This window comes from Helianthus annuus, chromosome 5, assembly GCF_002127325.2.
Source record: "Helianthus annuus cultivar XRQ/B chromosome 5, HanXRQr2.0-SUNRISE, whole genome shotgun sequence".
Taxonomy (NCBI): Eukaryota; Viridiplantae; Streptophyta; class Magnoliopsida; order Asterales; family Asteraceae; genus Helianthus; species Helianthus annuus.
Window position 1 is genome coordinate 163,488,441 of NC_035437.2, and position 72,089 is coordinate 163,560,529.

Here is a 72,089-nt window from a genome sequence, read left to right on the forward strand (position 1 = left end):
CATAATTGTTTCTAAAAAACATCAACAACCACAAAAAAAAAAAATTGGGCTCCGGCTAAGTCTCGAAGTTTCCATCATTGCCCAATCCTGCAACTCAAGCCTTCGCTGCACCATCACCACCAGCTCCACTTGCCTCTCCACCCTGATCCTTGCAAACATCACCGCCTTCAAGCATCGGGATCTCCTCAGCCTCCTCATCATCCTCCAACTCTGCCAGCCTCGCCTTCCAGCCCTCCACGTCCCATGTGCTTTTGTCGAAGGCAGGATCCTGAGCTTCCGCAACCATCTGCAGCTGAATCTTATACATGGCTATCGCAGCAGAGACCTTGGCATCCTGGGTGATATCATGCTTCTCATAATCAAAGTTGATCAGTATTTTGGCAGCATCATCCTTGGTAGCCCGGAGCTCCTTCTCAAGATCAGCAATCTTGAGATCCTTCAGCACACCCATTTGTTGGAGGTCAGCGATTTGGCGGTCTTGATCCTCAATGTGGCCAACATAAGTCTCTATTTCAGCAAATTTCTGCAAGGAAAACAAGGCATAACGTCAGAAACAAGTGATCCTCAAAACTGTCAGGATAACAAACAGGGGCAGTGATCCTTACCTCGTTGAAGTAGTCCAAAAACTGTTGGCGGAGCAGGGGCAGACCTTGTAAATCCTCAGAGGCCTTTCTCTTCTTTCCTTTACCCCTAATAGGTGCTTTAGGGGCTGAAGCGCTTGGGCTAGCAGGATTCTTCTTCCTTGAGGATTTCACGTTGGTCAGATCATCGATGGCAAACTTTGAGGCAGACTTAGAAGATTTTCCAGCACCTACACAACCAAAATAAGATAAGTATTCTAATTAAACTTGAAAATCCTACATAGAATTACTTTTTAAATGAGGATACTTACTTGACATTGTGACAGAGGCAGAGGATACTTCTTGAGAATCCTGGGTAGCAACCTGGAAAGTTCTTGTCTCCGGATCAAGCTTCTTAAAGGCCAAAAGTCTCTCTTTTGCAGCAGGTGTCAACTTCAGATGAGAGATGGAGATAGCTGCACAAAAAATAACAGAACATCAGTAATCCTTATGCTAAAAGATAGGTCCTACGGTGATCCTTCTAGGATCCTCTATCCTACCATGAGTAGCCCACTCCTTGGGCAAATCCTTCCCATCAGGGATGGTATCTCTCCTAACGAAAAAGAACCGTCGCTTCCAGTTCGTGTCATTCTTGGTAACTTTGAAGACATGATGATCCTCTCCAGCTTTTCGCTTAAATAAGTATCGGTGGGATCCGAAAGTGGTAAGATCATACATCTCAGCCAACTCCGCCATGCCAAGGTCAATACCCTCTTGCCCAATGATCCTCTCAAGGGTGTATAACACCCTCCAGATCATGGGCATAGCCTGGATATAGCAGATGCCGGTAAGAGAGAAAAAGGATTGAGTGAACTGTGGGAAAGGATACGAATATCCTATCAAGAACGGAGTAACCGGGAAAGCTACCCAAGTATCAGAAATAAAATCACTCAAAGCAGTGGGGGTAAAAGACTTGAAGAGAGTGTTCGCCGGAAAGCATTGACGGATTCTGTCGATCTGAGGATCGGTAAAACAGCACCTCTCGGTGGGAGAATCTTTGATGATCCCTTAACCCTTCAAGGGGCTGTTCTTCTTAGGATCCTTATGCGGGGAGTTCCGGAGCAACATCTTTACAGAAGAATGGAAAGAAGAAGAAAAACAGAGCAAAAGAGAAGAAGATGAGAAGGAGAATACCTGGTTGATCTTCCAAATACGGTTATAAAGGGAGTCGCTTTGAATTTAAATGCATTCGATCCTATCCCTATTTCTGTTTATAATGATGATTTGTGCAGGGCTGTCACTTCTGTGACGTCAGATCACAACGGATAGTTCCATTGTAACGGCTATATATCCGTTAAGTCAGTTAGAGATAAGACCGGCAAAATATAACTCGTTTATATTAGATAAATACTCCTTATATTTTGGGGGCAATTGTTAGGGTTGGATTTTTATGACTTATGATCCTTACATGTGATCCTAACCAGTGATCCTTGTTTCTTTGGCAGATAGCGATCCTCAGAAGAGTTCCAGGATCAGGATCACGGACCATCCTAGGGATCCTCATACTAACGATTGTTTTCTTTGGATTTAATGTTGTCTTGCAGGAATTTCGAGTAGGATCCGCTCTTAACAACGTAAACAAGGAACCTGTCACGCTACTTTGGCATATGCATAATCAAAGATGGACGTTGTGGACAATATGGAAACTCAGCACAATTTAAGGGCGATAATTTAGGCTAAATTTACTTCTATTCTTGAAGGGGTAACGAGCTAATAGTTAGGTTATTTACCTAAAATACGACCACACACACTTGTATAAGTAGCACTCTTCAACATTCGGAAGACACAACACATTTCTCACACGCTTTGACACACGATACTATAGTGATCCTTGTACTTAGCTCGTTACCATCCGAAGTTGTAAAAATATTGTTTGTTATATTGAAGCTTGGTGATCGGTAGTTGCCATCACCCGAGGTTTTTTATGCCGGAGATCATTCATTGATCAAGGGCTTTTTCCTCGTATAAATCCTTGTGTCACTCGCGTATTTTACATTAAAGTGATCCTTTACTTTGTTCAACATACCAAGCATCATTCCCCATTTACATAAGAGTTTGGTTGCATTATCCTTGTGTGATTTTTGACCAAAACAATATATTTGCAAACTTTTAATATTCATGTTCTTAGCCAATTCTAATCCTGCAATCAAAGCCTCATATTCTGCTTCATTATTAGTGGCATGAAATTCACATCTAATAGCCTGGGGTATTATGTCCCCCTGTGGCGATTATAGTAGTATACCCAATCCTACTCCTCTAACATTAAAGGCACCATCAGTATATAATGTCCAGGATTCTGAAGATTCTCCTAGTTGTTGCACTTTGAAGTCTACTTCATTTTGAATATCACTACTGAAATCAGCTACAAAGTCAGCTAAAGCCTGAGATTTTATGGCATTTCTAGGTTCGTACACTAGATCATAGGCACTTAACTTTACTGACCATTTAGCCATTCTTCCTGACATCTCAGGTTTCCTAAGCACAGTCTTAACAGGATAACTGGTTTTGACATGAATCCTATGTGTTTCAAAGTAATGTCTAAGCTTTGTTGATGCCATAACTAGAGCCAATATCAACTTTTCTAAATGAGAATATCTAGTTTCAGCATGTAATAAACTTTTGCTAACATAATAAACAGGATACTGCTGACCTTCATGATCCTTTACAAGGACAGCACTTACTGCATTCCCTGGTACTGCAAGATACAGGGATAATGGTTCACCATCCTCAGGTTTCATTAATAGAGGTGCTGTTAAGAGGTATTGCTTCAAATCCTGCAAGGCTGCTTCATGCTTCTCCCCCATTCAAACTTCTTATTTTTCTTCAGGATATCATAAACTCCTTGCATTTTTCTGAGGATCTTGAGATAAATCTATTTAACGCTGCTACTCGTCCTGTTAGTCTTTGAACATCCTTCATGTTAGAAGGTGATTTGATGTCTAGGATGGCTTTGATCTGTCCTGGGCTCGCTTCTATCCCTCTTTTAGTTACCATATATCCTAGAAACTTTCCTGCCCCCACTTCCAAAATGGCACTTAGCTGGATTCAGCTTCATGTTGTACTGATCCAGAATATCAAATGCTGCTTCAATATCCTGAAGATGATCCTCAGCCTTCTTAGACTTCACTACCATGTCATCGATATACACCTCCATAGTGTCCCCCAGTTTGTCTTTGAACATCATGTTTACCAATCTTTGATACGTTGCACCTGCATTTTTCAAACCAAAAGGCATAGCAGTATAACAATAAATACCTGTTGGTGTCATGAAGGCAGTATCCTCTTGGTCAGAAGGTTCCATCTGGATCTGCTGAAATCTTGAGGATGCATCCATGAAGGTTAACATTTCATGGCCGGCAGTAGCGTCTACCATTGAGTCAATATGAGGAAGAGGAAATGGGTCTTTTGGACAAGCCTTGTTTAAGTCTGTGTAATCTAAACTCTCCATTTCCCGTTTTTCTTCTGTACCACCACTACATTTGCTAGCCACCTTGGAAACTTGACCTCTCTGATCATTTTCGACTTCAACAATCTGTCTACGTCTTCCTGAATAATTGCATTTCGTTCTGGAGCAAATTTCCTTCTTTTCTGTTGGACAGGCTTGAATAACCTGTCAATACCAAGCTTGTGTGTTATAACATCCTTGGAAATACCTGTCATATCCTCGTGCTTCCACGCGAATGTTGACATCCTGTATTTCAAAAAGTTAGTCAATTGGTCCTCAATATCCTGAGGGATATTGGTTCCCACGAGCACTGAGATATCCGGATTATCCTGATCCAGGATAATTTTCTTTACATCCTGCTCCGAAGCGTCCGCAATATCCTGGGCCCGTATCTTTAATTGCTATGCTGCATTAGGCTTGGTAGAGGATTTCATGGAGGATGAGTAGCACTCCTTCGCCTCCTGCTGGTCACTATCCACTTTGACAACTCCCTAGGGTGTAGGGATCTTGATGCACTGATGATAAGTTGACGGCACGACTTTCATGTCATGGATCCATGGCCTGCCCAATATGATATTGTAGCAGGATAAGGAGTCCATCACACAGAAGCGCTGTATTGAATTGACCCCTTCAACATATAATGGTAATTTAATCTCTCCCACGGTATTTCTGGCTTCTCCACTAAAGCCGACGAGTACAGTAGACTTTGAAGTGATATCCATTGGAGATACATTCATCCTTTTCAACGTCTCTAGTTGGATTATGTTGACGGAGCTTCCATTGTCTACCAATATCCTGCGTACAAAATGGTTAGCCACATATAATGTTATTACCAGAGCATCATGGTGAGGATCCTGGATAGTATCCCTGTTATCACTATCAAAAGTGATCACTTTATCAGCTGTGGGGGTCGTCATCCTGGTTGGTCTTCCCCTCTTTCGGCTTTAGCTTCCTTTGCATGTCTTTTGGCTGCAGAATAAGAAGTTCCGCAGATATCGGACCCTCCTGAAATAAAGTTAATTATCTTGGCGTCGGCGGGAGGTGATGCTGCTCATTCAGGATCCTTCTCAATATCCTGACCCTTATTCTTCTTTCTGCCCCGAAGATCCTTCAGATATCCTTTGCTTAGTAGGTAGCTTATTTCCTTCCTCAGGGCTACGCAATCCTCTGTAATATGCCCAAAATCTTCATGGAAGGCACACCATTTGGACTTATCCTTCCAATCAGCCTTTTGTTGATTCTTCCGAGGCCACCTGGCTTTGTCTCCTAAACCCTGCATAGCATACATTAGTTCAGGTATATTAACAGAAAACAATATTCAGATAACTCAGGATACTCCTTAGGATCCTCGTCTTCAACAACATTCACTTTCTTGTTATCGTTTCTACCATACGGCTTAGAGCGGTATGGTTTGTACGAGGATTCTGACTTCCTGTTAGTTGATTCATATGTTGAGGATGCATTCATCCTCTCTTGCATTTTCTTGTCATCCTCGAGCCTTATGTATCTTAAGGCCCTGTTCCAAGCTTTGTCCAAGTTCCTGCAAGGATTCATCACAAGATCTTGATAAAACTGAGAATCCTTCTGTAACCCCATTTTGAACGCTTGTGCTGCCGTGGCAACATCAAGGTTCGGGATATCCAGGGATTCTCTACTGAATTTGTTAACATAGTCCCACAGGGATTCTTGAGGTCCCTGTGCTATCCTGTAAAGATCACTTGTTAGTTTTTTAAAGCTCCTGCTGCAAGAAAATTGACTATTAAATAAATTAACTAAATGAGCAAACGATGTAATTGAATAAGCTGGAACATTTAGAAGCCATATCAAGGCTGATCCTGTTAAAGTAGAGCAGAAGCCCTTGCACAAGCATGCTTCTTTAAGATCTGAAGGGATAGGGTTAATCTCCATCCTCTCCCTATACTGGAAAATATGCTCCTCAGGATCCGTCGTCCCATCATACGGCTTCACGTTGGGAGTCTGGAATCTCTTTGGGATTTCTGCATCACAAATGGGGTGAGCAAAGCGGGATATGTTGTGACTATCCCGAGATACTTCTGGTATAGGCTGCACTATCCCAGACACACTTGATATCATATCCTTCAACTTTTGAAGCTCTCTGGTTATCGCTGATGTCACACCTGTATCCTGCAATGATCCACGATTATTAGTAACAAGGATACTGGTGTTAACAGACAAGTTACCATTTTGGCGATTCTAGCCATATCTTGGAGCGTATCCTGGAGCATATCCTGGATCCCTCACAGTCCACATTCTAGCCGTTAAGGGTATCTCCGGAATATTGCTCTGAGAACGACTCGGTATGATATTGCCCTGATTATCCTCAGTATATACTGCTGAACTAGAGTTCAACATCCTGGCCTGCAGATGGGTATCAGTATCCTCAGCAGGTCTCTTGGAGTTGGACTTCAAGAGTTGGACTTCAAGAGTTGTATTTCCTTCATTATGACTTGGTTAGTCTCCTGTTGTTTCTTCATTTGATCCTGTATATCACCAAACAAAGTTAAAATTTCATCATTAGAAACCATAACAGGAGTTCTCCCTGGAACACCAGATCTGTTGACATTCTGAGCAGGAGGAGTGTCTCGGGATATTTGGCTTTCATTTCTCTTTAAGGAGCTTGAACTTGTGGAGGAGGAGGAAGCACCAAACCAGTTGTTGCAGAGGTTGTAGTAGGCATGGTTGAAGAGCTCATGTTTGATTTTGAGACCATTGAAAATAGTTGTGCAAAAAGTTTCGAAAAGAGAAAACCAAGTAACGATTTTAGCAAGAATAACACCACTTGCCCCACGGTGGGCGCCAAATTGTTTTGGTCAAAAATTAACGAAGCAATTAAGTGATCAAATTAGTTAAGTGAGGTAGTGTGCTAAAAAGTGTGTTGAAAATACGTTGGTTAAGTTGTTTGTAAAAACAGTTTTCAGGATACGGCTCAGGATATTGAGCTGTATCTACGATCAAACAATGAGCAAAAAGTAAAGGGGTTGACACGAGATATACGAGGAAAGCCCTTGATCAATCTAGATCTCCGGCATAAAACTCGGGAGCTGACAATCGCAGCTGCCTTGTTCTTCTTATTGCTTTAAACGTCAGGATACAGTGCGGGATATGGCTCAGATCAATGCTAAGTGATACAACGATTACAAGTGGTGAGTGTTTGTGCGTAATAGAAAGAAAAAAGAAGTGTGAGTTAGAGAGTAGAGAGTGAAGTGTGTGTTCCTATTGATCTGGCCTTCTATTTATAGTTACAAATAACAAACTAACTCTCCTATTATCCCGGGATGCTGGGAATATTCCATTCTGAACGTTGGGGCCTGTTTTTACTTGTTTTCCACGTGCTTATTGACTATAAAACCGGGTCTTCAGCTCACATAACCGTTACAACGTTAATAACATTGACCAGCATCCGAAATTCTTGCGGAATATGCCTTTCTTCTATTCTGACCGTTACAAGAGCTATTCTTCCGCCATCAACGTCTTTATCCTGACCAATTTGAGCGGGTCTTCAGGATGACTTGGTCCTTATGAACGTTAGTCCCTTGTAACCAACATTTTACAAGCCAATCGTTAGTAATAGTCAGGATACTGCCTCAGGATGTTACCAATATCCTGACCCGGTATCCTGATACGGTATCCTGATCCGATATCCTGATCATATACAACTAATAAAAAATCAAGATACAAAGTCAGGATATGGGCTCAGAATTTCACCCATAACAGTCGCTGCCTCATATTTAAATCTTTCTGATTGAACAGATGCTGAAGGCTTTTGTGATCAGAATAGATCACACACTTGGTTCCATACAAGTAGTGCCTCCACAGTTTTAGTGCAAATATAACGGCACCCAACTCCAAATCATGGGTGGTGTAATTCTTTTCATGCACTTTTCTAGGATCGTGATGCTGACTCGAATGAGTCGTTCAGAGGAGCTTTGATCAATCACAGGTGCGGAAAACAAGTAATTGACTTAGAAACAGCTGATTCTTCACTTTAACTACTGATTGTATTGATTTGACTGCAATTACACTCAGTCTTCACACCGGCAGCACTTCGACGTGGAATACAAGACAACAGATACAGATTTCGCTTATGGAACACCTATTTATAGTGTTCAGATTTCGCCCGAGATGTCACAAGACCATAGGAGCGAAATCACCATCATGTGATTTTGCCCGAAATCACCCAACTGACACTTTGGGGCGAAATCACTTCTAATACAACCCGAGGAGCGAAATCAGCATAAAACACATATACACTTTCCTATTTTCTCGTAAAACGTGCCCTAATCTATACAATGCAATCTAAGACTCGATACAAGATGAAGTCGACAGATGTATGCACCAACAACTTTTAACTGTCGTGAAGCGTAGGCAATGACTTTGCCTTTCTGCATAAGCACACATCCCATTTAAATGCACAGTGGAAGCATAAAGATAGATGTATTTCAACCAACAAATGTAATATCCAAGTATCACAAGTAGTCGAAATAATCCACAGGGGATCAAAATAAAATAGGAATATAATGTTCAACAGATAGTGGCATCCAGGCTTGCGAGACTCTAACGATGCTAAGGAGTGGCCAGCCTATTTCGTGTAGAACCTGCATTTAATCTTTTTGAGGAAAATATGTCAGTTTACACTGGTAAATACATTCAACCGACACTTTTAAAAAGTTTCATAAAATTGATTTGAATGCACGAGGCACAAACTTTTATAACTTGGGATAATTAATCAAATTTAATCTTGTAGAAGAATTACATGTTCGTTATGCGTTCAGTCGCCCGGTTCGTGCCGGGTTTAAGGTTAATTGACACACCACATAGTACAAAACCGCGGTGGGAAAAACCAACGGTTATACCTTTATATGTATGGACACATTGTCGGGTGTACGCCTACACCCACGTGTCAAGGTCGTGGCCATTTTGTAAAATGATGCCAAGGATATTCGGGACATGGTCATTAAGCTCCCAAAGGCATAAAACAAACAAAACAGATTTTCAAGTGGGTCACATTGATAATACCCAACTACTAATGAGTTAGGGTCAATTGCCCGACCAAGCGGTATTTTATATACCGTACCCCAAGCCCGTATAAGGGAAAATAAGTTAAAAGTATTTACCTGAGCAAGTAATAACCACAACAAGCAAATGCAAGTATCTTTTACTGGTCTCCTATTCTGGAACGAAGGTTTATAATAACCTATTAGAATCCTAACGGGTCTTTTAATTTAGCCTAAGCTTAGACCGGTTAGTTTCAAAGGATAAATATGGTTTAATCGCATGAAAGGCGAAAACCGGGAATGGAATGTGGTTTGGACCCAACAAGTTCGGAGACTTGTATATTATGGGTAAACTAAACACATTCTGGATTTTGAGGTAAAAATGATAAGGTTTGACCCGTTTCGGCTAATTTATGTAAACTAGTTACATAAACCGGACCGAACGCGTAAATGGCGTAACGGGTAACCGTAAGAGTCCTACACAGGTTTCCTAAGTTAATATGCTCCGAAGAGGTTGTGGTATCAGTAGGATGCCTTCCATTATGCCCATAATGAGTTTAATCCCAATATACGCCCCGTAGGGGTATTTTGGTCATTTTAAAGATTATAAAAGAGATTTCCGGGTTATACAGGAAATCTGAGTTTTCTGAACAGGTTATAAAGTTCAAAATACTTTATTTATTATATGAAATCAGTAGCAATTGGATTCGGGTCAAAATACCATGTAAAACTCATTATATGTTCGAAAAGGGTATATTCGGTATTTACCGAATCAATGCCATAACCGCAGGTTATGAGCAGGTTAAAAATAATTAAAAATCTTTAAAAATCCCAAAATATTATTTTACATCAGGGTGTAAAAGGTTTGGTGTCGAAATTTGGGTTTAGATAGGCTTTATGCTAATTGCGCCGTTAAATCATTAAAGTTTTCTTAATTGCGCTATTTAGCATAACTCCTATTCTAGACCTCGGATTGACATGAAATTTTTGGGACATGTTTAGCAATCAGTAACTAAGGTTATTGTCCTTTCGCATATCCAAAATTCTCGTTTTAAAGTCAAAAGGGCATTATGGTCAACATTTAAGCATATAATGGAAATGTGCAAACGACTCGGAGAAACAACGGACCAGCCACAGAGGGTTATACCATCATGTAACCTAGTCCTAAGAGAGTCCTAAGGCATATCTAAAACATACCAAATCGGGTCAGAACTGAAGTCAAAGCAAAAGTCAAAGCTTTGCGACTTTTGGTTCCGAACCGGGTCAAAACAGTAAATGGTCGGATCAAACAAGCTTAGACCAGTTATAATACTTATTATCAAGTTATATGAGTGATAAAATAGGTTACGTGCCATCTACATTGTTAATTATGCGTTAAATCGAAAATTAGCATTCTGTTGACTTTTTCTTAGCAACTTTGACCCGACATTTGGACTAGTTAGAGTGGGAATCAGAGGGTGCCCTTTTAAGGGTTTAATGCCCACATAATTACCAACATATAACTACCTTTGATTCGACAAATCACTGGACCATTAGTGACTAATTGTTAAGTCAACCGTTAATTACGACGGATTGACTTTTAAGCTAAAACTAAGCAAAAACTTAACTAAGAAGGGTTGAGCACACTTACTGAAGTCCTATGCACGATTTGTGAAGCTTAGAGAGAAGTCTTTAGCTCCAGAAATGCTCCAATATGCAGATGGAAGGTGTGAAGAACTTGTTGCAACTTAGTGGCCTTTTATAGTGCTCATAAGCTCTTAGATCATTGACAACAAGGTCTACAAGAGTTCCTAGATCACCAACAAGTGTCCCTGAGTGCTAGGGGTCGTTTAGGGGATGCCCAAGCTCTTGCAATAATGATCTAAGTCGGTTAAAACACCAAACAGTGCTTATGTCCGCTTTTTCTGTATCTGGGCCATTGACGCGGCCTGCATAAGGATCCTCTTAACCTTCACGCGGCCCGTCTGAATCCTTTTGTCAGAACCCATATCTTTCACTGTCAGCGCGGCCCGCGTAAAGCCCTTTGCAACCTTTACGCGGCCCGCCTGAGGCATGCTGTAAGATTTTCAAATCTTTTTCAATTATTACAGTCGGCTCTTGGCGTTTCGAAGGGGTAACTTTGCATTTTGGGCCTTTCTTATTTACGTATAAGGGCCTTGGGACTTTTACCCAACTTATTAATCCTCGGTTATTTTATTATTACCCGGAAACTCATAACTTTCAATGTTTGACGCTTTTAATCCCTCGCGTACGAATTTGATCATAACTTTCTCATTTTATAAAGGAACTGGATGAAATTTATATCGTGCATTCTAGTGAGCATAGTTTACCATTACAAAGACTCGGGTATGCCCAAGGGTCACTCAGAGGTATAACTTAAACATGTTGACACATTTGGCCCCTGTAGTTTGTAATTCCTCCCTTTCTTCCACATTTCGTTCCGTATGATCCATGATTCATTTGTTTAAAGGTACGAGCATCATTTAAGGTTACTGTAAAGTATATTTATCCCTTGTTGACATTTTGAACCTTTGAATTCACATACTTTCTATGTGTCACACCCCGATTTCCACGTGTATCACCGGTGGGCCCGGTGGGGGATTATTGTGACGTAGTTGGCAACAATATAGTCAAACCACAATATATATAAATGCACAGCGGAAGCATAAAGATAATTATTATCCAACCATTTATTGTAATATCGATTGTATCACATATAGTTGAATAGTATCCACAGGAGGGATCAAACTAAATAAAAATGTTGTTCGACAGATAAGACATCAAGCTTGCGAGACTTTTTACGATGCCAGCCGATTACGTGTAGTACCTGCACTTAATCTTTTTGGGGAAAATACGTCAGTTTACACTGGTAAATACATTCAACCGACACTTTTGTAAAATGTTTATTAAAATTGATGTGAATGCACGAGGTACAAATTCTTTTATAACTTGGGAGAATTATTTAAAATTATAATCTTGTGAACGAATTACATGTTCCTTCTATGCGTTCAGTAGCCCGGATCTAGTCCGGGTTAAAGATCAATAGACACACCACATTGCGTAAAACCGAGGTGGGTAAACCATCAGCTACGTCTTTTAATAGTATAGACATAATACCGGGTGTACGCCTACACCCGACTGTCAAGGTCGTGGCCATTTCTTCGAATGATGCCAAGGATATCCGGGACATGGTCATTAACCCCCCAAAGGCTTTTAAGTAACAAGACTATTTAAATGATCCGATCAAATTATTCAATTAACCACCTAAGCGATGGAAGATTTGATGCTCAATCAAGCGGTATTTTATATACCGTAACCCAAGCCCGTATAAGGGAAAATAAGTTAAAAGTATTTACCTTTGCAAGTATTGTCCTTAATCGGTTAAATCACAGATATCTTTTACTGGGGCTCCTATTCTGGAACGAAGGTTTTAAAATAACCTATTAGAATCCTAACGGGTCTTTATATTAGCCGTAGCCTAGACCGGTCAGTTTCAAGGGATAGATACGGTTTAATCGCGTGAAAGGCGAAAACCGAGAACGGAATGTGATTCTGACCTAACAAGTTCGGATACTTGTTTTATATGGGTTTAATATTGACACTCTGGATTTTGGGGTCAAGATAATATGGTTTGACCCGTTTTGGCTAATTTATGTAAACTAGTTACATAAGCCGAATCGTGCGCGCAATAGGTGCAACGGGTATCCGTAGCAGTCCTACACTTGTTTCCTAAGTCAATATGCCTTAAAGAGGTTGTGATATCAGTAGGATACCTCCCATAATGCCCGTAACGAGTTTTAGTTTATTATACGCCCCGTAGGGGTTTTCCGGTCATTTTAAAGACTTTAAAAGGGCTTTCTGAGTTCTACAGGAAACCTGAGTTTCCCGATCAGTTTAATAAGTCTAGAATATCTTATTTATTATTTAAAATCAGTAGCAACTGGAATCGGGTCAAAAGACCTTGTAGAACTCAAGTTTTGGCCAAAAAGGGCATATTCGGTATTTACCGAACCGTAGCCATAACCGCAGGTTATGAGCAGGTTAAAATTAATTAAAAATCTTTAAAAATCCCAAAATATTATTTTACTACAGTGAGTAAAAGTTTTGGTGACGAAATCTTGGTTTAGGTAGGCGTTATGCTAATTGCGCCGTTTATTACAAAAGTTTCTTATAAATGCGCTATTTAGCATAATTCCCATTCTAGACCTCGGATTGGCGTGAAACTTTAGGGACATGCTTAGAATTTGGTAAGCAAGTTTATGGTCCCCTCACGTGTCCGAAATACTCGTTTTATTTTAAAAAGGGCGTTACGGTCAACTTTTAAGTAATTAACGGAAATGCGTAAAAGACTCGGACAAACAACGAACCGGTCACAGAGGGTGATACCATCACGTGACCTGGTCCTAAGAGAGTCCTAAGGCATATCTACATTGCACTAAAACGGGTCAGAACTGAAGTCAAAGCAAAAGTCAAACTTTTGCGACATTCGGCTCAGAACCGGGTCAATATATCAAATGGTGAGATCAAACATGCTTAGACGAGTTTATATACTTATTATCATGTTTTATGATCATCAAAACAGGTTTCATAGCATATACATTACAGTTTATGTACAAAATCCCAAAATGGCTTTCTGTTGACTTTTTAAGTGCACGTTTGACTCGACATTTGACATAGTTAGAGTGGTGATCAGGGGGAACCCTTTTAGAGGTTTATTACCCACATAAATACCAACACATAACTACTTTTGATTCGAGAATTCACTGGACCATTCGTGATTTATCGCCAAGTCAATCGTTAGTTACGACGGATTGACTTTTAGGCTAAACTAAGCAAAAACAAAGCCATATAAGGTTTGGCATAATTACAGAGACTTGATGTAAGACTTAGAACTAGAGAAGAACACTTGGGAGCTTCAGAAATGATCAGAGAATGTGTTTTGAGGTGTGTTTCAATTGTGAACCATGTATGCCTATTTATAGTGCAAGAATTGCTTTAAGATCCTTACAACTCAGCCTACAAGTGAGTATGGATGATGGGCAGGTGGCCTAGAGTGCTATGGGTCGAGTAGGGGGCACCCATGCTTCATTGATTGTTCACAATTTCGTTTTGAAGCTAAATCATTGAATCTGCCCATACATTCTACATCTGTATGTCCCACGCGGGTCGCGTTAAGGTTTCATGTATCTTGGTCGCGGGTCGCCTGAGTTCTAATATCAGGACGTGTATAAACAGATGGCTCGCGACGCGCGTTAACTTAACCATATCTCTTACGCGGCCCGTGTTAGGTTAAATTTTCAAGATTTCTAAATCTTTTATAATCATTGCGAAATCTTTGCAATTAATAACGAAATCTTTGGTAATTAATAACCTGACCTTTCGGGTTTGAAGGGGTAACTTTGCGATTTGGCCCTTGATTATTTACAACTAAGGGCCTCGTGTTATTTACCCGCATTGTTAAGTCCCCGGTTAGTTTGTTAGTTATCTGGAAAGCCTTAACTTTCATTGTTGACGCTTTTAACCCTTCTCGTACGAATTTGATCATATCTTTCTCGTTTTAAAACAGAACTTCGCGGAATTTATATAGTACATTCCAGTGAGCGTATTCTACTGTTACAAAGCCTCGGGTACGTCAAAGGGTCACACAGAGGTATAATTAAACATGTTGACACAGTTAACCCCCGCAACTTGTAATCTCTCACTTTCTTCCGTGTTTCGCTTCCGCACGATCCATGATTTATTCGTTTGAAGGTACGAGTATCGTTTAGGGTTACTATACAGTATACTTACCCTTGTTTGACATTTATAACCCTCGAATTTACACACTTTCAAGGTTTGTCAACTTTAGTCCTTTATTTAATATTAAATGCCACGTGTAAACTCAAGACACGTGTCAATACATTATTGGACACAAAATTTCGAGGTGTTACATCCTCACCCTCTTAAAATAAATCTCGACCCGAGATTTACTCAAAAAAATAGGGATATTTCTCTTTCATCGTGGATTCAACTTCCCACGTGATTTCGGGACCTCTCCGGGCATCCCATTTAACCTTAACTATTGGCACATGTTTTCTTCGGAGCTTTTTCACATGTCGGTCTTCAATCGACAACGGCTTCTCCACAAACTTCAAGCTCTCATCTATATGCACATCTGTGTGTGGGATCACTAATGATTCATCCGCGAAGCACTTCTTTAGATTGCAGATGTGGAACACATTGTGAATTCCATTGAGCTCTTCTGGTAAGTTCAAATTATAGGCAACTGACCCGACACGTTCGATAACCTCAAAAGGTCCTATGTATCGCGGGCTCAGTTTACCCTTCTTACCAAAACGCATCACCCCCTTCCAGGGTGATACTTTTAGTAACACTTTTTCACCTACCTCGAAGTGAAAATCCTTACGCTTTAGATCAGCGTAGCTTTTCTGCCTATCACGGGCAGCTTTGAGACGTTCCCAAATCTGGAAAATCTTGTCCGTTGTCTCGAAAACTATCTCTGGTCCTGATAATTGGACCTCTCCCACTTCCGCCCAACAAACAGGCGATCTACACTTCCTACTGTATAATGCCTCGAAAGGCGCAGCCTTTATGCTGGTATGGTAGCTATTGTTGTAGGAGAATTCGATTAGGGGTAGGTTCTTATCCCAACTACCACCTAAATCGATAGCACATGCTCGCAGCATGTCTTCTAACGTTTGAATAGTACGCTCACTCTGGCCGTCTGTCTGAGGATGGTAAGCCGTACTGAAATTCAAACGCGTGCCCAAAGATTGTTGGAAACTCTTCCAGAAATGTGACGTGTATCTAGTATCTCGATAAGAGATAATAGACACAGGTATGCCATGTAAGGCGACAATCTTACCAACATATAACTGGGCCAATGTATCGGAGCTATAAGTCTCCTTGATGGGTAAGAAATGAGCTGACTTAGTCAGTCGATCGACTATAACCCATATTGTGTCATTTCCCTTGCTTGTTTTTGGTAACTTGGTGATAAAATCCATAGTTACACACTCCCACTTCCATTCAGGAAGTTCAGGCTGTTGTAGCAAGCCAGATGGCTTTTGATGCTCAGCCTTGACTTGCGCACAAGTCAAGCATTTGGCTACATAAGCGGCTACAGACTTTTTCAAGCCTATCCACCAATAATTTGCCTTTAAATCCTGATACATTTTGTCTGCTCCAGGATGGACAGAATATTTGGAACTATGGGCTTCCTGGAGGATAACCTCTCGTAGTCCTCCATAAATAGGAACCCATATCCGCCCATTCAATCTCAAAAGTTCATCCTTATGAAGAGTTAACTGCTCCTCAGTTTAAAAATTGCATTTTTCGTCCTTTATGTTTTAATGTTTCGACAGGCGCTGTCCTTTAACTTTAAAAATTACACTGTATGTCCTTTATGTTTGCAATCATTAACGGGCGGTGTCCTTTCAGCTAAAGCCAGTTAACTTTTTTATGTTAGAACCCCTCACGTGTAACTTTGTAAAACTCCTTAACAGCAGGGACCATATGTGTAACTTTGTAAAACCCAAAATCTTCTTCAAACTTATTTTACCAACATCAGTAAAAAGGTAATCCTTTCTTGAATTGATCATGAAGGAGTTCTGCACCCTTCAAATCCGAAACTAGAGCAGGCGGTTGAACAGCGATTGTGAAGTCACCCCTTCCCTGAATTTCGACGGAGATGGAGAACGGTGACGATTGGCTAGCACACGACAAGCTCCAATACTTCATTCTCTGCTTCACCATCACCATTATCGTCTCCTTCCTCGCATCCCGCACCAGATACTTTCTCCTACGACGTCGCAGCATCTCCATAGGTTGCGTTCTCTCACTCACCGCCGGTGCCGCAAAAGAGTTCGCCGACGAGCACGGTTTCTTCAAATCCGCCGGGGGTTCCGTCAAAGACGCCGTTGCTGACATCATCGGCGTTTTAGTTGCCGTGATTGCTCTAAATCTATGGAATTCATTTTGTTTTCATGATAGATCTGTGCAGTTGGAGCAAACTCGAGGATATGAGACGGTTTGATTCCAGTTTGACCTTTATAATTACAGTTCCAGATCTGTTGATCATTGTTGAATCGCTCACAATTCAGGTTTTCACTGCCTGTGAATTTTGTATTTGTTGTTTAATTTTGAATATGCGGTTATGTTTATAGGGCTGATTTTGTTGTAGATCTGTATATCGATTCTAACCAGAATAGCTCATGTAGTTAGCTATCGAGAATATGTTGGTGAGATGTTTAACCTTTTGATTTGAGAAACATTACTTTATTGACTTGATGAATTTTCCAATTCTTAACACAATAAGGTTGGCCGGAGAAGATGGCCGGATAAGATGTGGGGTTTTACAAAGTTACACATATGGTCCCCATAGTTAAGGAGTTTTACAAAGTTACACAAGAGGGGTTTTAACATAAAAAAGTTAACTGGGTTTAGCTGAAAGGACACCGCCCGTTAATGATTGCAAACATAAAGGACATACAGTGTAATTTTTAAAGTTAAAGGACAGCGCCTGTCAAAACATTGAAACATAAAGGACGAAAAGTGCAATTTAGCCTAACTTTTCCTTATGATAATTAGCTTCCAACACAGCCTCTCGCTGTGCAGCTAATATCCTTTCAACCAAGTTATTCTTTACTTCCATTCTCCTAGCATTGATTCGGATGGGTTTCATCCTTTCTTTCCGGCTCAGGGCATCGGCGACTACATTCGCCTTGCCGGGATGGTATCTAATCTCACAATCGTAATCATTCAAGGTCTCCATCCAACGGCGTTGCCTCATGTTTAGCTCCTTCTGGTTGAACAGATGTTGAAGGCTTTTGTAATCTGAATAGATCACAAACTTGATTCCGTATAGATAATGCCTCCACAGTTTTAGCGCGAATACAATGGCACCCAGCTCCAAGTCATGGGTGGTGTAATTCTTTTCGTGCACCTTTAACTGCCTTGAAGCATAGGCAATCACTTTGCCTTTCTGCATGAGCACACACCCCATGCCAGTGTGTGACGCGTCGCAGTAAACTACGAACTCTTCAGTACCTTCCGGTAGTGTCAACACAGGAGCGTTGCTCAGCCTTTGTTTCAAAATATCAAAGGATTCTTGCTGCTTAGGGCCCCAAATAAACTTTTCCTTCTTCTTGGTTAGAGAAGTTAAGGGCGCAGTAATTCTTGAGAAATTCTCAATGAATCTCCTGTAGTATCCTGCCAATCCCAGGAAACTACGGATCTCTGTGGGCGTCTTTGGCTCTTGCCAATTCATGACCGCCTCTACCTTAGCGGGATCCACCTGGATACCACGCTCTCTTACGACATGTCCAAGAAATTGGACTTCTCGTAGCCAGAATTCACATTTAGAGAATTTGGCATAGAGTTTCTCACGATGCAGCAATTTAAGAATACATCGTAGGTGTTTCTCATGGTCAGCTTTGTTCTTTGAATAGATAAGAATGTCGTCGATGAATACGATGACGAATTTGTCTAAATACGGCTTGCAGACGCGATTCATGAGATCCATGAACGCAACCGGTGCATTTGTGAACCCAAAAGGCATCACTAGGAACTCGTAGTGACCGTAGCGAGTCCTAAATGCTGTTTTGTGTACGTCTTCATCTCGGACCTTCAGCTGATGGTAGCCCGACCTTAAGTCGATCTTCGAGAAATAGCTAGCCCCTTGCAATTGATCAAACAAATCGTCGATCCTTGGCAATGGGTATCTATTCTTTATCGTGACTTTATTAAGTTCACGATAATCGATGCACAGACGCATCGATCCGTCCTTCTTTTTAACAAACAGGACAGGTGCTCCCCAAGGAGATGAACTCGGTTTAATGAAACATTTTGCTAACAGTTTATCTAGCTGGGTCCTCAGTTCCTTCATTTCAGTCGGTGCTAGCCGGTAGGGTGCTCTAGCAATAGGAGCTGCTCTAGGGATGATATCTATTCTGAATTCCACTTGCCTATCTGGTGGCAACCCAGGTAGATCTTCGGGGAAAACTTCTGGATACTCCGAAATGACAGGAATGTCCTCTATCCTTGGTTTGGGCTCTTCGATAATCACTTGTGCCATGTAGATGACACAGTCTCTTTTTAAGCACCTTGAAGCTTTGAGCATAGTTACGTTCTCGGGCAATCCATACTGTGTATCCCCTCGAATGGTGAGCGATTCACCAGTCGGGGTCTTTAGCACTATTTGTTTTCTATTGCAGACGATCTGGGCCTGGTTGTGCGATAACCAGTCCATGCCCAGAACAATGTCAAAACCAGCTAGATTAAAGGGAAGTAGAGATAGAGGAAAAGAATGGTTCTTAATGGATATCATACATCCCTCTAATATAGTGGAGACGGTTTCTACTGTACCGTCTGCTAGCTCTACCTCGTATTTCACATTTAGGGTTTTAACAGGCATGTTCAACAGTTTGCAAAATTTTTGGTCTACGAAGGATTTATCAGCGCCTGAATCGAAAAGTACTCTTGCAAATATATTATTCACGAGAAAAGTACCTGTGATTACGTTGTCGTCCTGCAACGCTTCCTTCACATCCATTTTGAAGACTCTAGCGTTATTCTTTTTGGTTTCCTCAGTCTTCTTGGCGATCTTGGGGCAGTTGCTCTTGATGTGCCCCTTCTCACTACAGTTGTAGCAGGTCGCGTCTTTAATCTTTTTACAGTCCACAGTCTTGTGGTCTTTGGACTTGCACAGTCCACAAGTATGAGTCTTTGACTGGGACTGTGAGTTCGGCCCAAACCTACATTTCCCAAAGTGGAATTTTTGGCAGTTTTTGCACTTGGGCTTCTCTCCAGTTTGTTGCCCATCTTTTCTCGACTCTGTTCCTCTCTTGCCATCACCGTTCCCACGGTGCTTCTTTCCCGACCTTCGCGAGGTATCATCCCCACGCTTCCTCTTTTCGGCCTCTTTGTTCCTCTACGATCTCAGTCGGACCGCGTCCATCGTGAGGGACAAAGAGAGGTCAGTCACAGACCTGAAGGTCGTTGGCCGAGAGGCCTTCACACTAGCCTTTATCGCGGGTTCTAACCCCCCGATAAAACGAGCAATCCTCCTTGGTTCCGGGGTGACTAGATATGGAACCAATCGAGACATCGTGTTGAAGCTCGTTAAGTAGGCCTGGCAGTCCAGATTTGTCATCACCAATGACACAAAATCAGACTCTATCTTCTCCACCTCATGCTGAGGGCAGTAATTTTCTTTGATGAGAGAAACGAATTCCTCCCACGTCATGCTGTAAAGTACAGCTTTTCCCGAGGCCTGAACCAGCGCCCTCCACCAAGCTAGGGCCTCGCCCTTAAACGACTGCGACACAAACTTCACTACATCCCTTTCCGCGCAGCCACTGATGTCCACCACAGTGTCCATCTCATCCAGCCATGTCATACATTCGACGGCACCCTTCTCCCCCGTAAAGTCTCGGGGTTTACAAGACACAAAGTACTTGTATGTGCAGCCCCTGGCACGGGAAGCATCAGTATACTCCCTTTCGCGACGAACACTATTTTCGTTTGACGAGTGATTGTCGTCGTCCTTCTTGGGCTTGGACGAGTGGTTATCGTCGTCCTTCTTGGGTTTGGATGGTGGTTTGCTGAGGGATTTTGAGTGTGTCTTCGGCTTTGATGGTGGTTTGGAAACAGTTCTGCTTCGAGATTCTGTATATTGTCGATCTAGAGCTGCTTGCACAGCGTTGTCGACAAGAGCCTTGAGTTGTGCGCCCGTTAGATTTATTTGGGCATTATCATAATCATCTTCATTTGTATGACTATTTCCTCCATTAGGATTCGCCATAGTAGCTTGTATCTGTTGCAGAAGATAATGAAAATTCTATTTAGGAGTTTATTATTGAATTGTCTTTAATGGCAATTCATTAACCATGGTAACGAAGACCATATCCGGTTAATCTGTTACTCACTTTTTATTTAGGATTTGAACATACTTATCCTAATCACAATTAATATTGCTAGTGGCATAAAAGCCTAGTCACGAGGACGTTATTATAATATTTAGCCGAGATTACGGAGAATCAAGGTATGAAGGTTTGAACCGTAGTCCTTTTACCTTCTCTTGACAGGGAGTCATAGACCACCACTGTCTTTTGTCTTATGAAGACAACAAGTATGGCTCGTAGGCACTACATCACTAACGGATGTTTAACAAGTGATTATCTTTATTGATGATTTAACCCATGATTTACTATATCATTAATTTGGGCCTTGGAATCCTTTTAGAGGACTCTTGCATAAGAATGGCGTGTGTAATTTTAACGAATCACATCTGCCATGATTGTTAACATGCTTACAGAGGTTAACAGGGGATCTGAATCTTTTAATTAGGTCTTACCATCTTGGCCGGATCTTAAAAGACACCTGGCTAGGTTTCACTCTGAAGATTCTTTATTTAGGCAGATCAAATTAAAAGGAATGGTTTTGATTTATTTCATATATAGTAATAACAACATGAAATTCATAATATAACATTCCAAAATTTTAATACGATTACACACCGCCCTAAACGGGACTTTTAAATAGTACATACCTACATAGAGGTTTAAAATAAGTGACAAGTCCACGCAGGGACTAATACAAGATAAGTGTCCACGTAGGGACTAAAAGATAAGTCCACGTAGGGACTGAAATACGATAAACGTCCACGCAGGGACTTATTTAAAATAAACATTACATTAGAACATACATAAGGACTAATGGTCACGTTTCTTCTTCTTGCCCTTTAGTAGGTTTGCTAAGCCCTTGAGGAATCCTCGGTGGCTCTTACGTTCTTCCTCGAAGTCTCTTTCCACACGGCTCAAACGGTGGAGTATTTCTTCTTGTTCGGGAGGAGAGAAACGTGGTTGTGGCGCCTGTGGCGGAACTGGGGGTCTGGGAGGTGCTGGATACCCATGAGCTGAGTAGTCCGGTACTCCCATGTTTCCAAGAGCTCCGTCGGGATAGCGGGCATTATACCTAGCCGCTACCACATATGGGTCGCGCTCATAGTTGTAGTTGTAATGTGCTTGTGATGACGGTTCGAACGGGTTGTAAGCCCACGGACCCATGTATGCAGGTATTGGGTGGTTATACCCAAATGGTGGCGAAGTTGGTGCAGCTGGTGTGGAGTTCGCCTCCTGTACAGGACTTGAAGGTCCTTCTTCTTGTAGTGGCGGGTAGTGGCTACTACTAGAGTGTCGAGGGGTGCTGAAGTGGAATTCCCCTCCTCGGGTGGACATACGAGCATTTGTCCTCCTACGCCTTGGCGGATCAGGCATTACTAGCTGTACCGGTGGCGGAGGTGGTGGCGTAACTGCCACGAAACGTGGATCCTCGGAGGGATCTCGCGGATGTTGCGGCTGCTGTGATGTCTGTGGCGTGTGGTACCACTCGTGTTGATTAAACAACGCCATGAAGCTATCTGGTCCCTGATAGGGTGTACCATGAAAGGATGACCCATCAGAGATTTCTATTGGATGCGTGGGCGTACCGCGAGCAGGTTCTGTCAGATCAGTATCCTCGTCCATATGATCTTCGGAGAAGTGATCTTGTGGTCCTAACGGAACAAAGCCTGAAGGTTCCTGGATGTAGTCAGCTGATTAAACTGACCTCTGAAGTATGGAGTAGGGTCGTCAAAATTTCGGTGCGATACCGAACGCTGTAGAGGTATGAAGGAGGGTTGCGGGTTGTTGGGATCATTTTCGGAATTTGGCCCGAATGAGTGCTGGTACGATGGCGTCGAGCTATGCGAGGTGGAATGCCTCGCAGGTTCATAAAGGTCTCTTTGCCTTTGCGGTTCTTCACTCCTTGTGGTCGAAGGAGTTCGCGTATTTGAAGGTCCAGCTTCGTGATCGTTGTGAGTAACGATCTCTCCTCTGCCTCTTCTTCCCCTTCCTCTTCCTCGGAAAATCACAGGCGGCATATTTCCTGCTTTTAAAAACTTTAAACACAATAATAAAAGAAAAAAGACAAACTTGGAATAACAATTCGAATTTGTCCTATGTTCTTGTCTAGACTCAAGTTTGTGCAATTGTGTCACTGAGATTAAACACATTAGGGTAGTGTTTAATTCACTCAATGTTGGCTCTGATACCAACCTGTCACACCCCGATTTCCACGTGTATCACCGGTGGGCCCGGTGGGGGATTATCGTGACGTAGTTGGCAATAATATAGTCAAACCACAATATATATAAATGCACAGCAGAAGCATAAAGATAAATATTATCCAACCATTTATTGTAATATCGATTGTATCACATATAGTTGAATAGTATCCACAGGAGGGATCAAAATAAATAAAAATGTTGTTCGACAGATAAGACATCAAGCTTGCGAGACTTTTTACGATGCTAAGGAGCTATTGCCAGCCGATTACGTGTAGTACCTGCACTTAATCTTTTTGGGGAAAATACGTCAGTTTACACTGGTAAATATATTCAACCGACACTTTTGTAAAATGTTTATTAAAATGATTTGAATGCACGAGGCACGAATTCTTTTATAACTTGGGAGAATTATTTAAAATTATAATCTTGTGAACGAATTACATGTTCCTTCTATGCGTTCAGTAGCCCGAATCTAGTCCGGGTTAAAGATCAATAGACACACCACATTGCGTAAAACCGAGGTGGGTAAACCATCAGCTACGTCTTTTAATAGTATAGACATAATACCAGGTGTACGCCTACACCCGACTGTCAAGGTCGTGGCCATTTCTTCGAATGATGCCAAGGATATCCGGGACATGGTCATTAACCCCCCAAAGGCTTTTAAGTAACAAGACTATTTAAATGAGCCGATCAAATTATTCAATTAACCACCTAAGCGATGGAAGATTTGATGCTCAATCAAGCGGTATTTTATATACCGTAACCCAAGCCCGTATAAGGGAAAATAAGTTAAAAGTATTTACCTTTGCAAGTATTGTCCTTAATCGGTTAAATCACAGATATCTTTTACTGGGGCTCCTATTCTGGAACGAAGGTTTTAAAATAACCTATTAGAATCCTAACGGGTCTTTATATTAGCCGTAGCCTAGACCGGTCAGTTTCAAGGGATAGATACGGTTTAATCGCGTGAAAGGCGAAAACCGAGAACGGAATGTGATTCTGACCTAACAAGTTCGGATACTTGTTTTATATGGGTTTAATATTGACACTCTGGATTTTGGGGTCAAGATAATATGGTTTGACCCGTTTTGGCTAATTTATGTAAACTAGTTACATAAGCCGAATCGTGCGCGCAATAGGCGCAACGGGTATCCGTAGGAGTCCTACACTTGTTTCCTAAGTCAATATGCCTTAAAGAGGTTGTGATATCAGTAGGATACCTCCCATAATGCCCGTAACGAGTTTTAGTTTATTATACGCCCCGTAGGGGTTTTCCGGTCATTTTAAAGACTTTAAAAGGGCTTTCTGAGTTCTACAGGAAACCTGAGTTTCCCGATCAGTATAATAAGTCTAGAATATCTTATTTATTATTTAAAATCAGTAGCAACTGGAATCGGGTCAAAAGACCTTGTAGAACTTAAGTTTTGGCCGAAAAGGGCATATTCGGTATTTACCGAACCGTAGCCATAACCGCAGGTTATGAGCAGGTTAAAATTAATTAAAAATCTTTAAAAACCCCAAAATATTATTTTACTACAGTGAGTAAAAGTTTTGGTGACGAAATCTTGGTTTAGGTAGGCGTTATGCTAATTGCGCCGTTTATTACAAAAGTTTCTTATAAATGCGCTATTTAGCATAATTCCCATTCTAGACCTCGGATTGGCGTGAAACTTTAGGGACATGCTTAGAATTTGGTAAGCAAGGTTATGGTCCCCTCACGTGTCCGAAATACTCGTTTTATTTTAAAAAGGGCGTTACGGTCAACTTTTAAGTAATTAACGGAAATGCGTAAAAGACTCGGACAAACAACGAACCGGTCACAGAGGGTGATACCATCACGTGACCTGGTCCTAAGAGAGTGCTAAGGCATATCTACATTGCACTAAAACGGGTCAGAACTGAAGTCAAAGCAAAAGTCAAACTTTTGCGACATTCGGCTCCGAACCGGGTCAATATATCAAATGGTCGGATCAAACATGCTTAGACGAGTTTATATACTTATTATCATGTTTTATGATCATCAAAACAGGTTTCATAGCATATGCATTACAGTTTATGTACAAAATCGCAAAATGGCTTTCTGTTGACTTTTTAAGTGCACGTTTGACTCGACATTTGACATAGTTAGAGTGGTGATCAGGGGGAACCCTTTTAGAGGTTTATTACCCACATAAATACCAACACATAACTACTTTTGATTCGAGAATTCACTGGACCATTCGTGATTTATCGCAAAGTCAATCGTTAGTTACGACGGATTGACTTTTAGGCTAAACTAAGCAAAAACAAAGCCATATAAGGTTTGGCATACTTACAGAGACTTGATGTAAGACTTAGAACTAGAGAAGAAAACTTGGGAGCTTCAGAAATGATCAGAGAATGTGTTTTGAGGTGTGCTTCAATTGTGAACCATGTATGCCTATTTATAGTGCAAGAATTGCTTTAAGATCCTTACATCTCAGCCTACAAGTGAGTATGGATGATGGGCAGGTGGCCTAGAGTGCTATGGGTCGAGTAGGGGGCACCCATGCTTCATTGATTGTTCACAATTTCGTTTTGAAGCCAAATCATTGAATCTGCCCATACATTCTGCATCTGTATGTCCCGCGCGGCCCGCGTTAAGGTTTCATGTATCTTGGTCGCGGGTCGCCTGAGTTCTAATATCAGGACGCGTATAAACAGATGGCTCGCGGCCCGCGTTAACTTAACCATATCTCTTACGCGGCCCGCGTTAGGTTAAATTTTCAAGATTTCTAAATCTTTTATAATCATTGCGAAATCTTTGCAATTAATAACGAAATCTTTGGTAATTAATAACCTGACCTTTCGGGTTTGAAGGGGTAACTTTGCGATTTGGCCCTTGATTATTTACAACTAAGGGCCTCGTGTTATTTACCCGCATTGTTAAGTCCCCGAATAGTTTGTTAGTTATCTGGAAAGCCTTAACTTTCATTGTTGACACTTTTAACCCTTGTCGTACGAATTTGATCATATCTTTCTCGTTTTAAAACGAAACTTCGCGGAATTTATATAGTACATTCTAGTGAGCGTATTCTACTGTTACAAAGCCTCGGGTACGTCAAAGGGTCACTCAGAGGTATAATTAAACATGTTGACACAGTTAACCCCCGCAACTTGTAATCTCTCACTTTCTTCCGCGTTTCGCTTCCGCACGATCCATGATTTATTCGTTTGAAGGTACAAGTATCGTTTAGGGTTACTATGCAATATACTTACCCTTGTTTGACATTTATAACCCTCGAATTTACACACTTTCAAGGTTTGTCAACTTTAGTCCTTTATTTAATATTAAATGCCACGTGTAAACTCAAGACACGTGTCAATACATTATTAGACACAAAATTTTGAGGTGTTACACTATGTTTGTCAACTTTAGTCCCTCTTTAGTATTCTTTAACACGTCTAGGTTTATGACACGTGTCAATACATTATAGGACGCAAATTTTCGAGGTGTTACATCCTCACCCCCTTAAAAGAAATCTCGACCTCGAGATTTATTGAAAAAAATGAGGATACTTTTCTTTCATCATGGACTCTACCTTCCACGTGTACTCGGGACCTCTACGGGCATCCCATTTTACCTTTACAATCGGTATATACTTCCTTCGAAGCTTCTTAACCTGTCGATCTTCGATCGACACCGGTTTTTCAACAAACTTTAAGCTCTCATCGATGTGTACATCTGTATGCGGTATAACTAGCGATTCATCAGCGAAACACTTCTTTAGATTGCAGATGTGTAACACATTGTGGATACCACTGAGCTCTTCCGGTAAGTTTAACTTATAGGCAACTGATCCGACACGTTCGATTACTTCGAACGGTCCAATGTATCTCGGGCTCAACTTGCCTTTCTTACCGAATCGCATCACTCCCTTCCAGGGTGATACTTTCAGAAACACCTTGTCACCTACTTCGAAGTTAAAAGGTTTACGCTTCAAATCTGCGTAACTTTTCTGCCTATCTCGGGCAGCTTTCAAACGGTCGCGAATTTGGACAATCTTGTCCGTTGTTCCAAAAATTATATCAGGTCCTGTCATCTGAACATAGCCCAACAAACGGGCGTTCTACACTTTCTACCATATAAGGCTTCGAAAGGAGCGGCCTTAATGCTCGTATGGTAGCTGTTGTTATATGAGAACTCGACTAATGGTAGGTGGCTATCCCAACTACCACCTAAGTCAATTACACATGCACGAAGCATGTCTTCCAACGTTTGGATTGTACGCTCACTCTGTCCGTCCGTCTGAGGGTGGTAAGCCGTACTGAAGTTTAAGCGCATGCCCAAAGACTGTTGGAAACTTTTCCAAAATTGTGACGTGTATCTGGTATCCCTATCCGAAATAATAGCCACGGGTACTCCGTGCAGAGATACAATCTTGTCGATGTACAATTGTGCCAACATGTCAGAGCTATAAGTCTCTTTAATGGGTAGGAAATATGCTGACTTAGTCAGTCTATCAACTATTACCCATATCGTATCGTTTCCCTTCCTTGTCTTTGGCAACTTGGTGATGAAATCCATCGTCACCATTTCCCGCTTCCACTCGGGAAGTTCAGGTTGTTGCAGCAAGCCTGACGGCTTTTGATGCTCAGCTTTGACTTGCGCACAAGTCAAACACTTTGCTACATAGGTGGCTATAGACTTCTTCAAGCCTATCCACCAAAAGTTTGCCTTCAAATCCTGGTACATCTTGTCCGCTCCAGGATGAACGGAATATCTGGAACTGTGGGCTTCCTGAAGGATGACGTCCCGAAGACCTCCATAAACAGGAACCCATATCCTTCCATTTAATCTCAGAATTCCGTCTTTGCCATAGGATAACTGTTCTTCAGTTACTCCCAGCTTTTCGTTAGGATAGTTAGCTTCTGACACAGCTTCCTTCTGTGCAGCTAACAATCTTTCATTCAGACTGTTCTTGATTTCAATGCTCTTGGCATTGATCCTTATTGGTTTCACTCTTTCTTTTCTGCTCAAGGCATCTGCGACTATGTTGGCTTTTCCTGGATGGTATCTTATTTCACAGTCATAATCGTTTCAGAGTTTCCATCCAACGTCGTGTAACGCCCATAAATTTTCTAAACAATCTTATTATGATTTGCGGAATGTAGGCCCATTTGTATTTAGCTTCAATTTCTAGAAACAACTATAGTGTCATGACTTTCGTTTGATAGTTACCATCATTTAGAAACTTACATATTCCATTCCAATTTTTATAAAATTTCGGCATGACCCGTTCGTATTACGGATAACCGTTACGGTAACAAAACCTGTTTACAATCCATTTTACAACTCTAAACTTGAACATAAACAAAACAAGACACTACGTCTGACTCATGAAGCTTACACGATTTAAAACTACCGAATGCCGTAAAAGGCAAGTAAAACATGACGACCCGTCTAAGTCGGCGATATAACCTGACGGATGGATGAACTGACATTGCTTACTCGATCTCAGATTTGTCACCAAACCTTGTTCCATTCATCAGTCCGCGAACCTCTAGTTCCCATTATACCTGAAACCCAACATGCATGTTATGAGTTCTATATATAATATATATTAGATAACTCAAATAGGTGGATTCTGACCTATATTTTTCACAAACTTCCAACGAACTCGACTCCTTTAATTTCATAGTCCACTATCGCTTCCAACTTGTGAATCAACCTCCAATAGAATTCACAATCAAGCCACCTGTGATAAAAATCCCATTCAACTATTAGACCATTAATATTCATTTCTAACAAATCCAAAGATTTCATTAATGCTTTACTTAACCAGAATCCAAATCTTCTTCATTCATGTGGATCAAGTGACCCAAATCACTTGCTTACCCCAAGTTAAATAATTTGAGACAATAGTTTAACCAGTTACCACTGTAATCTAATCCACTTACTAAATAAACATCATGGTTATGATATTTGTACACAACTTGGAATCATGTGCATATGTACTTATTTAATTCAAAGCATCCCATTTATTAAGATTGTGGTTTGGAAGCCACGTACTAATTTGACTTTTAATAAGTCAACAACCCTTTATTAGATTAACCGTTATCAACACATTTAAAATGCTACCCTTAGTAAAAAAAACATCATAATCACTGGGCAAGTCATGTACCCATGACTTGAATTCATCTTACCAATTAAATAGTTTCAAATCTATAATACAGATACTTACCATACTCATGGGTTATGATTCCCTTGTCCACGGTATTCTCCTATGAATACCTCCAATTTAACATTTCATACTTTAATATTCTCATATAAGTTCCATATTAAAGCACAAGATGTTCTACGTATACAAGTACAAGAACCTGCAAACAATAAATCTATATTCCTGCATACAACTATTAAGTGCCAGAAGCACTTACCTTGACCCGTAAGTAGTTGATACGTATTCCATATGTCCGTCCCGTTGCCTACCAAGTTCGCGCCCAGAATGGCATGTACCTGTCCTTTCATGTCCACGTTTACATGTCATTATTACCAAACGTTATAACTCATATTATCAATTACTTTATTCATACATCGAGAAATTCTACACATGGTTCTATATACCACATACGTGTGTTATAGTACACATTCCACCATATATTAAATTAAATACATTCATACATGCATAATTACCAATGATTACATAAGAATACATACAATTTACAATTCATAATGCCATAGACCATTACTAGTAGGTTCAACTACCTTTACTTAGAACAATTTCGTCATTTCATTCTAGTTAAGTAATCATTTAAGTATCATCCGGAGATATCATACAACATCACATTTCATGTCTATTACCATAAGATAGCATACAATTTCATCTAGTAGGATAAAATTGGCTTTTCATTAACACTTGGTGTGCACAAAATCATTTAAACACAATGTACAAGTATTTTATACATAGTCTTCCTAGTTCTTGCATAAAATCATGTTTCATGCATTCCAAGATAATTCAAATAGCAAGAATACATATTCGATATGCTCATGCAACATACTAAACCAAGATTTGGACATGGGTTTTCACTCATGTCGCCATCTTCATCACCCTCTCTAAGGTTTCACCTCAATCCACCAAATAATGAGTTACCGAGAAATAGTTTAGAACTTCATCCCCGATATTATTTGTACGTCTCATAACATTAAATATTACCGAGTCAACATTTGTATGGGGTCATACCTTTGCGGACACGCTGTCCTAAACCGGTTTGTAAGAAAATCATGTAACGAAATGCGACACAAACTTGTCGAGCCCATAACTTGGTCATCCGGACTCCGATCTGGGTGATTCAGGTGTCCATGGAACCCTATTTTCAAGATCTAAACATAACACTTGTTGTTTCAGCTGGAAACAGTTGCTATTGTTGCTGGAAAGACCAAACAGCCGCCGGAAACCCTTCCAGCAAGCTGTTCTGTTCAGGGCAGTAAATATCTGACCTCCAAGCCTCTAAATGACGATCCCAACGGTCAAAATCTTTGTATATATGTGTAGAAGACTCGATCCAAATTTGAGCTCGATCCAACGGTTAGATCTTCGGGAATCATCTGATCTTTGCTGCTATAAACTTCAAAAACGGGATTTCTCCCTTCTCTCTCTTCCTTAGCTCCCAAAACCGAAAATTATCAATGTGAGGGAGTTGGAGGCGGCCCTAACATGTTTTAGGGTATTAAAGTTTGCCACTTATCACACTTGGTCCCTCTTAGTTCAATAGTTTTGACATTTTCAACCCGAAACTTCTAGATTTGCATAAAACGAGCGTTTCTTGAGATGTTTTGTACGAGTCTCTTTAAATGTGTATTCACACTTTTGACAAACACTTCTCTAAAAAATAAGCCATTTTATTTTTGTCATGATTTAATCCGGAACCTAATGCAGCACGTCAAGACTTAGAAATTGGGGTGTTACATTTAATCTTTCCATTCATTACAATTTAAGCCCTCATGTTTGGATGTTTATATTATTATGGCCAAAATGCATTCTTTTAGGTTAAAATCCTATTTACCCCTTTAACAATGTTCATAATTCTACTTACCATTCTAACGACAATTACATTCATAATTACTTATTTCGTCATATTTTCATATACGACTTTTGGGGTGTTACAAGTCTACCCCCCTTAAAAGAGGTTTCGTCCCCGAAACCTTGCTCATTCCTACTTGGACAATTCTACCTTTAATCCATTCATCTCTTCATTCATGATGCTCATTACATTCCAAAAACACTTGCGACTTATATAAGGGGTGGGTTTCATTTTCAACCATAAGTGGATATCTTGTTCTCACTCTATGAGTCAGGCATTGAACTTTCATGCATCTACCATTCGTAGTGGGTCATACTATTTCAAACTCACTCGTATAATAAAGAAAATATTACATTCTAACATTTGTCCTACCAATACGTATTGTGGTTTTGAACTCGGTGTTCTATCTTTATAAACCTTTCTAGGCACTTCCGTTAACATATAATAATTTGGACCATTTACTTACTCAATCTTTTTACCTGCATTCATTTTGAATTTAACGCTATCACAGGATAGTTATTATTATTCCATTCCTGCTTATCTAGGGCAACCGCTACATTCCATTACTAACGTTGCTCCTAATTTCTTTCATATCTTCATAAGAGGTGAGCATATACTAATACACATTACTATAGACATTCGAATATTAATACACTAACATAACTATCATTTTCATACTCCCTTACCCATACTCGTCACGTGGTTTAGACATTAAGCTACATTTCTACCATCACTTAAACTACTTACAACTTTATGTCTAACCTCAGATTTAATCATTTGCATTACTTTATTATACTAATCTGGTATGTCGTGCGAGGGCACCATACGAGCATTAACCAATTAGTCCAAATTTTCATTCAAGGCCTTTAGATCTTCCTCTTAACGACATAAGTACTTCCTTAGGTTGACCATTACAAGTCGATTATTTCATACCATACCATAATTAACCTACCATTTATTTCACTCACATGTACCAATAAATTTACAGATTCTTGGTTATCAATAAGGAATTAAACATTTTACTAACCTCGCCTTCATTGCGTAGATCAGTGATCCGGGAGCCGGATCGTTCCGCTTCTTTACAGGTACCTTCCGTACCAGAATTTGGTCTCATTCATTCGTGAAATATGCTCTCACTCGTGAGCATCCTTCCAACAGCTTTATTACTATCATTATACTAATAATTTCATCATTCGTATCTGTAAAAGTTAACGGTTAGCACATAACTTTTCATATTTGCATTCCACATAGTGTTTGTTCGCCTATGACTATTTCACAATTTCTTACGTACATGTTTTAAACATATCGCATTCCATTTCTTGCATACAGTCTTTTCATTTTATTGGTTATTTCATCAACCTTTGCAGGTCAAACTGGCACTTCTTACTTATCGCAAACGTATCGAAGTACACGTTCATCCTTTTTTTCCATTCATGCATACTTGTAAAGACTGCATTACATTATTTCAGTATCCTTGTCAAAACCTACCCTTCCCATCCACTCTTAAGTTATTGTCTAAGTCGTAACCCGTCATTCATTCTTACCCTCAAGAGTCATTTAGTAATATGTATAATACGTAACATGTTTCAAAGTTTCTTTCTTCCAACTAAATTTCGCTACAACAACCATTTTCAACGGTTATACTCACTTATTTAGGGGGGGCAAAAATTTTCTTTCTATTTTTCTATCACTTGCCTTCTTAATTTTTATTTCACTCCGTTTGACTTTTTGGAAGTTTAATTTGTAAATACATCCTTACATATACGTATTAGTTATCTTAATCTGACACATCACTCTCTAGTCGAGCCAAAAAAATCCTATTAAAAGCATAACCTTTATACATACCTGGCGCAAGTCAAATCCATTGACTCATTATCCATGCCTTGCGTTGACTATTTCCTTCCAATTTGTGACATCACATGACCATACATTATGCTCACCTACAAATATATGACTTGACCATTTTAAACATTAAATACCGGGTACAAATGGCAAGCACCATTTGACCCGCATAACTCATTTGTCCCTCTTAACCATCTTGCACACAACGCATTTGCATAATTATATTTATATATAGTAAAAAGTTTTATTAAAATAATTACCTCTTCGGTCCGCATTTACTTACGAATTCGGACTTTTCATTCCACTTTCCATTCCTTTCTATGTTTTGAATCCATCTCACGGATTCAAACATCTCATTCATATTCGTCACTCCTTCTATGTTTTGAATCCGTCTCGCGGATTCTAACATATCATTCATTCTTTCATTCTTTCATATTTCGAATCCGTCTCGAAGATTCTAACATATCATTCATGCTTTCATTCCTTTCATGATTCGAATCCGTCTCGCGGATTCTAGCATATTATTCATACTTTCTCATTCCTTCTATGTTTTGAATCCGTCTCGCGGATTCAAACATATCATTCATACTTCTCTTTCGTGCTTGGTACTTTCAATTTCTTGAGAGTCTTACATTTCCTTTCACCCTCACGTCCACCTACTCCCTAATTCTAACGGACATACCTGTAACAATTACCACGGTCTCACGAACGTCATATGTTTCTTGTGTACTGGCCAGGTACACAATCCACATACTAGTTTCGTGTCTTCGTGTGATCGTCACCTTATGTCCGAAGAATTAGGTTTCGGCACGTGTGACATTTTCAAAACTTCATTACCATTCTATTATTATTTTTCATTTAAAATTTTTCCTTAACTTGACATTACCAGTTCATGCGTCCACATGTTAAATTTACGTACCTGGGACCAATTTATCTTGTAACGTGCCTTGATGCCGGTCCTAGACCGCATTCACGGGTCGTCCTCTCCAAGCAATTATGCTTACCTTACACATAACATACTATTAGTTTCCTTCAAATACATACTTAAGTACATACTTACCTTTGCCTGTACCCTTAGATCTTGATCGAGTCTCGGATTCTATGGGTTCCTTGTCATAAGAGCACACAAGTTTGAATTCAAGTATTTTACCTTCTCATACTTGATTTCCCTCAAACCAGGGCTCTGATACCAACTTGTAACGCCCATAAATTTTCTAAACAATCTTACTATGATTTGCGGAATGTAGGCCCATTTGTATTTAGCTTCAATTTCTAGAAACAATTATAGTGTCATGACTTTCGTTTGATAGTTACCATCATTTAAAAACTTACATATTCCATTCCAATTTTTATAAAATTTCGGCAAGACCCGTTCGTATTACGGATAACCGTTACGGTAATAAAACCTGTTTACAATCCATTTTACAACTCTAAACTTGAACATAAACAAAACAAGACACTACGTCTGACTCATGAAGCTTACACGATTTAAAACTACCGAATGCCGTAAAAGGCAAGTAAAACATGACGATATAACCTGACGGATGGATGAACTGACATTGCTTACTCGATTTCAGATTTGTCACCAAACCTTGTTCCATTCATCACTCCGCGAACCTCTAGTTCCCATTATACCTGAAACCCAACATGCACGTTATGAGTTCTATATATAATATATATTAGATAACTCAAATATGTGGATTCTGATCTATATTTTTCACAAACTTCCAACGAACTCGACTCCTTTAATTTCATAGTCCACTATTGCTTCCAACTTGTGAATCAACCTCCAATAGAATTCACAATCAAGCCACCTGTGATAAAAATCTCATTCAACTATTAGACCATTAATATTCATTTCTAACAAATCTAAAGATTTCATTAATGCTTTACTTAGCCAGAATCCAAATCTTCTTCATTCATGTGGATCAAGTGACCCAAATCACTTGCTTACCCCAAGTTAAATAATTTGAGACAATAGTTTAACCAGTTACCACTGTAATCTAATCCACTTACTAAATAAACATCATGGTTATGATATTTGTACACAACTTGGAATCATGTGCATATGTACTTATTTAATTCAAAGCATCCCATTTATTAAGATTGTGGTTTGGAAGCCACGTACTAATTTGACTTTTAATAAGTCAACAACCCTTTATTAGATTAACCGTTATCAACACATTTAAAATTCTACCCTTAGTAAAAAAAACATCATAATCACTGGGCAAGTCATGTACCCATGACTTGAATTCATCTTACCAATTAAATAGTTTCAAATCTATAATACAGATACTTACCATACTCATGGGTTATGATTCCCTTGTCCATGGTATTCTCCTATGAATACCTCCAATTTAACATTTCATACTTTAATATTCTCATATAAGTTCCACATTAAAGCACAAGATGTTCTACGTATACAAGTACAAGAACCTGCAAACAATAAATCTATATTCCTGCATACAACTATTAAGTGCCAGAAGCACTTACCTTGACCCGTAAGTAGTTGATACGTATTCCATATGTCCGTCCCGTTGCCTACCAAGTTCGCGCCCAGAATGGCATGTACCTGTCCTTTCATGTCCACGTTTACATGTCATTATTAGCAAACGTTATAACTCATATTATCAATTACTTTATTCATACATCGAGAAATTCTACACATGGTTCTATATACCACATACGTGTGTTATAGTACACATTCCACCATATATTAAATTAAATACATTCATACATGCATAATTACCAATGATTACATAAGAATACATACAATTTACAATTCATAATGCCATAGACCATTACTAGAAGGTTCAACTACCTTTACTTAGAACAATTTCGTCATTTCATTCTAGTTAAGTAATCATTCAAGTATCATCCGGAGATATCATACAACATCACATTTCATGTCTATTACCATAAGATAGCATACAATTTCATCTAGTAGGATAAAATTGGCTTTTCATTAACACTTGGTGTGCACAAAATCATTTAAACACAATGTACAAGTATTTTATACATAGTCTTCCTAGTTCTTGCATAAAATCATGTTTCATGCATTCCAAGATAATTCAAATAGCAAGAATACATATTCGATATGCTCATGCAACATACTAAACCAAGATTTGGACATGGGTTTTCACCCATGTCGCCATCTTCATCACCCTCTCTAAGGTTTCACCTCAATCCACCAAATAATGAGTTACCGAGAAATAGTTTAGAACTTCATCCCCGATATTATTTGTACGTCTCATAACATTAAATATTACCGAGTCAACATTTGTATGGGGTCATACCTTTGCGGACACGCTGTCCTAAACCGGTTTGTAAGAAAATCATGTAACGAAATGCGACACAAACTTGTCGAGCCCATAACTTGGTCATCCGGACTCCGATCTGGGTGATTCAGGTGTCCATGGAACCCTATTTTCAAGATCTAAACATAACACTTGTTGTTTCAGCTGGAAACAGTTGCTATTGTTGCTGGAAAGACCAAACAGCCACCGGAAACCCTTCCAGCAAGCTGTTCTGTTCAGGGCAGTAAATATCCGACCTCCAAGCCTCTAAATGACGATCCCAACGGTCAAAATCTTTGTATATATGTGTAGAAGACTCGATCCAAATTTGAGCTCGATCCAACGGTTAGATCTTCGGGAATCATCTGATCTTTGCTGCTATAAACTTCAAAAACGGGATTTCTCCCTTTTCTCTCTTCCTTAGCTCCCAAAACCGAAAATTATCAATGTGAGGGAGATGGAGGCGGCCCTAACATGTTTTAGGGTATTAAAGTTTGCCACTTATCACACTTGGTCCCTCTTAGTTCAATAGTTTTGACATTTTCAACCCGAAACTTCTAGATTTGCATAAAACGAGCGTTTCTTGAGATGTTTTGTACGAGTCTCTTTAAATGTGTATTCACACTTTTGACAAACACTTCTCTAATAAATAAGCCATTTTATTTTTGTCATGATTTAATCCGGAATCTAATGCAGCACGTCAAGACTTAGAAATTGGGGTGTTACATTTAATCTTTCCATTCATTACAATTTAAGCCCTCATGTTTGGATGTTTATATTATTATGGCCAAAATGCATTCTTTTAGGTTAAAATCCTATTTACCCCTTTAACAATGTTCATAATTCTACTTACCATTCTAACGACAATTACATTCATAATTACTTATTTCGTCATATTTTCATATACGACTTTTGGGGTGTTACACGTCGCTGCCTCATATTCAAATCTTTCTGATTGAACAGGTGCTGGAGGCTCTTGTGATCAGAATAGATCATGAATTTAATGCCATACAAATAGTGCCTCCATAGCTTTAGTGCAAATACAACGACACCCAACTCCAAGTCATGGGTGGTGTAATTCTTTTCATGCACTTTCAATTGACGTGAAGCATAGGCAATAACCTTGCCTTTCTGCATAAGCACACAACCCATCCCGGTGTGTGATGCATCACAGTATACCACAAATTCTTCCATTCCGTCCGGCAATGTCAACACAGGAGCATTGTTTAGCTTCTGTTTAAGGATATCAAAAGCTTCTTGCTGCTTAGGGCCCCAGTTAAACTTTATATTCTTCCTAGTTAAAGAAGTTAGGGGTGCAGCAATCCTTGAGAAATTTTCGATGAAGCGTCTGTAGTATCCTGCTAGACCTAGGAAACTGCGAATCTCCGTAGGCGTCTTCGGCTCCTGCCAATTCATGACGACTTCAACCTTGGCGGGATCCACTTGGATACCACGCTCACTGACTACATGTCCAAGGAATTGAACTTCTCGTAGCCAAAATTCACATTTAGAGAATTTGGCATAAAGCTTTTCTTGATGAAGCAGTTTAAGAATACATCGAAGATGCTTCTCGTGGTCAGCTTGACTTTTTGAGTAGATGAGGATATCATCGATGAAGACAATGACAAATTTATCCAAATACGGCTTGCAGACGCGATTCATGAGATCCATGAATGCGGCAGGTGCATTAGTGAGCCCAAAAGGCATCACTAGGAACTCGAAATGACTATAACGAGTCCTAAATGCAGTCTTGTGCACATCTTCGTCCTTGACCTTCAATTGATGGTAGCCTGACCTTAGATTAATCTTGGAAAAGTAGCTTGCTCCTTGCAACTGATCGAACAGATCGTCGATCCTGGGCAAAGAATACCTATTCTTGATAGTAAGCTTATTAAGCTCACGGTAATCGATGCATAGACGCATCGAACCATCTTTCTTTTTGACGAACAAGATCGGTGCTCCCCATGGAGACGAACTAGGTCTAACAAAACCTTTGGCTAGCAGATCATCTAGCTGCGTCCTCAATTCTTTCATTTCTGTTGGTGCCAATCTATAAGGTGCCCTTGCAATAGGCGCTGCTCCTGGAATGATGTCGATACTGAATTCCACATGCCTATCTGGTGGCAAACCAGGCAGTTCTTCTGGGAAAACTTCAGGGTAGTCAGAGATGACTGGGATGTCTTCAATCTTGGGTTTCTCCTCACCAATGGTCACCTGTTCCATATAAATGACACATCCCTTCTTCAAACATCTGGATGCCTTGAGCATAGACACGTGCGCAGGCAATCCATGCCGAGTATCTCCTTGAATGGTAAGTGGTTCTCCAGACGGAGTCTTGATCACCACTTGTTTCTTGTTGCACACAATCTGAGCTTGGTTATGCGATAACCAATCCATACCCAACACTATGTCGAAACCAGCTAGCTTAAAGGGTAACAGGGATAAAGGAAATGAGTGGTTCCTAACGGATATGACACATCCATCTAACACAGTTGAGACTGTTTCCATAGTCCCATCTGCTAACTCTACCTCATAATTCACATTCAAGGCTTTAACAGGCAATTTTAACAACTCACAAAACTTACTATCCACAAAGGATTTATCTGCTCCAGAATCAAATAATACTCTTGCGAATACATCACTAATGAGAAACGTACCGGTTATGACGTTGTCGTTCTGGATAGCGTCTTGAACATTCATCTGAAAGACCCTGGCATTGGTCTTTTTCCCTTCTTCAGCCTTCTTCACCAGCTTTGGGCAGTTAGTCTTGATGTGCCCTTTTTCATTGCAACTATAACAAGTTGCATCCTTTAGTTTCTTGCACTCAAGAGTCTTATGCTCAGAGGACTTGCAAATCCCACACGCCTTCGGCTGGGATTTCTGTTCATATCTGCACCTCCCGAAATGGTGCTTATTGCAAACCTTGCACTTGGGCTTATCGCCCGACTGCTGATCACCCTTCTTGGTCTCAGACCCCTTCTTGTGGTCGCGGTTCCCCCTATGCTTCTCGCTCGACTGACGTGAATTATCATCTTCACGTTTCCTTTTCTCAGTGTCAGCATTTCTCAATGATCCCTGCCTCACTGCATATAGTGTGAGAGACAGAGATATATCTGCTATGGATCTAAATATAGCGGGCCAAGAGGCCTTCACGCTAGCTTTGATTTCTGGGTCCAGACCCCCAATGAAGCGCGCGATCCTTTTGGGTTCCAGGGTCACAAGGTATGGAACCAATCTGGACAGGGTGTTGAAACTTGTAAGATATGCCTGGCAATCGAAGTTCTTCATGACCAGTGATAGGAAATCAGATTCTATCTTCTCGACCTCGTGTTGAGGGCAGTAGTTTTCTTTGATGAGAGCAACAAATTGCTCCCATGTCATGCTGTACAAAGCAACCTTTCCAGAGGCTTGAACCAATGACCTCCACCACGCTAGGGCTTCACCTTTAAATGACTGGGATACAAACTTTACCACATCCCTCTCAGCACAACCACTAATGTCCACAACAGTGTCCATTTCGTCTAGCCAGGTCATGCAATCCACAACGCCTTTTTCCCCAGTAAAATCTCGGGGCTTGCAGGAAACAAAATACTTATATGTGCAACCCTTGGCGCGAGGTGCATCATCGAACACTATTTTCTTGGGACAGACACTATTCTCATTTGACGAGTGTCGGTCATCATCCTTTTTAGGTTTAGGCTGGACAGATGGTGGTTTGCTATGAGATTCAGAATGGGTTCTTGGTTTAGAGTGTGGTGCAGATCGGGTCCTACTTCGAGACTCGCTATAATCTTCATACTGCCGTTCTAAGGCCGTTTTAACAGCGTCGTCTACTAACGCTTTTAATTCAGCACCCGTTATATTAATTTGGGCGTTATCATTCTCATTCTCCTTTGGATGACTGTTATTTTCGTCCGAGTCAGCCATTGAAATCTTGATCTGCTACAAAAGATAATAACAGAAGTCTTATTCGGGAGTTTATTATGGAATTACCCTTATTGGGTAATTCATCAACCATGGTAAACATAGTCCATATCTGGTTAATTTGTTACTCACATTTATTTAGGATTTTAATATAACTTATCCTAATTACAAATAATATTGTTAGTGGCACAGAAGCCTAGTCACAGGGACATTTTTATATTATAAGCCAGGATTTCAGAGAATCAAGGCATGCGGGTTTGGAAATAGTTCCTTACCTTTCTGACAGGGAGTCATAGACTACAGTTGTCCTTTGTCTTAAATGACAATGAGTATAGCCCGTAGGCACTACATCACTAATGGATGTTTGATAAGTGATCATCTACTTGATGATGTAAACCCATGATTTATAAATCATTAATTTAGGTTTTGGAATACTTAGGAGGATCCTTGTGTAAAATGACACGTGTGATTTTAACGAATCACGTCTGCCAGGATTGTTAACATGTTTACAGAGGTTAACCGGAATCTGAATCTTTTAACCAGGTCTTACCATCTTGGCCGGGTCTTATAACGACACCAGGCTAGGTTTAACCACTAAGATTCTTTATTTAGTAACTGGTAGGCAGATTAATTTAAAAGGAATGATTTTTGATTTATTTATTTCATATAATTATGCATATAATGACGGAGATGAAATTTATAAACTTAACATTCCAATATATATAAAAAATTACACACTGCCCTAAACGGGACTTTTTAAAAGATGAAATACCTACGCAGAGGTTATATAGAAAACAAGTCCTCGCAGGGACCAAATACTAGGATAAATATCCGTGCAGGGACTAAAAGATAAGTCCACGCAGGGACTAAACACAAAATAAATGTCCATGCAGGGACTAAAACAAATAAATGTCCACACAGGGACTTGATTAAAATAGGAAATACAATAGTACATCTAGAGACTAATGATCTCGCTTCTTCTTCCCTTTTAACAGGTTTGCTAGGCCTTTGAGGAATCCACGAATGTTCTTACACTCTTGCTCAAAGTCTCGTTCCACTCTGTTTAAACGGTAGAGGATTTCTTCCTGGTCTGGTGGGGAAAACGCGGCTGCTACGATAAGTGCTGAGCCGGAGGTCTAGAGGGTATTGGGTACCCATGAGTTGAGTATCCCATTCCCCAAGGTGTTTCATAAGGTACTTCAGGATGAAGGGCGTGATAATTTACCACTGCTTCTATGTATGGGTCGCCACCCATATAGTTGTAGTGAGTGTGAGCTGGCTGCTTAAACGGGTTGTACGCTGTGGAACCGGCGTACGCAGGTATCGGGTTATCATAGCCGAATGGTGGCGGAGGTGGTGCAACTGGTGTAGAATTCACCTCTGCAGGGTGACTCGAAGGTCCACCCATTTGTGGGTCTTCTGGTAGTGGCGGGAAATGACTGCCACTGGAGTGTCGAGGGGTGCTGAAATGAAAATCCCCTCTTTGTGCGGATATCCGCGCGCCTGATCTCCTATGCCTTGGCAGATCCGGAGGTGCTTGTTGAACTCGTGGTGGCGGAGGCGGTGGCGTAACTGCCACGAAACGTGAATCCTCGGAAGGATCCTGTTGCTGCTATTGTTGCTGGTGAGGTGAAGAATGGTGAGAGGGTCTAAAGTACCACTCACACTGGTCGAACCTCGCCTGGTAACTGTCTGGACCCTGATAGGGTGTTCCATGGAAGGATGACCCATCAGAGATCTCGATAGGATGGTTGGGGGTACCTCTTGCAGGTTCGATGGGATCCGTGTCCTCGTCCATATCCATCGTATTGTCTTCGGAGAAATGGTCCTCTGGTCCTAGAGGGTTAAAACCTACTGGTTCTTGGACATAGTTTGCCGGGTTGAACTGTCCTTGGAAGAAAGGAGTGGGATCGCCATAAGAACGGTGCGAAACAGAACGCTGGAGAGGTATGAACGAAGGTTGAGGGTTACTGGGCTCATTTTCCGAGTTCGGCCCAAAAGAGTGACGGTATGAAGGCGTCGAACTGTGTGAGGTAGACCGTCTAGCGGGCTCAAAGAGGTTCCTCCTACGCCTCTGAGGTTCTTCACTCCTTGTGCTGGAAGGAGCTCGCATGTGTGAAGGTCCGGCCTCGTGATCATTGTGAGTAGTGATCGGCCCTTTGCCTCTTCCTCCTCTTCTGATTGCTGGTGGCATATTTCCTGCTTAAACAATTTTAAATCAACAATAAACAATAAAAGACAAACTAGAACAATAATTCGAATTTGTCCTATGTTCTTGTCTAGACTCGAGTATGTGCAATTGTGTCATTGAGATTAAACACATAAGGATAGTGTTTAATTCACTCAATGTTGGCTCTGATACCAACCTGTCACACCCCGATTTCCACACGTTTCACCGGTGGGCCCGGTGGGGGATTACCGTGACGTAGTTGGCAACAATATAGTCAAACAACACAATATTTAAATGCACAGCGGAAGCATAAAGATAGATGTATTTCAACCAACAAATGTAATATCCAAGTATCACAAGTAGTCGAAATAATCCACAGGGGATCAAAATAAAATAGGAATATAATGTTCAACAGATAGTGGCATCCAGGCTTGCGAGATTCTAACGATGCTAAGGAGTGGCCAGCCTATTTCGTGTAGAACCTGCATTTAATCTTTTTGAGGAAAATACGTCAGTTTACACTGGTAAATACATTCAACCGACACTTTTAAAAAGTTTAATAAAATTGATTTGAATGCACGAGGCACAAACTTTTATAACTTGGGATAATTAATCAAATTTAATCTTGTAAAAGAATTACATGTTCGTTATGCGTTCAGTCACCCGGTTCGTGCCGGGTTTAAGGTTAATTGACACACCACATAGTACAAAACCGCGACGGGAAAAACCAACGGTTATACCACGTTTCACCGGTGGGCCCGATGGGGGATTACCGTGACGTAGTTGGCAACAATATAGTCAAACAACACAATATTTAAATGCACAGCGGAAGCATAAAGATAGATGTATTTCAACCAACAAATGTAATATCCAAGTATCACAAGTAGTCGAAATAATCCACAGGGGATCAAAATAAAATAGGAATATAATGTTCAACAGATAGTGGCATCCAAGCTTGCGAGACTCTAACCATGCTAAGGAGTGGCCAGCCTATTTCGTGTAGAACCTGCATTTAATCTTTTTGAGGAAAATACGTCAGTTTACACTGGTAAATACATTCAACCGACACTTTTAAAAATTTTAATAAAATTGATTTGAATGCACGAGGCACAAACTTTTATAACTTGGGATAATTAATCAAATTTAATCTTGTAAAAGAATTACATGTTCGTTATGCGTTCAGTCGCCCGGTTCGTGTCGGGTTTAAGGTTAATTGACACACCACATAGTACAAAACCGCGGCAGGAAAAACCAACGGTTATACCTTTATATGTATGGACACATTGTCGGGTGTACACTTACACCCGCGTGTCAAGGTCGTGGCCATTTCGTAAAATGATGCCAAGGATATTCGGGACATGGTCATTAAGCTCCCAAAGGCGTAAAACAAACAAAACAGATTTTCAAGCGGGTCACGTTGATAACACCCAACTACTAATGAGTTAGGGTCAATTGCCCGACCAAGCGGTATTTTATATACCGTACCCCAAGCCTATCGGGTGGCAAACCAGGTAGTTCTTCAGGAAAAACTTCAGGGTATTCAGAAATAACGGGGATATCTTCAATCTTGGGCTTCTGCTCATCAATGGTCACCTGTGCCATATAAATGACACAGCCTTTCTTCAAACATCTGGATGCCTTTAGCATAGCCACTTGCTCAGGCAATCCATGATGAGTATCTCCCTGAATGGTAAGTGGTTCACCAGACGGAGTCTTGATCACCACTTGCCTCTTGTTGCACACAATCTGGGCTTAGTTATGCGATAACCAATCCATACCTATCACTACATCGAAACCGGCTAATTTAAACGGAAGGAGGGACAAGGGAAAAGAGTGGTTCCTAATGGATATGACACATCCATCTAACACGGTCGAAGCGGTTTCTATAGTTCCGTCAGCTAACTCCACTTCATACTTTACACTTAAGGCTTTAACAGGCAATCTTAACAACTCACAAAACTTATTATCTACAAAGGATTTATCCGCTCCAGAATCAAACAATACTCTTGCGTAAACATCATTAATGAGAAACGTACCGGTTATGACATTGTCGTTCTGGATGGCCTCCTAAGCATTCATTTGAAAGACCCTGGCGTCGGTCTTCTTCCCTTCCTCAGCTTTCTTTGCCAGTTTTGGGCAGTTGGTCTTGATATGCCCTTTTTCATTGCAACTATAGCAAGTTGCATCCTTCAACTTTTTGCAATCAAGGGTCCTGTGCTCAGAGGACTTGCAAATTCCACATGTCTTCGGCTGAGATTGGGATTTCTGCTCATACCTGCACCTCCCAAAATGGTGCTTCTTGCAAACTTTGCACTTGGGTCTATCACCCGATTGTTGATCACCTTTCTTAGATCCCGACCCCTTTTTGTGATCCTGATTTCCTTTATGCTTCTTGTTTGATCGGCGTGAATTGTCATCATTTTGCTTTCTCTTCTCAGCGTCTGAGTTCCTTAGCGATCTTTGCCTGACCGCGTCCAACGTAAGGGACAAGGAAATATCAGCTGCGGACCTGAACGTAGCGGGCCGAGAGGCCTTCACGCTTGCTTTTATTTCTGGGGCCAAACCCCCAATGAAACGTGCAATTCTCTTGGGTTCTGGGGTCACTAGGTAAGGAACCAACCTTGACATAGTATTGAAGCTTGTGAGATAAGCCTGGCAATCCAGGTTTTTCATGACTAGAGATAGGAAATCAGATTCTATCTTTTCAACCTCATGATGAGGGCAGTAATTTTCTTTGATAAGAGCAACAAATTGCTCCCAAGACATGTTGTACAATGGAACTTTTCCAGAGGCTTGAATCAATGATCTCCACCATGCTAGGGCTTCACCCTTAAATGATTGGGATACAAACTTTACAATGTCCTTTTCAGCATAACCACTAATGTCCACAACAGTGTCCATTTCATCCAGCCAAGTCATGCAATCCACAGCGCCCTTCTCCCCAGTAAAATCTCGGGGCTTGCATGAAACAAAGTACTTGTACGTGCATCCTTTAGCGTGAGGTGCATTATCGAACACTATCTTCTTGGGGTGAACACTGTTCTCGTTTGAAGAATGTCGATCATCATCTTTCTTAGGGTTAGGCTGGATAGAGGGTGGTTTGCTATGAGCTTCAGAATGGGTTTTAGGCTTGGAATGAGGCGTAGACAGGGTTCTACTTCGGGTCTTAGAGGACTCACTGTTCTGCCTCTCCAAAGCTTTTGTAACGGCATTATCTACTAGCGCTTGCAGCTCCGCACCAGTTAACTGTATTCTAGCATTATCGTGGTTTTCCACCGGATGACTATTTACTTCATCCGACCCAGCCATGTAGCTTCAATTGCTACATATAGAAATGATGGGCAAGGTTTTATTTAGAGGTTTTTACAGTATTTTATATTTTATTAACCATGGTTTTAAATTGCCATTTTAGGTTAATTTGCTAGAATTTTAGGATTTTTATTATTACCCTAAATTTATAAATTAATAGTAGCACGTAAGGCCTAGTCACTAGGACAATTTAATTTAATTATAAACCAGGACTTTACAGTATCCAGGTATTTAGGTTTGAACCACAGTTTATCACCTTTTATTAACAGGGAGTCGTAAGCTACCACTGTCTTTAGTCCCTGAGGACATTTAATTATTGTCCGCAGGCACTTCGCCCATAAGGGGCGGTTATATAATCAAGGGAATTTTAAATTAACCCTTTTTAAAGGATGGCCTGTGTGACTTTAACGATTCATAGTTTGCCAAGAATGCTAACATACTTACAGATGTTAACAAGTATTGGAATCTTTTGTGTGGATTCTACCATCTTGGCCAGGTCTGCAACGACACATTGGCTAGGTTTTACTTCTAAGATTCTTTTAATAATTAACGCAGAATAGTCCTAGGTTGAGATGTTATTATGGATCTTAATCTAATTATGGAACTACCATCTTGGCCTTGTTTTATGATAACATATGGCTAGGTCTTGTCCTTTTTAGATTTTACCATTTTATTACAATGATAAATTTTGTAATTATTTTCATTTATTTTATGTTTCATGCACATAATTAATAATAAATAAAATGAAAATTTAAATTAAACATCTCATAAATAATTTTCAAACAAGTACATTTTGCCCTAAACGTGACTTCTACAAAAATAACATAAAATGCCCACGCAGGGGCGAAACAAACAACAAACCCACGCAGGGGTTAACAAAAGACATGCCCACGCAGGAGCAGAGTACAAAAAGACAAGCCCACGCAGAGGCTGAATACTGAAGCAAAAGTCCACGCAGGGACTTGATTACAACTAAATAAAATAAATAACAAAAGGTCTTCAATGACCCCTTCTCTTGGACTTCCCTTTGATCAAGTCTGACAACCCCTTGAAGAAGCCTCGAGTGTTACTGCGCTCTGTTTGAATTTCCCGTTCACATCGGTCCAATATTTCAAGGACCTCTTGCTGGCGCTCTGGCGGGATCAACTGTGGCTGCGGCGGCTGATACAGAGGTTGAGGAGGTGGCGGACGCTGGTACCCATAAGTTAGGTAACCAGTGGTCCAAAGACCACCATAAGGTCCCTCTGGGTGACGCGCATTGTAGTCCCATGCTTCCTGGTACGGGTCCACGTTGGCATAGTCGTAGAGGGTATGAGCCGGCTGCTCAAAAGGGTTATACGCCGCTGAACCGGCGTAGGCAGGGATTGGGTTGTCAAAACCCAACGGTGGCGCCATAGGCGCAAAGTTGATCTCTGGGATGGGGTTTGGTGGACCCCCCATCTGCGGGTCTTCTTCTTCTTGGAGTGGTGGATAATGACTGCCACTCGAGGGCTGAGGAGTGCTGATGCGGACTCCTCCTCGCACAGACATCCATGCGTTTGACCTTCTCCGCCTCGGTGGCTCCGGAGGCGGTTGCTGTTCCACTGGTGGTGGTGGTGGCGGAGTGACTACCACAAATCGAGGATCCTCGGAAGGATCCTGCTGCTGTTGTTGCTGCTGCTGCTGGTGGTGGTATAGGGACGAGTGTTCAGATGGGGTAAAATACCAGTCCCACCGGTTGAACCTCGCCTGGTAGCTGTCAGGACCACGGTAAGGTGATCCATGAAAAGATGACCCATCGGAGATTTCGATGGGGTGGTTCGGGGTCCCAGTGGCAGGCTCCATGGGATCCGTATCTTCATCCATGTCATTTTCACCCGAGAAGTGATCCTCGGGTCCGAGTGGGTTAAAACCCACGGGTTCTTGAATAAAATTAGCCGGGTTGAACCGGCTTTGGAAAGTAGGGGTAGGGTCAACAAAAGAATGGTGTGAGTTTGACCGCTGCAACGGTATGAAGGAAGGCGGAGGGTGGTCGGGCTCGTTTTCGGATTGCGGCCCGAAAGAATGCAAATAGGACGGTGAGGAACTTAAGGAGACTGTTCGCCTCCCGGGTTCAACATAAACCCTCCACGGCTCCTGTGGGCTAGTGCTCATTGTGATAGATGGGGTACGCCGGTGCAAAGGCCCGGCTTCATGGTCATGGCCCGTAACTGGGCCCTTACCTCTTCCTCTCAAAAACCTTGGCGGCATTCTTACCTGCAAGCATGGTTAAGATAACAACCAACATATATAAAAATAAAAGACCAAATAAAACAAAAACAAAACAGAGTTTGTCCTATGTTCTTTGTCTAGACTCGAAACTCGAGGAATGTGCAATTTGTGCACTGAGATTAAACATAAAAGGCTAGTGTTTAATTCACTCAGTGTTGGCTCTAATACCAACCTGTCACACCCCTAATTTCCACGTGTCACCGGTGGGCCCGGTGGGGGAGTATCGTGACGTAATTGATATCATCATAGTCAAACAACACAAATTATAATGCACAGCGGAAGCAAAAAGATAGATTTATTTCAACCAAACAAATTGTAATATTCAAGTATCACAATGTAGCTGAAATAGATCCACAGGCGGATCAAGTAAAAAGGAGAATTGTTCAACAGATTTATTGCATCCAAGCTTGCGAGACTCTAAACGATGCTAAGGAGAGGCCAGCCTATTACGTGTAGAACCTGCACTTAATCTTTTTGGGGAAAATACGTCAGTTTACACTGGTAAATACAATTTAACTGACTCATTTTGAAAATGTTTTTAAAAATTTATTTGAATGCACATGGCACAAAACTTTTTATAACTTGGGATAATTAATCAAATTTAAACTTGTAAAAGAATTACATGTTTGTTATGCATTTAGTCGCCCGATTCGTGCCGGGTTTAAGATTAATAGACACACCACATAGTATAAATCCGTGGCGGGAAACCAACGGTTATACCTTAATAAATATGGACACATTATCGGGTGTACGCCTACACCCGTGTGTCAAGGTCGTGGCCATTTCATGAATGATGCCAAGGATATCCGGGACATAGTCATTAAACTCCCAAAGGCATAAAACAAACAAAACAAATTTTTAAACGGGTCATCTTGATAATACTTAACCACTAATCGATTAACGTCAAATGCCCGACCAAGCGGTATTTTATATACCGTACCCCAAGCCCGTATAAGGGAAAATAAGTTAAAAGTATTTACCTGAGCAAGTACAAACCACAACAAGCAAGTGCAAGTATCTTTTATTGGATCTCCTATTCTAGAACGAAGGTTTATAATAACCTATTAGAATCCTAACGGGTCTTTAATTTAGCCTTAGCTTAGACCGGTTAGTTTTCAAGGATGAATACGGTTCAATCGCATGGAAGGCGAGAACCGGTTTAGAATGTGGTTTTGACCCGACAAGCTTGCATGCTTGTTTAATATGGGTAACATAATCACATTTTGGATTTTGAGACAAAAATGATATGGTTTGACCCGTTTCGGCTAATATGTGGAAACTAGTTACATAAGCCGATCCGAACGCGAAAGTGCGTAACGGGTAACCATATAAATCATATACAAGTTTCCTGAATTAGTATGCACCAAATATGTTGTGATATCAGTAAGATACGTCTTATTATGCCCAAAGTGGTTTTTAACCCAAACTATGCCCCGAAAGGGTATTTTAGTCATTTTAAAGGGTATAAAAGAGTTAAACTAGTAACCTGAGTTACATATCTGAATAAATCAGTAAATATACTTAATTTATTATGTTATAACAGTAGGGTATCATATATATGTGAATTTTATTAATTATAACCATCCCATGCACCGAAAGGGCATTTTGGTAATTTCACATAAGCCTAAAAGGTCAAAACTGGAAACCTGAGTTTAAAACTTTAGTTTACTGTTATAATATAAAAATTTACTGAATATATATATCAGTAGGTATCAACCCTTATGCATATAAACTAGTTTTGATACATACTATGTCGTAAAAATGCCTAAAAAGGCGATTTGGAGCCATTTCCGGGTTTTGAAAGAAAAACTGATATTTTTATAATTCCAGAAGGATCAAAATAATATGTTTATCATATTGAATCAGTGGAAAAAGGTATGGGGTCAAAAAGAAACTCATTTTATAGCCTAAAAGGGGTAAAACCGGCAATAGCCGAATTAAGCTTAAAACTCTATGTTATGCTCGGCCTAAAAATAAATAAAAATCTCTAAAAATCCCAAAATATTATTATATATCAGTGGGTATAAAGTTTGATATAAAAATTTGGGTTTAGATAGGCTATATGCTAATTATGCTAATTAATTACTAAGAAGATAGGAGACCCAGGGAAAGCTGGGTTGGATCCTTGAGCCAAACGGGTTTTACCGGTAATTTCACCGTCGTGCCTATGGGCGGGTGGGTTACCGGGTTTTCCCCGGAATTGGTGGTGGACTTGGGTTACTCTCGGAGTACTCCATTTGTCCAGTGGGTGCCCCGAGAGTGCTCGGGATTGAGTTTGTTGGCCGTTCAAAAAAAAAGGCCTCTAATTACGCTAATGAGCATAACTCTTAATCTAGACCTCAAACTGATGTCAAATTTTGGGTACAAGTTTATAAATCAGCAACTAAGATGTCTACTCTTTTATATTTTCAAAAATTACATTTTAAGGTCATTTGGGCATAATGGTCAACATATGGGCATTTAACGGAAACTTGCATAATAATTAGACATCTAGTGAACCAAGCCGTATAATCACAGGGGGTTATACTAACATGTAACTAGGTCCAAAAGAAGCTCTAAGGCAATCCTAAACTTGGCTAAAACGGGTCAGAACTGAAAGTCAAAGCGAAAGTCAAATTATGCGACTTTCGGTTCCAAACCGGGTCTAAACTGAAAATTGTCGAGTAGAACACGTTTAGACATGTTCTTACATTAATTACCAAGTTATATTAATGATCAAACAGGTTGCATGTATCCTACATTGCTAATTATGTATTATTTTGAAATTAAGCATTCTGTTGACTTTTTAAAGTAAGCTTTGACTCGACAATTTACATAGTTAGAGTGGGAATCTGGAATACCCTTTTAAGGGTTTGTTACCCACATAATTACCTACTTATAGGTATTTTTAATTCGAGATTTGACTGAGTAATTATTGACTAATCTCGAAGTCAAACCTTAATTACGACGGTTTGACTTTTAGCTAATTAACTAAGCTAAAATGAATTAAAGGGGATTAGGAACACTTACAAGAGTCCTAAGTGAGATTAGGGACCTAAGGGAAATTTAGTTGCTGTCCAGAGAAGTTCCAAGATGCTTGAACAAAAATGCAAGTGAGCAAGTACAAATGTTCACAACTACAAGCTCTTATATAGTGAACCTTATTGTCCAAGATCATGCCAAGATAGTCTAGGATGGTTACAAGATTATCCCAGGTGTCCCTAAGGTGCTATATACTGCCTACCATGCCCCTGATTTCGAAAACCACGATAATAAGGCGGTGCAACAGGCTGAACAGGCAGCTGTCCAAAACCTGCTGCCAGCGACAGGCTTACGGACCGTAAGCCTAAGCTCTTGCGATCCGTATGCAGCTCTTACGGACCGTATGCTTGAACGGTTGCGGTCCGTAACCGACCCTTGCTGAAATCGCCCAGATAGGCACCTTACGGACCGTAAGCTTAAAGCCATACGGTCCGTAACCGATGGCTAGAAGCAAAAAATTTTGCAAACATCCAAGTTTGACCATGCAACACTTACAAGTCCGAATCCCATGCACTTCCTTTCAGTTGTGGGACCATGTAGTCAGTCTTTGCATGCCTAGCCATGCACTTACACCTTTGGCACTTTGTGGAAGGCTTTAATGTGATGGAAATAACAAGAACTTACCATGGATTTGAATAATTCAAGTTTTAATTCTTTTAAACTCAAGAATCTAATTTTCCTGGTTGTTGTAGTAACATTCAAAAGAACCCAAATATGGAATTTTATTCATTTAGGAATAACCGGCTAAATATGTATCTGATGCTAATCGAAATGATTTAAGGATCTTGGGATTTATTTCTTGGGTCGCTCAGAGGTATTTTAATAACATGTCGCCCTCGGGTCGTTCAGAGGTATTTTATTAACATGACGCCCCTTTTTAAATCCTACCATACATCTTTTATTTGATCCGGGTTCCTGACACGTTTGTCTTACATGACGCGTGTCTTTATTTTATTGGACATGAATTTTCAAGGTGTTACATCCCAGTTCGTGCAACATTTTTTTTAAATCTTACCAAGACAGTATCGTTGTCTTCCGTTTAATACTTACCCACCCAAGGAGATTTCTTCCTCTTTTTTTTAACACCGGTACCCATACATATTAATATTGTGTACCTGTGGTCCATCTGTCTATTTGCATCCTTGCCTGCCTTAGCATCCATCTTAGACTGCATTCACGGATCATCCTCTTTAAACTTTTAAGCTTGCACATACAAAACCGTTAGTTTCCTCATATACATGCATACATACACGCTTTCATTCCATTTCTACCTTTAGATCTTGATCGATTCATGGATTGTACGGGTTCCTTATCACAAGAGCACACAGGATTGAGTTTAAGCATTTATCTTCTCATGCTTGATTCACTCAAACCAGGGCTCTGATACCAACTTGTAAGACCCTAACTCGTAATTGACAAAAAGTCGCAGCGGAAGTTTAAGCCATAAAATTTCTTTCATTATAAATACCTTAACTTATTTAAAATTTAACTTTAACATAACTCCTTCATATAGATGCATCAATCGACTTATTTATTAAGTAAAAACATAGCTTATGTTTACTACATTATATTCATCAACGTTCCCGTACAATCTCACTAGTGACTCGGTCCTTGATCTCTATCCCTTGAAGATCCTTCGTATCTCGTACTACCTGCGCTCACCACATAAAATTCATAAACATCAGTACGCATCATAAACGTGTAAGATTTATTCACGCTTATTTTTCGCTCCTTTAACTCTTTACATTCCGGCTTTCCATCTGATCATACGACCCACGGTGAGACTTCTTTGCTATTCCTGCGTTACACTTCATTCACCATGGCACGCCATTAGTAACATGACCATTCAAACATGTTAGAGCCATATATATAAGCATATATACAAGATCCTTTCTTTCATGCACAACAAATCTTACTTCATGGATAAGTACCTACACACGTATGTTCATACACATTTCATACCTACATACATACATGCATACATACTTATGTACATACATACTTACTTACATACATACATATATACTTACACACATACGTACATACATGCTTACATACATACTTACATACATACATACATACATACATACATACATACATACATACATACATACAAGCTTTATTCCTTTGTGTACATTCAATCCCATTTAATACATATGTACATACTTTCATATATGTATACTCATACATCTATTTACATACACCCGAAAACATACATGCAAACATAAACACATCTACACGTACATGCTTACATACTTACATATAGTTATATAATGCATATAACGTAGTTAGATAGCCTTCACATAAGTTTGGAGTTGAAGAATGCGAAAAATATGAAAGAACCAGCAATTGGCGCAAGAAGAAACCAATCTGGCGCAACCTTGTGCCAGTTCTGGCGCAATACAGAAGACATCAGTCAAGGGCGCAACCTTGTGCCAGGGGGCGCAACCTTGCGCCTGGTTCAGACCTGCAACTTTCAGCATGACGAATTTTTACCATTTTGGTCATAACTTTCTCATTTCTTGTCCGTTTTACCCGATTCTTTTTCCTACGTGATCGTAATTTAATCCTCTATCATATGGACTTGAAATCCCACGTTCGGTTTAAGGAAATTCTTAACTTACGCGCTTTCGGCTTAATAATCATTTTCTAATTATTCGACCCGTTTATGTTTTCATCAAACCACTCATTTGTTTTAACCCAAAACATACATGAACATTATAACCATAATACTCTTATTTTATCCAGAGTTTCGTACTTGCGGTTTACGCACCCGATACCCGGTATTCATTAAACTCATTCATTACATTTAAATCTACGAATCAAACTTGTTACTAAAACCTCCACTTGCGCAAATGTATATCTATTAAACCAACCGCACATCTGAGTCTTTTGACTATTAAACCACATCTCCGATTCCTGGATTGCGTACTTATGTGCAATTCTACCCATTAACCGGTTATACTACCATAGCCATTTCTTATACAACATTTCGATATAATCATAAGACCTCATTTTGACCCGTTTGGTCTACTTAGAAAAAATCACCGATTTCATTCAACTAAATCCATATTTGACATTAAACATCATGTTTAATTAATTAAAATGCTACATTACTTAAACAAACTAAGAAGTGATTACGGACTCACTTACCTCGTGCATCCGGGTTCGTATCTGATTCCTTGCCTCCTCTTGGCCCGTTAGCCTTTCATGCTTGAGTCCGTCTTGACATGATTCCTATACTTTCATGTCACCAAATCACATTTTCGTTAGCATACATCATTGTACATGTTAACGATCATATCAACCGCATATTTCACATTTGACTTCCTTTAGTCACAACTAACAAGCATAAGACATATAATCAATTTCATATCCTTTCAAACTAATGTAATTCATCATGTCATCACAAATAACGCGTATTAACATAACATGTACCATGCGGCTTCCTATGATCCTACCTTTAAGACAACAAATCAAATCATGCTTCTTATGCGTAGATGCGTAGTTGACTTTCAGAAGTCAACGGTTTAACATATAACTTACGACATAACCTCATATATCCGTGTTATTATTTTAGGCTATACAAGCATCACTATATATATATATAAATATATATATATATATAACAATCATGATGAAATATGCTTACATCCACACGATCACCTAACTATATACACATACGCATTCACATACACATGCTTTCACATGTTAATGCTTTCATTATCTCACATTTGACCACCACATACAAGGTGAGCCTATTTAAATGAAGTCATAACATCATTACTAGCAAGTTCACATGTTTTGTATTTAGTGTACATCAAATCCTACATTACCAATAAGAAATTGATCCAATACATGATGTGCATCCTCATCGTTCAAGCATACGGTACAAGCTCCTAATGCACATTTCCACCCAAATGATATCATCAACAACACCTTCTCATGAATTCCTTCTACTACGCGTCTCTTATATTCAACTATCATTAATTATATCATTACCATACTTAACACATATTCATTCATTAGTTAGCATGAAATTTCCCACACTATCCTACACTAGGCATTTCATCAAACACTTGGTGTGCGTACACCGTTTGATGCACAATGTACAACCAAATCATGCTTTCATTCCTATTTCTTATCTTCCTTCATCATCACCACTAAGAATTACATAAATTTCATACCATCCTTCAATCTAACCTATATTTATGCATCACACACTAACTAGTTCATAATATTTACACAAATTTCATAACTACAAGATCATCACATAACATCATACTACTTGAACAAGTGGGTTTTGCTTCAAACCATGAAATTACTCAAAATCACACACAACACAAGTTCTATTTGGTGATTCTAATTCACAATCTTGCTTAATTTCATATCAATTTACGAATTGATCATAACCCATTTTATTCAAGACCTCCAAATCATAAAATTTAACTTACTTGATGTTAGAACTGCATAAGGGGTCATCATCCTTGGTTCATGCATTCGATTTCGTGTCTGATTTCGTCATCAATTCTTGAATTTCTTGTGAAGAGTTGAAGGACTAGGGTTTCCCCTTCCTGCCCTCTGGTTCGCGACCCACACACCCACAAAACACTCGGTTTTTAATTTTTATCATACTTAATAACATATTTTACATGTTCTACCCCTCAAAGTTGCTTATGTTGTCATTATTGCATATTTTCTAACCCTTTTTAAACTTCCTTTATTTATTTACAACTTAACTAATCATTTGAAGCATTTAAGCATTAAGATAAACATTTATGAAATTTTGGGGGTGTTACAAATGATAGGTTTCGGTATTCTGACTGCCTCTGTGATTAAATACGTATGTGTTTTCTATGTTCTGTGCTTCTGTGCCCTACGTGCTTATGTACTTCTGTGACTACGTGATTATGTGCCTACGCGTTTATGTGATATTTGTTTCAACGTGTCCCTGAGCTTTAGTAAGTACTAGACGTGTGAGGTGAGATTCGATTTTGATGTGTCTGAGACCTACGACGATGTCTGTTGCAGACCATGTCGTCATCCGGACACCGAACCCCACTTACCCGCCAAGAAAAGAGAGATAGACGTCTTGCTGCTATCATCGCCAAGCAAGTAGCAAAAGTTGTGAGCGACGTCTATGAAAACGTCAACAAATCTTCTGAGGAGTCAAGAACTGAAGCTCCCAAAGACGCTTCCAAGACCGTTTTCAGCTTTAAACAGTTCAAGGCATGCGGACCAAAGGAATTCACCGGAGAAGATGGCCCAACAGCTATGTTTCAATGGTTTGATTCCATCGAAGTCACTCTGCGCCAAAGCGGCTGTCCAGAAAATCTTCGTACCCTAAACGCAACCGGCGTCTTCCAGTCCCGAGCTCTAAACTGGTGGACGGCCGAACGAAACAAACGCGGGAATGGTGCAGCTTATGAGCTGACATGGAAAGAGCTGAAAGCCATCATGATGGACGAATTCTGCCCTCCCCATGAACGCCAAAAGCTGGATGACGAGTTTTGGAACATTAAGCAGAAGGATGGAGATAACGCTGCCTTGACTGCTCGCTTTAAACAGCTTAGCATCATTTGTCCCGATCAAGTCAAAACGTCAGACATGGCCATCAAGAAGTACATTCGAGCCTTACCCGATTGTGTTGCCGATTTTGTTCACGCCGCGAAGACGTCAAAAATTGAAGACACTTACTTGCTTGCCGCCGAGATCAACGACAAGCGAGTAAAAGCTGGTTTCTGGGATAAGCCCTCCAAGTCTCTGCATCAAGCTACCACTGCACCGACCGCCGAAACCGCTACTGCTCAACCATCCAAGTCGTCACGCCGCAAGAAGAAGCACAACAACAACAGCTCCAGCAACAAGAACTGTGCTGTCACTACCACTGTTGCTCCTCTGCAAGCCGTACCGGCTCAGCAGCAGTCTCATCATCGACCAGCACCAGTTACTCAAGCGCCGCCAGCAAAGCGTGCTTACACAGGTCCCCACCCGCTCTGCCCGACATGCTCATATCATCATCCGATGGGACTCGCCTGTCATTTCTGCGCTCATTGCAATCTATACGGTCATTTCACTGCCAACTGTCGCTATGGTCCCCGAAACACTGCAGCTCCTGCCACTGCTCATCAAGCTCTACTCCCAGCCCCGCAAGGCCAACACGCAGCTCAGGCACCCACGATCAATGCTCGAGTCTGCTTTGCGTGTGGTGACCCTAACCCACTTTGCAAACATGTGCCCGAACAGGGTTGTAAAGCAAGAGCCCCAGCAGTAGCAGCAGCCCCAACAGCAACAACAAGCAGCAACAAGCAGCATGTGCCAGAACCTTCAACATCAATGCTCGCCAAGCCCAGGCTGACAACAACGTGGTTAATGGTACGTTCCTTGTGAATGGTATTTATGCATCGTGTTTGTTTGATACTGGAGCCGATAACTGCTTTGTGTCGTTTGAATTCGAGAAGCTCTTTAGTCGTAAGCATTCTTATCTTCCCTCGTCATTCGAAGTTGAAGTCGCTACTGGAAGAACTGTCGTCGTTAATTCTGTTCTTCGTGATTGTACTCTCGAGCTCAACAGTCATATCTTCCCAATCGACCTTATTCCGATGCAGCTCGGAAGTTTTGACATCATAGTAGGCATGGACTTTCTACGCGAAAACCATGCTGAGATTGTGTGCTTCGACAAGATGATTCGATTCTCGCTCGCGAATGGTGATTTATTATGTGTGTACGGTGAAACTGCTTCGAAAGGTCTCAAGCTCATGTCGTGTGTCCAAGCTAGCAAGTATCTCCGCAAGGAATACAGAGCTTTCTTGGCCAACATCATAGTAGCGGAGAAGGAAAAGAAAAGGAAGACATAAATCAGAGACGTCCCTGTGGTCCGTGAATTTCCCCAGGTGTTCCCTGATGATCTTCCTGGATTACCGACCAGTCGTGATATCGACTTCCATATCGACCTCATTCCCGGAGCTAACCCCTTAGCCAAAGCCCCTTAACGACTCGCGCCATCCGAAATGCGGGAACTCTCGAACCAACTCCAGGAGTTACTTGAAAAAGGCTTTATTCGCCTGAGCACCTCTCCTTGGGGCGCACCAGTCCTTTTCGTCAAAAAGAAGGATGGGTCGTTCAGGATGTGTATCGACTACCGGGAATTGAATAAGTTAACCATCAAGAACCGTTACCCCCTACCTCACATCGACGATCTGTTTGACCAGCTGCAAGGTGCTACGTGTTTCTCGAAGATCGATCTACGCTCAGGTTATCATCAACTGCGTATTCAGGAAGAAGATATACCTAAAACCGCCTTTCACACTCGCTACGACCACTATGAGTTCGTTGTTATGCCTTTTGGTTTAACCAACGCACCCGCGGTTTTCATGGATCTGATGAATCGTGTGTGTAAGCCGTATCTTGACCGTTTTGTCATCGTATTCATCGACGATGTCTTGATTTATTCCAAATCGAAAGCCGAACATGCGCAACATCTACGTTTGGTTCTCGAGTTACTCCAGGGGAACCAACTCTATGCCAAGTTCTCTAAGTGCGAATTCTAAGTGCGAATTCTGGTTAGAAGAGGTTCAGTTTCTAGGTCACATCGTGAATAGTCAAGGTATCCATGTCGACCCTGCGAAGATTGAAGCAGTTAAGAGTTGGATTACACCAAAGAACCCGTCTGAAGTCCGTTCTTTTCTCGGATTAGCGGGCTATTATCGACGATTTATCGAAGGATTCTCTAAGATCGCTGTGCCGCTTACCGCTCTTACGCCTAAAGATATGTCTTTTGTTTGGGGAACCGAACAAGAAACTGCCTTTCAAACCCTCAAGCATAAGCTTTGTAATGCTCCTGTTCTCTCGTTGCCCGATGGGAACGACGATTTCATTGTCTACTGTGATGCTTCCAACCTTGGCCTTGGTTGTGTCCTCATGCAACGAGACAAGGTTATAGCATACGCATCTTGACAGCTCAAAGTCCACGAGAAGAACTACACAACCCATGATCTCGAGCTAGGCGCGGTTATTTTTGCATTAAAGATTTGGCGACACTACCTGTATGGTACCAAGTGTACGATCTTCACCGATCAGAGGAGTTTACCACACATCTTTAATCAGAGAGAACTCAATATGCGTCAACGCCGACGGGTAGAACTCCTCAACGATTACGACTGTGAGATTCGTTATCACCCAGGCAAAGCAAATGTCGTTGCCGACGCACTCAGCAGACGGAGTTATTTGCTCAGTATTCGTAATACCCAAGCCCAACATGATCTCGAAACCCTCATCCGCGAAGCCTAACATACTTGCTTTAATGAACGCACCTTGAAGAAGGAGAGAATCTATCATGATGGAGCTCAGCTTGTAAGCAAATCAAATGGGATCTTCTATTTTCTGGATCATGTTTGGATCCCTAAGCGGACCGAATTACGAAAGATTTTAATGGATGAAGCCCACAAATCTCGGTATTCTATTCATCCCGGTGCCGATAAAATGTACCAGGATCTTCGTTACAAGTACTTGTGGTCGGGTATGAAAAGGGATATCGCTCTCTATGTCGGAAGATGCCTGACTTATGCAAGGGTCAAGGCTGAACATCAAAGACCCTATGGCTTACTCGAACAACCGCCAATCCCCATATGGAAGTGGGAGAGTATAGCTATGGATTTCATAACCAAGCTTCCACCTACGTCATCAGGTCACGACAGCATTTGGGTTGTCGTTGATCGTTTGACCAAATCAACCCACTTTTTGCCAATACGAGAAGACTACAAGGTAGAACGATTAGCCCGAATCTACACCGACGAGATCATTTGTAATCATGGTACGCCTCGTGACATCATCTCTGACCGTGATGCTCGGTTTACGTCGTGATTGTGGGAAACGTTTCAAGCAGAACTTGGTATGTCGCTTAACTTAAGTACCGCATTCCATCCTCAAACCGACGGACAGACTGAAAGAACGATCCGTACTCTTGAAGACATGCTCCGTGCGTGTGTCAAAGACTTCGGTGGTAATTGGAACAAATACCTGCCGTTAGTCAAATTCTCGTATAACAACAGTTATCATACCAGCATCCAAATGGCACCATTCGAGGCTCTATATGGAAGAAGATGTCGATCGCCTATTGTGTGGCACGAGATCGGTCACTCGCAATTAACCGATCCTGAGCTATTGCAAGAAACGACTGACAAAGTCCTCCAGATTCGAGACAACTTGTCGAAAGCCCGGGATAGACAGAAAAGTTACGCCGATTGAAGACGCAAGCCCTGGAATTTGACGTTGGCGACTACGTACTCCTAAAGGTATCACCTTGGAAGGGTGTGGTCAGATTCGGCAAGAAAGGGAAACTAGCGCCTCGATATGTTGGACCTTTTAAGATTCTGGAAAGGATCGGAAAAGTCGCCTACAGACTCGAACTACCGGAGGAACTCAGCAACGTCCACCCAACTTTCCATGTGTCAAACCTCCGAAAATGCCTGGCTGAGCATGATCTAATAGTACCTCTCGACGACCTTCAAATAAACGAAACGCTACACTTCGTGGAGAAGCCTGTCGAAATCATGGATCGCCAAACCAAGCAACTCAGGCGCTCGCGCATTCCTATTGTGAAAGTCTGATGGGAAGGCAAACGAGGCGCAGAGTTTACTTGGGAACTCGAAAGTGACATGAAGGCGAAGTACCCGCAGTTGTTCAAGTGAAAGTCTAGAGAGAGAAAGTTCTCAATCATGATTCACGGTGATGTACAGCTTTCAGCCTAATTTCGGGACGAAATTCCCTAAACAAGGGGAGGCTGTAACACCCCATGTTACCGAAAGTCAAAGTCAAAGTCAAGATTGACCCCTTTGACCGTAGCTAGTCTAATTTATGATTTTCGTTAGTTCTATTATGTGGAGTAAGTGTTATTAATCAAAGTAATCGAATGTTCAATCGATGCGAAACGCTAAACGACTGTGAATAGTAGGAAGTAACAATGCGATAAAGTCAATTAATCAATGATCAAGCTAATCAAATCATCATCGAACTCGAAACTCGAATTATGCAACCTTGGTGTTCTTATACGTGTGTGTGTGCCTTGTGTGTTACCTGTGCATGTTTACTTTATGTATTGTGTGGTAATCAATCGAAACTCGAATCAAAACTCGAAACTCAATCAAACTCAACCGAAATCGAATTATGATAATTGGTGGCGAAAAGACAGCGCGAGATATGGGTGATTGTATGTTAGATATAGTGGTTGGGATTAAAAGTAATTTGAATAGGAAACTCTATCGTATTCTCATTAAACGCAATCGAAATCGAAATATCAAAAATCGTCGCACCAAACGCTCGAATCAGGCAGCTGAACGATCAGGCTCTCAGCCGATCGAACGGCCCAGCCGACCGGACTGCTGTCCGATCGGACAGGCTGTCTGATCGGGATGCTTGACCGATCGGCCAACCCTTTCCACTTTCGGCATCCTATAAATACCCCTGTCATTGTCATCTTTACCACTTTTGGAAAGCTCTGACCGACCAGCTCGTGCTCTCATCCTTTTTTTCTCATATTCCTTCCGATTCCGGTAAGATTTCATCCTAAATCTTGTACTTTCTTGATCTATACACACTCCTACACCTTTCTATCTTTCAAATCTTACTTTTTAACCGTGAAATCATCAAGATTCAAGTGTTCAAGGATGATGTCATCATGGTGTTCTTGAAGAACTTCATGTTTTAGCTTCAATCCATCAAGAATCACTTGGATCTAGCCGATTTCCACATAAACAAGCAAAGATCTTTCATAGATCTGAACATTTCTCGGTGAAAAGGATTGAAAGATGGTTTTCCAACTTTCTTTCAACTCTTTTACACTCAATGCCTTCAAACCGATAGGAACGGAGCTTGTGCCGACTTGCTAATCAATTCGATGGTTGCACGACTCAAGATCCGGATTCTGTCCACGAGGTTCACCGATTTCGGGTTAAACGTTAAACTCTGTTCCGAATAATTCACCGGCCAGATTTGGGTGATTCTTGTCCGAGCAGGAGAAACAAGTAAGAACGAGGCTTCTATGGTTCAACTCGTTGTCAAAGTACCATGATATAACGTCAAACAATCAAAACAGCCAAGTGTTAGACGAACAGGCCAACCAGGTCAGGAAGCTGACCGATCGGGCTGACAGTCCGAACGGACAGCCCAGCCGATCGGACAAGCCAGCCGATCGACCAGGCCAACCGATCGGCTAGCACATGGCCCCACACTTTAACAATTTCATGAAGTCTAGTATTGAATGAAGTGATGTTCGATCGGACTACGGTCTGATTTGAATTACTCTTCGGATCATGAGATACTATGCTTCAACACTTAATCGATTTTCAACTTGTTCAACGCATTGGAGTGCCACCCGATCGGTCGAGCCATCCGACCAGGTGACACCCTGATAAGAACTTGTTGTTGAAGTACCTAACCGATCTGTTAAGCCGACCGATCGAACGGTCCGTTCGATCAATCGACCTGAAAGGTAAGGATGCTTCAATGTTTTCAAATGCTACAATGAAAACTTCAAAAGTCAAACCATCATACACAAACACATCCTTTTCAAAGAAAGAAACAATCCACTCGAATAGTCCATCCGATCGGCCTACCGACCGACCGGACAGACTGTCCGAACGGACTGGTTAACCGAACGATCAAGCCGTCCGATCGGACCTACCGTCCGATCGACCAGGCTGTCTGACCCCACCAACACTTGTTTTTCATTTTTACGCGTTGCTCATCGTTATGCTATCGAACTATTCAGGCTAACCCTACTCTCAAGTGCTCCCTTCAATCCATCAATCACTGTGAGTATACTCGAACCCTTTTTGCTTTAGTACTTTTGGGTGTTACATACGTTACTTATTCTAAATCACAAACGAACACACCACTCAATTATTTCAAGCGCTAACCGTTACCGCATGTATTACGTGACTAAATGAATGCTTGTTGTTATGTTTACACGTGGAATGATGTCTACCTGCCTTAACGACGATAGTACTATAGTTTGGACTCAGCACCCGTTCACACGGGGGTTGTTAAGGACAATTACTTGCATGGATTATGGTGGTAATCATGTATTGCGAACTGCCTCGGGCAGTCAACCCGCAGTCATTGGTATCGATAGATCCATGTCGATAATTAACATGCTTTGTTTTTCCTCTGTGTGCGTGCTGGTTATGCGTAAACTATTTCGAACTCTATTATGCTATTATCAAACTTGTATGCTCACGTTTACATTTTATGTATTGACTTTATTTTAACGTATGTAACAGGCAATTAGGATGCTTATCTGCTAGGAAGGCGAGCTCAGAATAAGCGTCTAGAGCATAGTTGTCTGTAGATCTTGCAGATCGAGTCACTAGAAGCATTTGAACAATTTTTACATTTAAATCTGAGTTGTTGGAACAGAATATTTGACTTGATGTTATCTGTAATAATTTGTTTACTATTTAAGATACGGTATGGGACGTATCATATAAATTGAATAGTAATGATAGTTGTTATGGAAACTTCTGGACAATCTGTTTCGCTCAGTGCCATGCCCCGATGATTCCGCCATCGGTTGGGGTGTGACAATGGATGTTGATTAATTTGGTATGGTTTGTTGCAGGATGATGTGGGAAGATGGGTTTTGCAGAGGAAGAATGATGGATTGTGTTAAAGATATGGATGCAGGGAAAGATCTTGTTAGAAAAGCCTTTAGCAAGATGTCAATTCAGTTGTATAATTATGGAGAAGGGTGGGTACTTGGTAGGTGTTTATTTTTAATTTTAGGATTAATAAGATAATAGTAACCACTAATCAAGAACATTAAACTGTCACATGTTCATAACTAGAAACAACAAGTTTATAACTGTCACAACATCATCTCCACCAGTTCAAAGGGGAAAGAGAGAAGAAAAGGAGAGAGGAGTGGGGGTGGAGGTGGGGTGGGTAGGTGGGCAAAATGACTAAAATGCCTTTCACTAAACTGAGGAAAAGGACAAAAAAAACCAGGTTTTTTTTAGAAATCTGAGCTGACTTTGATTTTGGACCAAAATGGCAACAAAAATGAAACCACAGGGACCTAGATGCAAAAGGTTTCAAATTTGGACTAAAGTGGCAAAAGTGACCAAACCTTATGGACCAAAATGACAGTTTACTCAATAACTTAATAATAAATTTATACATAATTAAATAGGGTTAGGATATAATAGGAAGTTTATTTGGCTAAGAAGTCTAGGAAGTAATCTTGACAATCCATTTAGTTAATCAAGGGCTAAGATTAAATGAGGGAAATTGGAGGGAAGAAAAGAGGCGCGTGAGTTTGTTTAGGGGCATTCTAGTCAATCCAAGCCAATAGTTTCTCTCTCCTCCAATCCCCCCCCCCCATTTTTTAAACGTTAATAACTCTTTCATACGACATTATTTTTTTTATAAAAATTGCACCAAAAAAAACGAGCGTTTTTTTATCTTTAAAACGAGTATACTATTGCTATATTTTCGAAAAAAAAAATTTAAAACCCAGTTGCGTAAAACGCAATGAAAAAAAAACCTAAAAAATAACATTTTTCTAAAATGCAATGCACCAAAAACACAAAGAAATGTCTTATTTGTAAAACGTAATGGCCAGAAAACACAAAGAAATGTCTTATTTCAAAAACGCAATAGCCTAAAAACACAAAAGAAAGTGTACTTTCTAAAACGCAATAGACTGAAAACAAATAAAAATGTGTTTACCTAAAACACAATGAACTAAAAACACTTCAAAAATGTGTTCTTTTCTAAAACGCAATGGCCAGAAAACACATAATAATCTCTTATTTCTAAAACGCAATGGACACAAGCTGACCTGTCTGTGAATTTGTCTGAACCAGAGAGTAGCAAATCAAAAACTGTCTATGAATTACCGTCTTCGAAATGAGCCAGGGGCTCTGCCCCTTGGAGCCAGGGGCTGCCGCCCCTGGGACCCTTCTACCAGGGGCGCTACCCCCGGACCCCCGCCAAGATCGTAAAACGCAATGACTAAATCAAAAACCCAGATAATAAAAATGAAATTAAAGAATTTCTTACATGGATCGAAATCGGTTTCTTCAACGATTGACGAAATTTGAATGATTGAAACACTTATCTGAGATCGAATCGAAAGGATCGAGTGATTATCTTCAAAATCACCGGAAAAAACGAGATTTTGTATGAAATTAAACTGGGTTTTACTCAAAAGAATCTAAAGAACACGTTGATCGGGTGTTTGAATCATTGATTGGTGACGAAAATCGTACTATAATGTAGTGCTTATTGAGATAGAAAGTGAAGAAATGGTTGAAGATGGTGGGTTTTGATGTTACTGGGAAGAAGAAAGAAGAAGAAAATGATAAGATTAATTAAAATATCCTTTCTCTTTATTTTAAATTTTTTCACATGTCATAATCCTATTGCTTTTTATACTTTCTAGCAAAAATAAACTTTCTATTCGATTCTCACCCAAATAAGGTTAATAACTTAATTGTCTTACCTTAAAATAGTAAGTCTTAAGCGACATAAGTCAAACTTCCGATTCTACAATCTTCTTTTTCAAAATGTTGATAATTTTCCTTCACATGATAAGATTTAGCGTCTGAATTATAAATCAGTTGCAGAAATGGAGAAACTTTCTTCCCTATATAATGTAGATGTTGGACTTTATATAATAAGTGTTCCATTTTAAATATGTGACGAATTTAGCATCATAGCAGTGGATGGTGGCTGAAAAAGTTCTCTGTGTTGTGCACTATACACTTAGACCTCTCACACATCCCCTAAAAGTATTGCAAGTTATAGATCCAGAACAACATTTGGCAATTATTGATCCTTTTACTTATAATTTCAGTAACAAAATAGTCTACTATCAGAAATTATAATATTGATTTTTAAATAAGCTAACAGGTTAGGTTGAGTGTAACTTGAACCAATAGTTTTTCTAACTAAGATTTATTATTGCAGGATAATCACAAAAGAAGCCAGCCATGACGACCTTTTCCAAAGTCGATATTATGTCGAGTGAGAGAATTGACGTCCGCGTATCCATATCCGTGAAAGAGCACCTCAAAAATTTCCAAATTGAAACTTGCACATCAAAATTTGTATACTTCATTTTGCTTAACAAAGTTTGTGGATATAGAATATCCATTAGAAGTAACTTTGATTTGAAAATGGTGCTGAAGTTCTAAATAAATAAAGATATATGATGCCCACAATTAACCGTTTAGATCTAAAAGTGCACCTGAAATAAATGTGTGATACGCGTGCTTGTTTCTAAAACCGACAACCTAGAACTGGTTTCTGCATTGTGTTCTGAAAGTGATTATGTTTCGTTATAAAGGTCTTTATTCGATTACCCAACCACACTTAACTTTGGGTTCCTTGACCAATTACTTCAAAGTCAACGTGTCAAATGTTGATGGACACTTCTTTCATTACAGTGTATGTACTTTGTTTGTGTAAATCATGTTTATTGGTTCAAACTCTTTACTAATCGTTTAATTTCACTACATTGAATCAAACAAGTCGTTTTTTTTATAAAGATGGTCATCCAGTGGATAGTGGATGGAAAAGGTGTAGGAAGAAATATTCTTGATCAAGTTTAACATATGCTAGTGAATTACCAGGAAATGAAGTTGCTTGCGATGGAGATAAGAGTTTGTTCACTGTTTAGACATCAAATAGGTTTATTGATTGTGGTTGTATTTTATTTAACAAGTTTTAGATTAGTAATGGAAACACTGGCCCTGAAAAAGAAGTGTTGACTTACATTAACCCTCTTTGCCTCACTTGTTGGGTATTACACAAAAGTGTTGATTTACATTAATCATGTTAAATTTGGGGATGGAAGTTTCCTTGCTACTTGGAGACTTGCAGTTTTATTCTTTATTTTAGATAGAGCTATAAGTCATTTAGAAGACTTTTTTGAGCATTTATTCATTTTTATTTATATCTTAATCATTTTATATAATTATCATTAATCATTAATTTAAATAACTTTTTTGAACCCGGAAAGCTCTCCCGGTGATAACTAGTAATATTATATATTTGAGTAAATTACTTTTTGAGTCCCTGTGTTTTAGTGGTTTTAACCACTTGAGTCCAAAATCAAAAAGTTTAACGCCCTGAGTCCCTATCCATTTATTTTATAACGTTTTGAGTCCAATTTTGTTAATTTTATAACGATTTGAGTCCAAAAAATTGGACTCAAAAGGTTAAAATTTGGACTCAAAATGACTCAAATGGTTAAAGAAAATGCTTATAGGGACCCAGGTCGTTAATTTTTTTGCTTTTGGACTCAAATAGTTAAAACTACTAAAACACAGGGACTCAAAAAGTAATTTACCCTATATATTTTCTGAAAAGGGACTCCAAAAAATTTGGGATCCAAAGCTATAGCTTGGATTTCTAATAAGTTGGGCTGACCTTATATTAAAGATCAAATCCCTAAAACATCACAAATAGTCATTTCCCATGGCTTGTTGTCAAGTAACACAACCCATTTGATATCATGTATTTACAATGCAAACTTAACATCAAGTTTGTCCCACTGTAACCCTAAGGAAATTATTATAATTGTTGAAACACTTGAGCCAACCCATCATGTTAACTATTAAATCTTGTTTAAGTATATCTGCAATAACTTAGAATAGTTGAACCAGTTGTAGTAAGGTGGAATAACTAAAACAGTTACACAATATACTTATCGTACCTTTCCCTAAAATTAAAATCATTTATATTTCAGATCTCCTTTGTTTATATAATTTCTAAAACAAGTTAAACGATATTATAATATGACATACTAAGTATTCACATTTTGGACTCACAAATTCACCTTGCAATTTCCTGACCATTGATTTTGTGGAAGCTTCATGGAACCCGAGGTGAGAATACAATGCCATAAAGTTGGATAAACTTTAATGGAATCGACTAAACTCCAAAACGAAATAACGCGTTAGAATATTACAATTTGATTCTCTAGTGAATAAAAATATATACCATCTACATTAAATAAAGTTGATCGAAATTTATTTAATCAAGTTTTAGAATCAGATTGTCTTGAGAAGTTGATGTACTTGATTAATTTAAAAAAATAAAAACAAAACAACCTTTGCCAGGGCGGACCTAGTTGAAAATATATATATCGTTGAATGTGATTTCAATTTGAGCTCAAGTGTCATGTTACGTTTTTTTTCTAGGATAAATTGTATTACGTCCTTTACGAATTCGTAAAATTTTTTACAGTGTCCTTTATCGAAGGAAATTACAACGGATGTCATTTATGTTTTAATTTATTTACAACAGATGTCCTTTATGTTTTAATTTTTTTTCCACGGGTTTTGTTTTTGTAATCTTTTTGGGGAGAAAGAACATTACTTGTAGAGAAATTAGAAATTTGCCGTGTTCTAAAAATAATAAATAAAATAATAACTATATTATCTACTAGATATATTTAGATGTCTTTAGTTTATTTTAATTGGAAAGACCGGAGTAGTAAACTTGTAATATAAATATTAAGGGTGAGGATACACCTTTAATGAAAACATAGACAAAGTTACAAACTAATGAGTCGAGAGAACATGCAACGAACACACTTCACCTCTTGCAACACAATTTCAACACAAAATATAAATCAATCTCAAGTCAACATGATGCAATGATTAAAACCACTTTATTATATACTTTCTTTTGTAACAATATAAACTTTGAATATTCATTTTAAATTTGTTTTTCATACATTTTCTAAAGTTGCAAAAAGTGGAGAACTATTAAATCCGACTTATCATGTAATGGAAACCCATAAAACCTAGAATAATCATATAGAAACCAAACTAGACGAGTTCAAGTCTTACAGGATGGAAGAAAATTCATCATTAAAAACTAATCAAGACATATACATGTAGACTTTAGAAAAGGTTACTTAAATTGATTAAATATACGAAGTTTATAATAAGGTGCTTGTGAATGAGGTTGATGTTTATTAAATATAGTATTTTAAATATATATATAAGTACTTTTTACCACCTTCTTAATATACATTTTTTTTTCAAGTAGTCTCAAACTTTTATAATAGATCATTTATTTTCCGTTTGCTTTATAAATCAAATTATTTTGCTTATATTTGACTTCATTTGTGGGAACTGGGCTGAAATCTAAGTCATTATATGTTTGTATATCTTTGCTTTGTTATTTGAAGGGGTATGGTCCCAGATCTCGCGCCAGCATCGACCGCGAGTGACCATTACCCTTATCAAAACCCCCACTAGCTAACAACCTACTTGTGCCCATGCGAGAACGCGTCGGCACAAGGGTTGAATCCAATCTATCTAGTAACGAAGGAGGACTTACATGGAACATGAGAACGGTAGAGTGATGCGACATAGCATCACATCTGGTGTATGAAAACGGAAGTATTCACAGCGATGCGGCCTCGCACCGCATCCAGCGAACACTTCTATCAATACAAAGAAAGCCTTACCTTAGGCACAGAAGGAGATGAACGTAACGGTGCGGTTGACACTGCTCCATACGGGCATTTTCGTCACGACAAGGGATGCAGGCAAGACGACGATGCGGCTAGCACCGCATCTCGCGTATTCCTTGATCACAAGTAGGAGACGCGGTAACTTCAGATGTTACCGCACGTAGCGATGCGGCTTGCACCGCATCCTATGCATTCAACAAGTGGGACTGACACCACAGTGCAAGTGGCACCAATGGCAGTTTCCTGTCAGAGCTACGTAAGCAATGGACTGACGTGGCGTAACCTCCATAACCGACAAGCCTGACACACCTGCAAAGGTGCAGCACGTCGTCAGTCCATCCATCATCATCCTCCTTCACTCCTCGGCTATAAATACCAACCCCAAACCAGGTTTGAGGTATCTCTTCACAACTCTCTCACTACTACTACTATCTTACTTTGCTTCCCAAGCAAACTACTGATTCTCACGCCGGAGAGTGGTAACAAGGAGCACCCCCCACCCCATCCTCCTTGTTACGAGTCACGGCTTGTTTCCTTGTGCAGGAGATCAACCACCGGTGATCCAGCCAGCGATCCTCGAGAGGAAGGGATTAACCCTTCTTGACGAGACCAGTGTGTTAACCCTGCCCGGTTAACCATTGTTTCATCATTGGCGCCCACCGCTACTCTTAGCATTTTCTAAACCATCCTTTTTCCTCTCTCACGATCATGACTGGTCACCAAAACAACACTGCGGATAACCAAAATCCTCCAATCCCAAACCCGGTAGGGGTCAATGCCTCGACCTCCCAACCCGGACACATCGGCACGTCCACACAAAGGAGCCCCTCCTTTATGTTCGGACATGACTTATCACAGTTCCCATCTGTGATCCCACCAGGCATGACCATTCATGCCTGGTACGAGCAGCAGGCAGCCACGCTGACCGCAGCATACAACCGCGCTTGTACTGAAGCGAATATACGAGCTGGGCTTCCCCCAGCACCGCACACCCCTGTTGAGCGTATTTTACAATACGACGGCAGGATACATTCACGCCCGGCTTCAAGAAGCCGGCGTGAAGAACGGGGATCGTCTTACTGTTCGGTCCACACCCTCAACGAGGACGATTCCTCATACGGGTCCCACACCAGAGGACCGGTACATACCCGCCTTGGCCCCCATGGCGAGGACGGGAGGCGATCAACCTCCAGACGTGGCCCAGGCATTCAGAGCCGATTGGGCCCACAACCATACACCGAAGGGTACGGTCATACCGACCCTGACGACCATAGCTACCGCGGTGATTCGCATGACACCAGTAGCAGACCGGGAGGACGCAACTATGTTCCTCCCAGTCACCCCCGCAACACATACCTTAGGGCGGCAAAGCGCCCTGCGAACGAGCCATACAGGCTAAAGGCAGCGGCCGAAAATTCCAAGTTCGGTACGCGGATTGCCAACGCCCATGTCACCACGACAAAGTTCCCATTCAACGTTGGGAAATACAGTGGTTCGACCGACCCGTACGACCACATGAACATCTTCATGGGCGCGGGCATCAACGGCCAGTGGGATGAACCCACTTGGTGTAATTTTTTCCCCCAGACCCTTACGGGCCTGGCCAGGGCATGGTTCGATTCTTTGCCAGTGGGATCACTGGATTCATTCGAGGACTCGCGTACCAAGTTCCTCGCCCATTTTTGCCAGCAGCGACGCCACGAACGAGATTCGTTGGACGTCATGAACATCTGGCGAAGGGACGACGAATCGCTCGAAGCATTCGTCGTCCGATATAATAAAGAGTGCCTGGAGATAGGTGACGTGGCAGACCAGATGGCACGAAACCACTTCATCCGGGCCGTCAAAGACAGAGAGATGATCATGACCATCTCTGGCAAGGAGGGCTTGCCTAAAAAATGGGAAGATGTCATGACCGCGGTCAAGACATACGCCCAGACACAGCGGTCACTTGAACCGCATGTGACAAAGGCAAAGCCCCAAGCCGAAACATCCCACCAAGGGTCCAAGCGTAACAATAAACGCAACCGGGACGTTGGAAATCGCGATATTTCCAAACCATACTTCCCGCGAACCAACACGTTCGACCCAAAGAATCTCGGGACCGCAACTGGACCGAGATCACCATGTCGCCAAGTGAGGTCCTCCTTGCGGACCCACAGTTCTTGCGACCGGCCCAACCAATGAAGTCCAAGAAAAATCAGGACCTCACACTCTACTGTGAGTACCACAAGGACTCGGGCCACACCACCAACAACTGCATCAGTCTCCGACTGGAGATTGAGCGCGCCTTAAAGGAGGGGAAACTGCAACATCTTTTGCCAGGTGAGCAAAAACCCGCCAAGCGCATTACCCCTCATGGCGAAGGTACCTCCTCCGAGAAGAGAACCATGCACGTGGCTTCCACCCACATGATCCACGGAGGCAAGGGCAGGCCGCGAAAAGCGGCAAGAAGACCGGAATGTGACTGGAAAGACGAGCAAGTCGTCTTTCCAAAAGTCCGAGGCGGACAGCGCGATAGGCGCGCCGTCGTCATTTCAGGCCAACTGGCACACTA

General features: G+C 40.6%; 2 protein-coding genes across 6 annotated transcripts; both read right to left on the bottom strand.

Annotated features, from left to right (window-relative positions):
- Positions 1–28,400: 28,400 nt before the first annotated feature.
- On the bottom strand, positions 28,401–33,051 carry LOC110941660. Of its 5 annotated transcripts, none has more exons than XR_004893536.1 (4): positions 32,522–33,051; positions 32,258–32,429; positions 29,587–29,665; positions 28,401–28,728 (listed from the first exon to the last, which is right to left on the bottom strand). XR_004893536.1 is itself a non-coding variant. In XM_022183327.2 (4 exons), exons 1-4 carry the CDS (start codon positions 30,475–30,477, stop codon positions 28,713–28,715), a joined length of 276 nt encoding a protein of 91 aa, XP_022039019.1. In that variant the 5' UTR covers positions 30,478–30,880; the 3' UTR covers positions 28,401–28,712. The 5 variants fall into 5 exon arrangements, 3 of the variants coding, with proteins under 3 accessions (XP_022039019.1, XP_022039018.1, XP_022039017.1); XM_022183327.2 differs by lacking the exons at positions 32,258–32,429; positions 32,522–33,051 and adding exons at positions 28,815–28,907; positions 30,390–30,880; XM_022183326.2 differs by lacking the exons at positions 32,258–32,429; positions 32,522–33,051 and adding exons at positions 28,819–28,907; positions 30,390–30,880 and having other exon boundaries at positions 29,587–29,670.
- Positions 33,052–34,391: 1,340 nt separating this feature from the next.
- LOC110941659 lies at positions 34,392–36,853 on the bottom strand. Its single transcript, XM_022183323.2, has 4 exons — positions 36,369–36,853; positions 35,566–35,644; positions 34,798–34,886; positions 34,392–34,707 (listed from the first exon to the last, which is right to left on the bottom strand). Exons 1-4 carry the CDS (start codon positions 36,454–36,456, stop codon positions 34,655–34,657), a joined length of 309 nt encoding a protein of 102 aa, XP_022039015.1. The 5' UTR covers positions 36,457–36,853; the 3' UTR covers positions 34,392–34,654.
- Positions 36,854–72,089: the final 35,236 nt, after the last annotated feature.

What these genes read in the sequence shown, in the direction of transcription:
- LOC110941659 (XM_022183323.2), bottom strand. Translation starts at nt 36,456, where the DNA reads ATGACCAAGTTATGGGCTCGACAAGTTTGTGTCGCATTTCGTTACATG. An exon ending in TCAACTACTTACGGGTCAAG is followed by an intron (nt 34,887 to 35,565) that starts GTAAGTGCTTCT and finishes TTTTTATCACAG; the next exon opens with GTGGCTTGATTGTGAATTCT. An exon ending in AGGAGTCGAGTTCGTTGGAA is followed by an intron (nt 34,708 to 34,797) that starts GTTTGTGAAAAA and finishes GTTGGGTTTCAG; the next exon opens with GTATAATGGGAACTAGAGGT.
- LOC110941660 (XM_022183325.2), bottom strand. Translation starts at nt 30,477, where the DNA reads ATGACCAAGTTATGGGCTCGACAAGTTTGTGTCGCATTTCGTTACATG. An exon ending in AGGACAGCGTGTCCGCAAAG is followed by an intron (nt 29,666 to 30,389) that starts GTATGACCCCAT and finishes ATGAAAGGACAG; the next exon opens with GTACATGCCATTCTGGGCGC. An exon ending in AGGAGTCGAGTTCGTTGGAA is followed by an intron (nt 28,729 to 28,818) that starts GTTTGTGAAAAA and finishes GTTGGGTTTCAG; the next exon opens with GTATAATGGGAACTAGAGGT.